Source organism: Rousettus aegyptiacus, unplaced genomic scaffold, assembly GCF_014176215.1.
Source record: "Rousettus aegyptiacus isolate mRouAeg1 unplaced genomic scaffold, mRouAeg1.p scaffold_m13_p_3, whole genome shotgun sequence".
NCBI classification, from domain to species: domain Eukaryota; kingdom Metazoa; phylum Chordata; class Mammalia; order Chiroptera; family Pteropodidae; genus Rousettus; species Rousettus aegyptiacus.
The window spans coordinates 153,177,753-153,249,841 of record NW_023416306.1 but is presented as its reverse complement, the minus strand read 5'-3'; the positions used below and the strand labels follow the sequence as shown (position 1 = coordinate 153,249,841).

Below are 72,089 nucleotides of genomic sequence, written 5' to 3'. Positions count from 1 at the left end.
AATAAATAGGTGACCAATAAATATTTGAGAAATGAAAGAAAAAGCAAAATTCCACCTCCATCACTTAAGAGTGATTTGGGCAAATTATCTTAACTCTTTCAAGTCTCTGTTTCCTTCTCTGTAAAATGAGGATAATTCTTGGAGAATTCCTGTGAGATTAGAGACATGTGAGGCACGTCCTCTCACATTCCTGGGCACATGACAGCTACCGTAGTTATCTTTATTACCATATTATGTTCTAAACCTTTTGTGGGTCATGGTTCCAGCAACTCAAAATAGAGGCTTGGATCACTAGTCTAATGAGTGAGAGGTGGAAAATTGCTACAGGAGATGATCAAAACAATCCTGAGAAACCACATGACCCCCCCCCCCATCTTCCGCATCTTGCTATTTACCAGGTTTCGGGGTTACGTTTTGTTTTTGCTTGTGGGCAAGTCTGTGGCCAAGTCGGAACCCCCATGGTGTCTTCCTATGGAACTCAGCATACCCGTTGCTGCGGGGGCCTTCTTTTCCTTTCTTTATTAAGAAAAGGAAACAGGAAATCAAATGTAAAACCCTTTGACGGTTAGTGTCACACCGAAGTTGTGAATTTAACCACACCCCCGCCAGGAAATGAAAGTACAGTTCTCACAGCGATGTTCCCTCTTCTTTCGTGGCCCACACGGTGTTTTTCAGATTTTAGTTAGATAGTGTAGATGAAAGAGCTGAACTTTGGGCAGTGGGCTGTCATTGGGTATTTGTTGATTTGGGCATAGATGAACACACAGATTTGAGATTGCACAAATAAAGAAGGGACTTTCATTCGCTTTATCACAATATCAGATGTCACGAACTGGGGGATCCACAGGCAGATTCTGACCCACTGACAGACAGTTTGTTCTGTTCCAGCCCACATAGTGTATTTTAAAATTTGCTTCGTTGCCAAAGTTTAAGAACAGATAGATTTCGCACATAGGCACTTGTGCATCCAATCTGATTTACTGCCTCCTTTGGGGGAAAAATGGTAGTAGTAAGTGACAGCTGCCCCCTTTAAGTGGACACATGTCTTTGGTTTGGTACAGTCACAAAGTTGTGGCTGCCTTTTCAATACACAGAACATAAGCCTGGATTTTCAAATGAGTAGGCAAGAAAAGCAAATAAGTTTAGCCGGCGGTCTGCTGCTGTACTTTTAACCTGTTGGCCGGCCACTGGCTGTGAGATGTCCGTATATTACAAGCCCCTTGAGGGGAAGTACTGTGCCTTTGCCCCAGTTTTATTTCCAGAGCCTAGCGCAGTGTGCCTGGTGTGCCCAGCACAGAGTGAGTGCTCCATAAACATTGATCAAGTGACTAGATGAAGGGATCACTTGTCGAATCCTTTGGGGCAGGGCTTCTAGAAATGAGATGCATTCTGGAGTTGCCGTTAAGCCCTGAAGGTGATATGACTGACCTGGATCCATAAGCATGCTATCATACTGACGTCATGCTGACGTTCATACAGGATCTCCACATAGCTTCTCTAATTCTTATGCATTGAGGTCAAACACGCAACTTGCATATCATTAACAGACAGTTTTAAAAGGGCTCATGGGCTACGACAAAAGTGGTATAGAATGGTGGTTGCAAGTTTTGGATCTGGTGCGAGATTGCCTAAGTTCAGATCTTAGCTCTTCCATTCACCGTGTCATCTTGTTACTTAATCTCCCTGTGGCTTCATTTCCCCATCTGTAAAATGGGGATATTAAGAGTACCTACCTCATAAAGATGTGAGGGTTACCTGAGTTGATAAGTATAGAATGTTTAGAGGAGCAAGAAGCACATAGTTAGCAATCAATAAACAGTAGGCAGTATCCTCACTATCGAGAATCCTGTTATGTGACTTTTAGAAAGAAACTAAAATAAATTACAAATACGAGAGCCTCTACAGTTTCTCCATCATTTGGCTGCATAAGCCAAATGTGCTACCGATTTTGAAATATCTCACATACTTATCACAGACCATATTGTTTTAACTTGTTCTCATCCCTGGAAGGTGTTGCAATTCATTATGAGTTTCTTGGCAGTTAAAGTGCATGCCTTTCTAGGTGATGGCAATAGTGCCTGATACACATAATCCCTTTAATACCCACCCACTGTGTAAATCGAGTCCCCTCTCCTCCTCGTCATCTGCTATGGAATCTTCTCTCTCTTTCCCCTGAGTGGACCGGCGTCATCTCATTCAGGGGGATCTACTCTAACCGCTGCAGCTGTTCTAAAATTGTGAGCATGCCAACAGCCATCCCTCTTTCCTCTCTACTCCCCCAGGCTCCCATGCACGCAGGCTTTCTCCTGTTCCCTCGCTGTCACAGCAGGGTGAATGGCTGTCAGGATTCATGAGCCTAAAAAAAGGCACTGTTTAAAATTCTGAAAATTTCCCAGAAAATGCCAGTTATGTTCCTACCTCCCCCATACCAGTTTATTCCTGGGTTAATAATATTATTCTATTATCCTGGGGCAACTCTGAGAACAGGGACAAAGGACTTAGAACAACACATGTGCATGCACACGCACACAGATTTATCTTTGGAAGATCAGTAGGCAGCTTCCAACACGGTACTAAGTGAAAATATTTGGGGCAGTGATACCTTGAGAGTGTTGAAAAGGTAGACCTTACTTTAATAAAGCCCAACAAATGAAAGAGTGAATATTAAGACAGATGAATTAAGTGATGATTAACCATCTTTTAAAAAATTATTTCCTATATGAAGGCTGTATCAGGGATTTAATTAAAGAGCCTCTCTCACTACATTTGAAATCTGATTTATAGTATAGGGCCTCCTCTAATCCTGTCTTCATTTCCTTGAAAATACCAGTGCCAGCTAACACCCTGACCCAAAATGGCTTAATCTAAATCGATCAAATATGAGGTGATCGGCACACTGGCTTCCCTCCTGTGCCTGAGGCCAGCCTCTCCCAGGTGTGGCAGAGCAGAAGGAACAGCTAGCCCAGTGGGATGGAGCTGTCAGGTTCTGATGTTGGTGGCAGAATCACAGCTGCCTTGACAGTTCCTTGATGGTACCACAGGGACAGCATGGATTGAGGTCTGCGGGCCTCCAAGAAGGACGCTGAGATCCATATGCAAATCCTCCCTCTCACAGCACAGATGCATGGTAGAGTGGAATACAGAAAAGGCAGACCCTGTGTAGACTGTGAGAAAGATGCTAATCAGTGATGGCTAATCATTGTGGTGGCAGGGGCATCTGGCTCACTATACTAGCCCAAACGCCAGTCTTGCTTGCAGTGACACAGCAGTGGGGAAGGACAGGCCCCTCAGTCTTAGGCTTTAAGACAGAGATTACAGGCTCACTGGCATACTTCACACTCAGATTTCCCAGGACCTGGCCTTGCCTCTTCAACTTCATCTACACCTGATCCATGCCTGGAGGGGTTAACACAGCTTCCTAGAAAAGGTGATGCTTGAGTTGAGACCTAAAGGAAACTGAGGAGGTGGGGGCGGAGATGGAAGGGCCTTCCCCATAGATAGAAGGATCCATGCTAACACACAGAGGACAAGAGAGTTTAGGGCATTCAGGGATTGCAAGTGGTTCAGCAACCTTTAAGGTGTCAGGGGGTGGAATAAGGGGGAGTGGGAGGAGACCTGCTTTGGGGGAGGGTTGAGAGGGTTGCTGTGTAAGCTAAGCCAGAGAGAGAGGCAGGCTCCAGATCACAGAAAGCCTTGTGTGCCTGCTAAAGCATTTGGGTTTTCTCTGCAGAGAGAAATGAAGACCCTTTGAAAAAGCTTATGCAATGGGGTGATCAGATTTGTGTTTTAGAGAGGTCACTGGTGGGGAGGAGGGGAGGACTGGGGATGCTGGGAGGAGACCATGAAGGAGCCAGATGGTGAACGTCTGCCCCTAGCAAGGGCAAGCGTGGCGAGATTCTGCTTGAGTCAATTATTAATAAACTAGACACAGTGATTCATTTATACCTTCCCCATTCCTAGCTTCATTTCCCCATCCGGCCCCTACAAGCCCTGTCTTTGAATCTGGTCTGGTTCCCTTTAGCCCTATATAGCAGGCTGCCAGATTCTTCTGGTTTTCTTCATGGAAAGCTCCCGAATTTTTCTCTCTAAAATCCCTTAGAAGTGCTTTGACCAGTGGAAGAGACGGGTTTTCAACGCCTTTCAAAGAGCAGCTAAGAAACAGTGCCTTAGTCAAGCAACTAGTAATGGGAGCCCCAGGTGCTGTGGTAGCTGCTGATGATGGGAAAACCCAAATCAGAAACACGAGTGCCAGCCTGAGGCCTCACATTCTGTCAAGCTCCGAGAGCCAAGCCGTGTGCACACCAAGTCTCTCTCCAATCCAATCCCCTGGGTTATGCCTTATGGGCTCCATCATGTCAGCCAGAACATACCCTGGGAGATTATATATGGGAGACACATAGCTCACCGGGTACAGAACATCTCCTTTCTCCTGCTTATATCGAGGAATAAGACAAATACCTATGTGATAAGCTCATCCAGCTCTTTTAGGCTTGTGTATGAAAATGTATATTTTTGGAAACCTAGTTTTTTTCAATGTCATACACTAATGAGTTGTATTATGTTAGGATTCTATTGTATGTTCATCTATCCAAATGTACATTTCTAAAAGTATTTATTACGATTTAATACTGGGAGATAAAAGGATAAATTAGACATCGTACCTGACTAACTCTAGCAAGCCCCTATCTTTACACAGTAGTCACAATGCCGGCACCATAAACATTCCTTGATCTGTAGGAAAAAATTCCAAGTAAGACTTGTCCCCAGTGACATAAAAAATGCCATCTTCTGTCATTACCCCATCCCTAAATTCAGGCTTTTATGTTTGTTCTTCTAGCTGCTACTCCTAATTCCAGCTGAAAAATTCCTGCCATTCAGAGGCAGAGCTGTTTGTGTATAATTTATGAAACTCTTGGATTCCTTTAAAATGAAAAGAGTTACTGAAATAGAAGTTTTTCTTATCACCATGCCAACAGCAGACCCACAACATCATCTCACAAACATGCTCTGTCTTACAGCCCAAAGCACATGCACTCACGTTCCTCCATCAGAAAGATCTTTCCATTTCCTTCGAAAACAAACCTCCTTCACATACAATTCCCCCTCCCAGTTGTATATGCAGGCCTCCTCCCCCAGCGAGTTGGCAGAAGTGCTCGCACACACACGCACTCCTCCAGCAGCACAACCTCCCTTCTCATTCCCCAAGAGCGCAGAGTGTGTGTGTGTGTGTGAATATGTGAACTGATGACATATTGTGACAGAACGCGCAAGAGTGAGGCACAGTCACAAAGCAATGCAGGTCACGGCAATAGGCTTTATATAACCCAGAGCCACAGAGACCCAAAATAGCAGCCTCCCTGCTGCTCAGTTAGTCTCCTCCATCAAGCCGGGATAAAATTAGAGCAGGCACTGACGCGCACCTGCGTCTGCAGTGGGACTCCAGGGAGACAGTGAGAACAGGCTCGACACTCTGCCATCAGCCATGCAGACTGCCAGATTCTTAGGGTCCAATCTGTCACCAGACAGAGATGTGTTGTGTGTGTGTGTGTGTGTGTGTGTGTGTGTGTGTGTGTGTTCATGCGCATGCAACATGGGCTATTTGTGTGTACCATGTGGAACCCTGCTTTGAGGAGAATATTTCAAGGGAATGTCCTAGAGCTGGTGCAAGGAGCTTGGCTGTGTGGGACTTTGAGAAGGATGTTCCAGGTTTTTTCGGAGGAAGTCATTTTCCATGCCACCTCCCATTTTACCTCTCAGTTCTTCACCGCCCTCCAAACAACTTCTCTCTGGATTATTTGGGGTCAAGTTTGGTTGGAGTGACCCTCCCCCCCCCCTTTTAGAATCCTATTCTGCAAAACAAAACAAACAAACAATAACAACAAAAACAAAATCCTACCAGGTTTACTGCAGTCTGACCAAATACACACAATCTGGAGATCAAAAGGCTGTGTCAAGAGGAGGGACAAGTCTGCGTGAATTTGGCTGACTGTTCTGTAGGCCTTGGGAACTTGACCTCATCTGGAAGTCATGATCACTGCTCACAGGTGTCATGGGCAGAAATGCTGTCCAGCTGAGGGCAGCAGGGTGATCTATTCTTTTTCTACTTGAAAATGGGCAAGGCAAAAGATTTATTTTCCCCCAAAAAATATGTAGTTCTAGATTTGTTATCTTGGTCACTGGGTACCAGATATAAATTCCAAGGTAGAAAGCATAGTTGACACCAGGACATAGAGACTAGAGAAATTACATGAATAGTACAGACAATATAGAATGAAACTGGTGTGTGTGTGTGTGTGTGTGTGTGTGTGTGTGTTTAAGAGTCATCATCTTATACCATTACCTCTGAAATTCTACCAGTACATGTTTGTTTCTAGGGGTGGGGGATGTTTCTGTCCTTAGAGTTCTTCAGAGAGTAGTAATATATTAAACTATTTCACACAGAGGTGTCAGTGATTTATCAGATCCTTTTCCTTTTAAGGTGACCTGAAAAAATCCTGGTGCTCACATGTGACTCAGGATCTACACCGTGTCATCTTCTAAAACCAAACAAACTGTACATACACAGGAGAAATAATCTAATTAAAATCTCACTTAAAATTTTATTCCCATTTTTACTTAAATATTGAGAAGAGCGAAAAATAAAATTAAAAAGAAGGCTCTAACGAGTAAACATAGTCACACTTCTGAACCTCTCTTTTCCTTTCCTCTCTGAACCTTATAGCTATTCTGAGCCTCCTAAAACTCCCAAGACCCCCAGCTTTAGTGAATATCTCTCTATTCCAACTTCTTCTCTCTTAGCTTTTTGTTTTTGTATAAATTGACTAGCTCTTTGGCTTCATCTGCTCCTCTCCAGTCTGCTCACTGTTTAACTCCTAACACACACACACACACACACACACACACACACACACACACGAGCATCCAGAAGATGACTCAGTAGGTAAGAATCAGTTCCCCTTAGAATTTTAGACATAAGGTTTCAAGAAGTGTGTGGCTATTCATCTTGTTATACCAGCAGAACTGTGATGCACTGATGGGTGAGGTCAGGGATCCCTGGAGAGAGACTTCCCTGGAAAGGACCTTTCTAAAGTAGATGGGCTCGGGGAATGGAGAAATGCAAGTGGAGGGAGATTCAAAGTGAAATTTTCATAGTCTCTAGACTACCCTATACAGGGTAGGGCCCTGTTAGGGCCCAGAATTCATTGAAAGAACACGGTGCTCATGACTTAATACAGCCATCTCTTCTCAACCCTACCCCTACCGATGGCCCCACTGGAAAACTTCATTGACACTGAACAGGTTTCTTCATGTTCTTGTACCTTTGTTTGTGGCCTTCTGTCTTTTTGGAATATCCTTGCCATACTTCTTTCTTCCCTACCCAACTGCCTCCCTCCCTTGGGCAGCCTAGAGAGCCCAAATTCTAAAAGGGAGTGCAGCCTAACAGATACATTGAATATAGAGAGGTGAGACCCTGAGCAGAGGACCCAGTAAGCCATGCCTAAATTCCTGATACACAGGAACTATGAGGCAATAAATGCTTGTTGTTTTAAGCCACTAAGTTTCTGGTAATGTATTATGCAGCAATATAAAGTTCATACCAATCCCTTCCCAAGAAATAAATTAATCATCATCTGGACTCCAGAGCATATTGTATTTACCAGTGTTACAACCCACCTCACACTATATCATAATTATCCCCTGCATATCTGTCGCCCCCGTTATCACCACGATCCTAGACTCAGTCTCCTTTGGGCCTGGCATCCAGTATCTGGAAGTGATAGTAGGAAGCAGCACATGTTTGTAGAATTCATGTCATGCAAAAGGAAAAAAACACTCTGATCTTCACTTGCTGAGGATTTAAAGCAGAGGTCATCTTTTTGACCTCGTATGTGGGCGAAGCTGGCTCAATTCTCCATGACATTTTGTATGCATATAAATAGAATCAATTATTTACATAATGTACCTCATAATAGCCCCTAAAACAAGATATTGTTTCGGATCTCCTCTTTAGCTTTAGGCTACAACATTTCTCTTGGATGCTTTGGAAATATCAGATCCTCTATAACAGCATCTTTAAAATCACATGTATTAATGCTGATGCTTAGTGGGCTGTGAGCAGCTGGCTGGCAAGTCCGTGCTTACACCCAGGCCTCAACTCTCAGCCAAAGATTCTCTCTCCCAGAGGCCTTCTGGGACATCCCAAATGCGCAGCAGAGCACCTCCGTCGCACCGTTAGCCTATAGCCTCTGTGTCTCACGTGGGTGGTGCTATTGCTGTTTTGTCCCCTCTGAGACAATTGTGCGGACAGTCTGTGTGGCCTGACATTTGATTTAGAAAATAGAGTCACCGAAGCCACATATGACCATAAAAACAGGGGACAGCTCTATGGGGTTGATTTGGCTAATTCTTACCCCACTCTTATGTACACGTGTGTGCACACACACAGACACAGGCATGCACGCACGCATACACCCCTTTATTGGCTCCAGTGATAATAGAAATACCTATAACAGGGGACAGAGCTTTCTGTTTCTCTCTGTGTAAAATATGTGGACTAATAGTTCCCAGATGGGACTCTAGGTATACCTAAGGCACGCATTTCCTTTGCTACCACTTTGCAAACCTGGTCAGAATTTCCTTTGGCCTTAGAAAAAAATGAGGAGGGATTTTTCATGAGAGGATGGGGACAGAAGAGGAAGTAGGGGTGGTGTGGCAGGCACCTCTCCATGCCTTTGATTCAGACATTCCTGGTGCTTGCTAGGTTTAGACACCTTTTTCTGAGCCTATTCCCTTCCATGCAAAATGGGCGTAATAATCATACTGACCTCATAGGGTTGTTTTAAGGATTATATGAAATAACGCACGCATGGCAGACAGTTCAAAGCTTGGCATACAAAATCTACCCAGTGCCCTTTAGCTATTACCATTATTTGACCTGTAACAAGGCTCAAAGGGTCTCAAAAATTGGGCGGAAATTGTCCCACCCCTAGAATTGCTGATTGCTCATCAAAGCTTAGGGCCCCTAGAAGGCAAATAGGTCTGACGGACTTCTCATTATAGCCTGTTCTCCAGTCACCTCACCCCTGTCCCGGCAGTGGTGAGGAAGGCATTTGGCAAGAAACCCAGGAGTGAGACAATAGGTGCAAATGATGAAACAGGAAGTCTGGTTTGGAGGCAAGAACCGGCAGTAAACCACTCATGTAGAACACCTAAGCCGGGCCGCTGATTGGGCGCTGAGCCATCACTCAGATCAAGCTTCAACTGGAAGGTTTGTATCAGTGCCCAGAAATTAAAGAACGTAGCCCTTCAGGTCACCAGGGAAATAGATTTAGTTGGAGACCAAGAGCTCATTTGACACAGCACAAGCTTTGGTCTTCTGGGTTCAAATCTTAGGTTACCCAGTTATTGTGTGGCCTTAGGAACATTGTTCAACCTCTCTGAGCCTCAGCTTCCTTATCTTTGAAAGGGGCAGGGCTGTTGGGAGGGTTAATTGGGATACCTAGCACAGCACCTGGTCCACTACATAAATGTGCACCCCTCCCACGTCCCCTCCCAGATGTCTGGAACACCTCTCCACCCTTCCTTGTCTCCCAGCTGAAGACAGTTGACTGCTGCCTGAGATGACGCTGATTCTCTATTATTTGATATTGCCACATATCTGGGCTTATCACTGATTATTGACTGTAAGACTGGCTGCTTTCTGCTCCACCTGGCTCCTTCCTGCCAGGTGGCTTCTCCTGACGCACTTGGACAATAGCGAAGGGTTGGGCCAGGTCACTTGGTGGCACCAGGATTGATGTGAAAAAGTTTCTGCTTAATATTCCAAACTTATAAGAAGGAATTGTTTTTATGTATCCCCGTGCCTGTAACAGACACCCCTTGACAAGTCTGCTCCCAGTAGGCTGCCCTGGCCAGTCCTCCCTCCATTATTTTTGTGTTTCCTAGGGTTGTCTTCAGGTTTCTCTGCAGCTTCTTCTTCTTCAGCTCATCCCCCAAGTGTTGAGATTCCAGAGGTTCCATCCTGAGCCCTTTTCTCTCAGCCTACTCCACATGCTCTCTGTGTGATCTCATCCAGGAGCTCAACCATAATCATTTTCTGTTGATTTCCTAACCCAGCTGCCTCCAGAACATTTCTACCCGGTGGTTCCACAGTTCCTGAGATTCAATCTCTTCAGCGCCACCACCCTGCAAACCCAGAAGCTTAAGCAAACCTCCTAATTGGCCTCTACCTTCTGCGAGTTCTATCTTCTTTCTTCACCATATCCCTTTCTTTCTGTCTCCATTCCACAGTCTACATTCAGACTGTCCTTTTGTCGCCCCTGCAATATGGCGACCACTGCCCGAACAGACCCCCTGACTCTGGCTTCAGTCTTCATAATTACCCCTAGGGAGATCTTTCTAAAACATGAATCTCCTCTTAAAATCTCTCAAGCCCTTGCTATTGGTCAGGGTCACAACAGCTATTCTAACAATCGCATTTAAGATTTAAGATTCATTTCAAATCAGTTGTTTACTAAGTCTAAAGTCATCAAGTAGGAAACCGATAAGACAAAGAGAACGCTAAGATATCTCTGAAGTAGCAACTATAGAATAGATCTACCACCCTCAGGGCTGCGGGCGCAAAGAAAAGTTGGGATAATTAACTTCCATTACTCCCCAATGGTAGGAAACGAACGAGTTTGAAATGTCTCCTGCTTATCTCCCTGGCCTTCTTTGTAGACACAGCACCAGCTTCCCCATCGTCAGCCCAAGTCTGCAGTCGTTCTGTTCTCAAACGTCCAAGCCTTTCTACGTGTGCTGCTGCCGCTGCCGGTTCTCCAGCTTTTTCCGGTAACTCGCTTCTCAAGAAAGGCTTGGTGAGGCTTGTTCTGATTCGGAAAGCCTTCCCTAACTGCTGCCCCCACTCCAGGCAGAGTTCAGTAGCCCCCTTTCTTAAGGGTTCACATGGCATCCTGGTCGTGCCATCCCCCTGTATTGTCATTGTTATTTTCGCCATGTATAAGCTCTTTGCGCCTCCAGCTTTCAGTACAATGCCTGGCACATAATATGTGCTCAGTGAATTGTTTAGTGTTAAAGTCAGACCCACATCGCCTCTCATATACATAAATAATACTCTCCTGCCTGCTTTCCCCATCAAACACATCCTTCCTAAGGGCAGTTCGAACCATATCTGTCCAATGATCAGAAAATCTTCGGTGGCTCCCCATTGTCTGAGGAATAAAGTCCAAACTCCTTAGCATACTTTGTCTGGTGCTTGTCTCTGACCTTTCTATCTGGGCTTATTGCCCTCTACACCCCTGCATGTACCATGAACCCCTCCCATGCTGGGCCGCCCACTATTTCCTCAATACTTTGAACTCTCTCCCTTCGGGTAAGAGATCACTCTGTTGCCTTCACCAGGAATGCCTTTCTGGGATTCCTTTGCCTGTTGCAATTCTCCCCCGACCTTGAAAGCCCAGGTCATAGGTCACCTTCTTCAAGAAAACTTCCTGCGTCCTCCTTTGGTGGTAGTGGATAAAGCAGAGATGTTTAACGGGACCTTCGTATTCCTGGTCCAGTCTTATCTCTCTCCACTTTCCTCCTTGCTCTGTCTGCCTTAGAACTCTGGTTTTCTCTGGTTCCTCGGATGTGCCATGCTTTTTCACACCACCCAACTATTGTGAAAGCTGTCTCCTCTGCCTAGGAGGCTGTTCCTGCCCACTCTTTAACCACATTCCTCTCACTTTTCTGAACCCCAGATCGAGTGGGTGCTCTCTGTCACACACTCTCCCGGCACCTTGGGTTTGTCCTCTTATTCGCTGACTGTATGACTGTAAGACTAGACCATAAGCTGCATGAAAGCAGGCCCTGTGCGTGCCTCATTTATCATCAGACCCCTGGCATTTAGTCAGTGCCTTACTCATTCTAGATGCTCAGTCAATGTAATAAACGTTTATTCACTAACAAGCTCCCTCATTTATAGCATTCTCAGAAGCCTGAAGCAAAGCAGTTATTTTTGCACATTTCTCTTCTTCTTGATCATAAGCTTCTTTAAACAACAACAAAAAATCCTTTTCATTTTAGACAATTTCAAAGACACACAAAAGTTAAGAGAGTAATATAATAAATCCGCCTTTCCCATCATGCTGCCTTGACAGTCATCAACATTTGGCCGGCCTTCTTTCATCTGTTCTCCCTTTTTTTCCCTAAATTATTTTAAAGAGCATCTCAGACATTATAAATCAAACATTTCTTGAGGGTTGGTATGTCTCGTTAATCTTTACTTTTCACATAGCCCTTAGCATCTGACCCCTAACCCATGAGAAACGTTCGTAGAATTAATTAGAGACAAATGTCATTTATTCACAAATTCATTCAGCAAAGACTTATTGAGCAGCTACTATATGTCAGGCACTGTTGGCATTGGGGATGACACAGAGAATGAATGAATGAATGAATGAATGAATGAATAATGAAAATTTTAAAGCACCCTATAGTGTTAAGTTCTATGCAGAGAATTAAACTGGACGATGTGATAACAGTGATTAAGTGGCTGCTTAGAACAGATAGTTAGGGAGAACTTCTTTGAGGAGGTGACCTTTAAACTGAGTCCTGAATGGCAAGAAGGAACCAGAATGGGTAGCTGAGAGGAGAAAGCAGTCCAGACACAAAGAACAGCAACTGCAGTGTCCCTGAGGCGGGACCAGCTTGACTGTTGGAGGAACAGACAGACGGGCAGTGTGGCTGGAGTGAGGAGGCTGGGGGCCAGGGGCAGGAGCTGGCGTCTGAGGAGCAGACAGGCCACATCCTGCAGGATTTTGTAAGCCAAGGCAAGAAGTTTGGGTTTTGTTAAAGCTTTATCGGGCACCTATTAGAGACTTTTAAGTAGGGTGTGATATGATCATTTGGGCTGTGGTGTAGATAATAAACCATAAGGCAGCAACGGGACAACTGCAATAGCTTAGGCAAGAATGAGGTGCGTTAGATCTGGGTAGGGGCAGTAAAAACGGAGAGACAGGGAGGACTCAGAAGGTGTTTTGAAGCCGGAGTAGACAGGTCTTGCTGAGAGACTGGATGTGAAGGTGAGGGAAAGAATCCTGGGAGGAGAAAGGTCGCTAGGCATCAGTGACAGGGGAGGAGGTGACCAGGAAATGACAGCGTGTGAACAGCAGTGTGGCCATACATGACACCAGGTGAGTCAGCTACGCTCACAGTTTTATTGGACAGAAGAGGAAACTGAGGCTTTCACACCAGCCTCAGTTTCCTCTTCTGTCCAATGGGCATGGTGATACCATCTCAAGGGCTTCTGTTGAAGGTTAAGTAAGAAAGTGTGTCAAAGGCCAGCAGTGCCTGGCACAGAGTCAACACACAATGAACGTGGGTTCTTATCCACTGTCCTGCCCCCAAACACGCCTCTCAGCCTGTCAGCCACATCTGCCTGAAGATTCATCCTGGGGAGTAGGTGTACTTCCGTCCCTCCTCTGGGAGTGCTACAATTCCCAGGGAGAGCTGATTCACCCACCCAATTGTTAGGTAACCCTTGTACTTTTGGTGCTTCCAATAGGGTGGCTTGGAACAACAGGGAAATCATCGCCCCAGGGTTAGTGTTTTCTTAGATGAGTGAGATGCAGAACTCCTTGGGACCTGGACTTCCGCATAGAGACGAGGGAGAAGGAAGAGAGGGAGACTTTAGGCACTGCCTCTCTGTTTCTGTGGGACCCAGGGACACAGGACCCCTAGAGACCTCTGCTGTCTGCTCAGGGTTCCTCTCCATCCGTCAGTGACTCAGCGAGCACACTTACACATATATGTCTCATTTTGTAAGTACGCATATGCATAGAAAGACAAAAAGAAATATACATTAGAACGTTAGAGGTAGATTTTCTCTGGGCGGCTAAACTATGAGTAGTTTTCATTTATCTTTGTGCTTTTCTGTGTTTTCCACGATGCAGTGTTTTCTAATATGGGCAAAACATTATAGTTAAAGAACATCTAAAATATCTTTCAAAGTGTGCGCAATCTTCTACAATTCTAATCTGTTCCTGAAACAGTCTCTATGGGGAAGGTTTATGAAAAAGTGATAGAAGAGAGCATTCATTCACTCATTTATCCATTCTATTCAATCCTTTATTCAACAAATATCTGAGTGCCTAATGGGTATTACTACTGGACCCTATGGTAATACAAGACATAAGATACAGTTCCTCTCCTCAAAAGCTTTAAAATTCAGATTAAAAAAATAATAATAAGGCAGAATATTGTAAAGAAATAAGTGAATAAAGCAAAAAATAATGGATCTTGAGGAGGAGGAGATGACTTCCAGCTAGAGGCAATAGAGACAATGATGTACAAGAAACAGGATTTAAAATGGGTAGTGAGGGACGGGTAGGAGTTGGATAAGTGGAGCAGGTGGAAGGGTCTTCCAGGCAAGGTGTATAGTAGAAGCAAAGGCACAGAAGCAGGGAGGTACCAGGGGTGCTTGAAAAATAGCAAATAAAAGACATCGCCCCTTGTCTGCCATAGCTAACAAGTAAAGGTTTATTATGTACAAATATATATATATATACACACCCAAGAATTTGCTCAGAACAATACTTTAAAGAGATGCAGCAGCAGCATGCTCCCCTTTCAGAGGTAGAAAAAGTAAAAGTCTGAGGAGGTAATGGCTTCTATCCAAGACCTCTCGAAGCAGCAATGCAAGACTCAGAAAGAAAAAGTTCTCAGATCTCCTAATCCCATGGGTATTCTCACTTGGGAAAGAACCTCTGGGTAGAGATAGAGGGTTCCTCATCAATGGAGAAAACCAAGTCACTAAGACTATGGAGCAGCATTCCATTACTCAGAAACAGATGACCAAACAAATTAGCCCTTTGTGTGTTTGTAGACAGGCTGGCTGTACAGCATTGCTTGGGCATAGAGAAAGGTGTGGAAAATATATACTGTGCTGTCAACATTTGTTTGGGTGGAGAAGGGTGCAAAAAACGGTGCAAGGAAGGTGTAAAAAGAAGAAATGAAATGAATAAAAAGTCTTAGAGGCTGCAGATGGATAAAGCATATGTATGTACAAACATGTTTGCAGGCATAGTTTATAATGGCAAAAATGAGAACTAAAATGCTTAGACGTAGATTTTAGTTAAAATAACTATGGCATATTCAGATCATAGAAAAACTTATTAGCTCTTAAAAATGTTAAAGAGCATATCTAATTATTAACATGAAATAGTGTTTAGAAGACTTAATTTACGTGCAAAAAAATTCTGTAATAGTATCACACACGTACGAACCCAGCTCTTAATGTTAATTCGCACATGGAAGCCACTTCAGTGATGGTTGTCAATGGCTATGGGATTATACTATTTTAGTAAGTAGGGTTTTTTTTTTAAGATTAGAAAAATTATCAAGAATTCTAATCTACTTTAAATTACATTTTCTTATTTACTGTACTTAATCCTAGGCATTGACCATTCTTTATTTTCCTGAGTGATCTAATGATGCTTTGAAGCACTAGGTAAGAGACGGCAGCTAGTGCTGCCTGTTTCCTGAAATGTCTCACGTGTGGGAAGACTTGTCCTGCTGCCCATTCTGAGGCTTATTCACAATAGATCCTCAACCCCAAAATAAATGCCCCAGGGTATTTCCTCTTCCTAAAGGGGAAGCAGACGCCCCTGGTGAGCAGGGGGAAGGGTGAGCCCTGTCTAGACCATCATCCAGGGGGAATTCTGTCCACACAGTTCCCCCTGGAAATCCCCAAGCTCTGCTGACTCAGGCCACCCATTCTGGTGGTGCCTCAGATCCCAGCCATCCTTCCTTCTCCAGCACCCCTGCTCCATCCTATGTCCCTAAGTAAAGGTGGATTATCCCAGAGCCAAGTGGTGGTGGTGGTGGTAGTGGTGGGGTGATCTCTCAAAGAAGAATTTGCTCAGATAAGGTAATAAGTCCAATTACATCCTCCATGATTGATGGCCTGTCAAGTCTAGCCCTGGGCCCTGCCTGGAGATAATTTTCTTCTAGCTCTAGGATGAAAAACAGGCTGGGGAATGGCTTGAAGGGACTCAAAGAACAAAGAAACATTTTAGGAATGCAGGTAAACAGGCTTCATTTTTGTTTCTGAGTGAAAGAATCAAATGCAGTGAATCTCTACCATGGGCAATTTGCCCCCTAGGAAACATCTGGAAATGTCTGGTAATATTTTTGGTTGTCACTAATGCAGGGGGCGGGGGCAGGTACAGCTGGTATTCAGTGATAGAGGCCTGGGATGCTGCTAAACATCCCACAATACACAGGATGGCACCCTCCCCTGTCAAAGAATTATGCATCCCCAAATGTCAGTAGTGCTGAGGTTGGGGAACTCTGCTCCAAGGTGTGTTCTGTGCCATACAAATGCAAAGAAAGAAAAAAAATCCCTGACTTGGGGATATCTGAAAAGGAGGAGGATTCTCCTAAAGATAAGAGCAATGTTTCCAAGCTGCTGGATCTCATCAAAACGTGGTATATAGCTCTATTTCAAAAGTATTTTTTAAAGCGATTGCCATGGGAAAGTGTAGAAGAAAAAGGCTTGGATTCTCTAACCACTAGCTTTGCTCTGTGTCTGAGCTTTCGGAGATTAAAGACATACTCTTCATCAAGAACCTAGCAAACAAAGCAAAAAAAGTAGAATCCACATTTGTCTTGTTAATCCTTATAATTGTCTGGAACCTTGGAAATATCTTTGATCATGCCCAAAAGTATATCAACACAATACAGAGTGGACTATAACACATGAATTAATTTAACTAACAGGTGATCAAATGTCAATGGTCGAAGTTGCACCAATGATGATTTGAATTAACTATGTCTGCAATGATCACATCTGCTAGATCTTCACTTTGCTACAAATCCTTGGTACTTGGATATCAGAGCCTCTGGTAGATTTCCATTATGTGTCTTCCTCCTGGACTCCTTTCCCAAGATCTAATTTGATTCAACAAGCATTTACTTTGCCCTTCCAATGTGCCCCACAGTATGGTAGCTTCTGCGAATACATACATAGTGCATGGATGCTAGTTGGAGAATAGTCCAGGATTTTGAGATTTAAGGCTTGAAAAGAATGTGTTGCCTCTGACAGAAGAGGATATTAGGTGAGTGAGTGGGACTTGGATTGGGTTGAAAGATAATGACTCAGGGGTTGAGTTTATCGAGGACATCCCCGTGATAAATGTTTATGAAGTTGTTGGACCTGGAAGGTTGGATCTCAGGTGAGAACATGAATTCAAGACCTAAATATGGAAATCTAAGTAATGATGAGTCCATTGAGATGGGTAGAAAATAGAACAGAAGCCCAAGGGCCAGACCTTGAGGTGAAATTCAGTTGAGGGGTATGAGTAGGAAGAGAATGCAGCAAAGGAGGTGACTAAGAACAATTAGAGAAACAGGAAGAAAACCAAGACAGCACATCACTGTTGCAGTTGAGGAAGAAAAGTTTTTTGTTTTGTTTTGTTTTTTAAGGAATAGTCAAAAAATCTCAAAGCATCATAGCATGAACCCTGAGAAAAGGACCCTGGCATGTAGGGTGACCAGCTGTTCTGGTTTGCCCAAGACTATCCCAGTGTAATTACTGAAAGTCGCACATCCCATAAACATCTCAGTCCTGGGCAAACAGGACAGTTGTGATACACAGAGACTTGAGTTAGACATTAAGGTGAGGCAACAAAAATTAATAGCTCAGCAGCCAGTCATGTCAATACATACCTTGAGAGACTATATTTTTTTAAAAATCAGATTCTGCATTTGTCACAACCTCTGAGCATGGCCTTGGCTCAGACACAAGCCAAGGTTAATAAACTTAACTAGTTGGAACCAGTCTTTGAAAACCTTTGATCATTTTTTGAGGTTTTTGGCCTCGAAGCATTTCCTATCATAAAATTTAGTTAGCCAAACTCTCATTTGGCTCAAGTACTGTTTCTCTAAATTGCCCTCACTCAGGTGATTGCTTTTCCTGGAAAACCAGCTGTCAAGATAGAGTTGATGGAGTTTCAGAAAAGAAAGTAAGCCTAAAAACTAATGCACGTGACAGATTAAAGAAAATTAGCTTACTCTATCTGAGGTATAAATCTAATTTTGAGGATACTGAAGCAGATTTGGGGAACTACAAGGTACATCTCTGCCAACTTCCAGATACCCATCCCTTGTCTTTTTGTGGTATGTGTGTGTGTGTGTGTGTGTGTGTGTGTGTGTGTGTGTGTTTGTAAGCAGTTGTCGCAAAGCTTTTTTTCAGTAGTATCTTGTGATCTGTGGAAATCAGAGAAAACTGTGAGTGGTTTTCATGTTTCTGTTTTTGTTTTTGTTTTTGATTTTTACATGCTTCTGGCTCTGCCCATTTCCTTTAAGCTGGAGGCCAGAAGCTGGAGGCCAGAAGCTGGCAGCCAGTGGGCCAATTCAGCCTGTGAATGTGTTTTGTTTGGCCTACAGGGTGTTTTTTACATTTTTGAATTAGTTGACAGCATTTAAAAACCAGATTTCACCAGAAAAAAAATCTAGATTTCCTGCTTTTCTTGAAAAATGGGAGGATCTGAAGACATTGGGACTGTGTGTACACATAGTAATAATCCCTAGGAGCTGAGCAGAAGCAGCCCCCTTTGAATGGGGCATGCGCCCTTCCCTTGGCCCCATTCCACCTGGCCTGCTACCTTCCTTTCCCTACTAGGCCCATCCCAAGACTCCACAGAGAATGAGGCTCCCCAAATACCTCAGTCATTAGTTTAAACCACTTGCCTTGACCTGTTTCCTGTTCTACATCCCAACATGTTCCCAAGCCTTGGAGGTTCTGATGTCATGGCTGATTTCCTGTTTGTGGATTCAACTCATCCCCAGGTTACCTGTGTTTCCTGCCCCTGCCTCTCTAAACCAGGAAGACCCACCCCATGTTCCATGCTACTGACAGCCACAAAACGAAGCCCAGGCACCCCAGTTGGTTTGCTCTCACTTTGTGTCTATCTCTGCTCTTACTCCCCACTCACCACTTCTTCCAGGGCCCGCCTGGTTGCTGATCCTTCAACTTTGTCTCCTGTTTCCATCCCTTGGACTTGACCATAGGTAGAGTTCAGCTCTTGTTTCAGCTCTTAACCTTTGCTTATGATTCTTCTTCATTACAAAATCTTCAACTCAATGCAATTCCAGCTCTTGGAAATGTATTAAATAATGCTAGCTGCTATAACAAACAAACCCCCAACAATTCAGTGGCTTAATATAATAAAAATTTATTTCTCACTCACATAACAATCAAATGTGAGTTTTCTTGCCCTGAAGGCAGGGCCCAGGCTACTTCCAACTGTGGTTCTGCCATCCTTGAGGCCTCAGAATCCTTTTTATCCAGCTAGCGAGTAGCAAAAAGGAGAGTGGCAAAGGAACTCCTGCTTCTTAATGCCTTCCAGCCTGGAAGTGGCACATGCCATGGACACTCACATTCCATTGGTGAGAACTAACCGTGTGTTCCCACTTAAATGTAAGAGGAGATGGGAAATGGCAGTCTGTGGGTGAGGTGCCATCCTCTAGACATGCAATGGAAGGGCGAGCCTGAGTTTGGGGAGGGCAACTAGCTACCGCTGTCACAGCACCCAGTCCACGCAGAGGACTGCATAGCTGGTTCCCTGGCTAAGCTGCAATTAGTCTCCATTAGGTGTGGATAGAAAATTGCCCATTTCTCTACAGAATTATAGAATTCTCCATAGCAGAATTCTCTATGGCAACTGACATAAACCCAAATCAGCCTTAAAAAGAAGGGCATTTATTGGCTTCCATAACTGGGAAGTACAGGGAATGAGGTGGCCTACAGTATAGTTGGATCTAGACACTTAAACATGGATGTTAGGTTTTTCTCTCTCCATTTCCATATCTTGACCAAGGTCCCTCTCTCCTTATGCAGACTTCTCCATAGGGTAGGGAAGGTGGTCATCAGATGCCCTTGTATCATATCCTCCCAATTTTATGCTCTAAAAGGATAAAGCCCCTTCTCCTCCAGCTCTCAGCTTCAAAAACCACAGAAGAGGCTCTGATTGGTCTAACAAGGGTCACAGTTCTACCAGGGAGGCAGACAAAATGTGAGCCCCTTTCCCACCACATTGGGATGGGAGAGGAGGAGCTTCCTTAGGGAAGCAGGCACTGTAGGACAGACAGAGCAAAAATACACAAGTCCCTTGACCATGTGGCCTTACCTCTGTGGCCAGCCTAGACCCCAAGCCTCAGAGCAGGTCCTAGGGAGCAGCCTCCTGAGACCAGAGCACACTCACTATGCACTATATTAGTTAAAGCTGTGGTTTCCATAAGAATTAATAGGATGTTCATGACTTTCCATGAATTCATCAGAGTTGGAAAAGGTCTGTTGATAAGTTTTTCCATCAAATTCCAGCAAAGGGATATATTTATTTATATAGGGAAACTTCATGGGAAAATTCATGTTTTTCAGGCAGGAAATCACTTTCAAATGTTGAAGTACTTCCTTTATTCATCCATCTAACAAATAATTATTAAGAATTCACAATGTGTCCATTTCGCAGTCAGGTGCTGCATATGCAATGATGGATAAGTTCAAGTCCACAGGCCTCATCTGCCTTAGAGTTTCTATCTAGTATATAAGCAAACACAGTTTAGGCAAAATTTGATACTATGACAAAATCTGTAAGATAATATTGCTATATAAATAAACTAACAAAAGACACTCTGAATCTTGAGTATGGAATCAAGAGATTCTCAAGAATAGATGAAATTACTGAAGAAATAAAGCTAAGAATAAATTCATGATGTGTGGCAAAGCACTTCAGACTGTAGGTATCGTTGGCATGCTACCTTGCCAGTGTGCCATTGGGACCAGCCATCCTCTAACTCCTTTTTTGATTGCCACTGAGTTTTAGATGGGGACTTTTGCCATGAACACACATGTCCAATTTTTTTTAATATTAAGTCAATAACAATTGTTTTACATTTTCAGAAATTTATAATACTATAACACAAAGTAAAGAAAATCTATACAGTCTAGTTCTGGATTATTTTAATAAACATTTTTATTTGTGAATAATTTTAGATTTACAGAAAAGTTGCAAAGAATAATAGAGTTCCCAGATACCCCTCATCCAGTTTCTCCTAATAGTACATTTATGAAAACTAAGAAACCAACATTGGTACATTACTATTAAGTGAATGCCCTACTTTATTCTGATTTCACCAGTTTTTCTACTAATTTCCTTTTTATGTTCTAGGATACAATCCAGGAAACCACACTGGATTTCGTAGCTCTTGATTTTTAAGGATCCGTGTTCTTCAGGCATGGGTCAACACTGCCTCTTTTCTTCCTTCCTGCCAATTCTTTAGACATTTTCATGGTTTATTAGTACCTGCTCCAGAGTGTGAGCAAGGGAAGGAAACAATTTTGAAATGCAAATTAGCCAAATGTTGTTATTCATTGGTTTGTCTCAGTTAACTCCTTTGCTGCAAATAAGGCCAAGGTTATTGGCTTCATCTCTGTAAATGAGTCAAATAGCTTAGCAATAACAGGATAAAATTTGTCCTGTGGTCATTGTTTGCACCCTAAACCCTGTTCAGCTTCTCTTAAATGCAAACTTTTTGCAACATAGGGTAATGGGAGCGCGTACCTTGTTACCTTGCTATTCAAAGTATAGTTTGTGGACCAGCATCAACCCTGGATCTTGTTAGAAATGCAGAAGCCCAGGCCCCACCCAGATTTAAGAATCAGGATCTGCACTTTAACAGGATCCCCAGGTGATTAAAAAGCATGACCATTCGCTAAAAGTTTATTGAGAACCTACCCTGCGTGAAGTGCTAGAGTTTCAAAAGAAAAAAAAAATCTCACCATCATAGAGCCTACCATCTGTCTAGTAAGGATTCCTGAGAAGCAAAATGACAATTAAAATTACAAAGGCAACTGCGATGATGGGGTAATGCAAGAGAACAAAAGGAAGCCTAATATTCAACTGAAAGACCAGAGAAGACTTTTCAGAGAATGTCATATTTGAGCTGAGACCTGAAGAACAAGATTTAGCCAGTTGAAAGGGAGGAGGGCACAGTGGGTGAGGGTAAAAAAAAAAAAGGAGGTTAGGGGTGGAGGAACTCAGAGGCAAGGGAGACCATGGTATCTCCTGGGAACTACACACAGTGCAAATGCCAACACTGGGAATGTTTGATGGAGATAATCCAGAGGTTTTCTTCTTTCTGCAAGCATTGGCACCATCGACATATGTTATTGAGCACCAACTATATGCTGGGCAACATGCTGGGTTTTGGGGATATGGATAATAAATGTCATAGTCCCATTAGATATGGAGACTCCAGTCTTAGTTAAATGTTATAATTATCCAAACAACTAGAATAAAGAGCCCCACCCAGATAATCTCCCTATCTTAGGTCAACTGTACCAAATAAAACCACAATCATGGGAGTGATATCGTACTAGGAGCTTCCTGGGATTAGGACATCTTTAGGGGTGGGGTGAGACTATTTTAGAAATTCTGTCTACTACAGAAACTAGGGATCCAAATGGAGATTTGGAATCCTAACTGGCTGGCCTTGGACAGCAGCCAAAATTCTACATGAGACTTACGGTGAGGATGGAGGTGGAGTCTGCATTCCGATGGCTTCCTAAGAGGTATGCCTTCGGACTGTTCCAATTGCACACAGTCCAATAAGGTCTCATATAGCCACTCCACAATTTATCCAATCTTTTGTGGGATTCTGGTGATCCTGGTTACTTCTGGAGTCAAGCTACTCCTTCCCCTGAATTAGGTCAGTCGGCAAATCTTATCATTGTCAATGTGAAGGGTTCCTGTTCTGTCCCATGGCAGCCCAGATCTGGAGCTCAGTTCCATTCCTGTCTTGGCACAAAAAGCCACTCACTTGGCCTTAGTGGGACCAGTAGACCTTACTGAGGTTTGAGACATGCACCCTATCATCCCCCAATAGCACCAAGTATCCCTTTCTTTAGAGGTCCTTCATGATGTTTACTTCTTTCCCCTCTCCGATTTCCCTTCTCAAATTGCTTTACCTCTTCCTGATGATCAGAAGCTAACCCCAGAACAATTCCATTTTCCCTGGCTCCCTACTTTCTTTCACACAGCTGATGATGACTAAAGCGTTGGTGTCACCGCTTGTAAGGATCTACTAGATTTGATCCTCAAGTCAAGACCACCCTCCTCCCAAGTCTCTATTTCTGTGGAGTGAGGGGGATGGTGGTTTCCTTCTTCCAGTCTCACATGTTACGGATGGAAGTGCTGAGTGTAATGGGAGCAGAGGCTTGGAGCACCTCTCCAAGCAGTTACAGGGAAGTAAAGGCCTGAAACAGTGACTGGAAAGGTCCCCAACCAGGTATCAACTGAGGAGAACAGTTTTTATTAATGTGGGGAGCTGAGAGTGAGAGAGCAAAGCCTGTTTTAGAAAGTGAGAAAGGAGTACAAAATTGGACCTTGAAGGAAAATTAAGATTCAAGTAAGTGGAGAGGAGGAAACAGTTTTCCAGGCCTTGTTGACAGGAAAGGCAGGGAGGAGGACTGTTTGGTTGTTCCTTATCAATTACCAGACCTCTTTGTCCAGAGTGGAGGGCTGTTACAGAACATGCTGGGTGGTAAGGCCAACTTGTAAAAGGCACAGAACACAAGGCTATTACTGGACTTCACTTCTACAGGCTGCGAGGAGCCACTGAGGTTTTCGGCATGGCATACAAATTTGTGCTACCAAGATCACTTGTATTGACTTAGCTGTTATGTTTGCAAGGACGTACTTTCATATTACACAGAATGTACCTTTACACACACGTACATGTACATGTACACAGCTCCAATTCACAAAAGAGCAACTGTTTGGTAATAATAAGGACCTGCATTGATCTTGTTTTACCCTTTGGCTTAGTAATTCCTCAGTTCACGAGGAATCAGCAGCACAGCTGACACTGACAGGCAAAGTGTTGGATGTGACTAATTGCCTCTCAGCATCCAGGCCTTTTTTCTAGCTAGAGAGCTATAGACCATGTTTCTTAGACTCCCTTGTGGCTACAGCTCTGAATGATGCAAATTGGATCCTATCAGTTAGACTCATTCATGAGAGATAAAAGGCAGAAGAAAGTCAGGGGTCATCTTCCTAATGTTTTGGCTATGTTCTGCTGGCAAGCAATGGCAAGGCCATGTGGACATGTGCAGCAATAGTCCAGTATTCAACTTCCAGATCCACAAGTGTCAAGTGGAACAAGAGGTAGAGGACGTGGAAGTGGTACCTGATCCCTGGATCTCAGCCATGTTGGAGAACTCTTACATTGAGCAGTCTCATTAGTAGCTTCCTGATTATGGAGTCACAGTTCCCCTGGCACGTCAGTTTTGCAGAGCTCCAGCATTCGTTCCAAGAGGGAGCTCAGTCCTCCAATCCTTCTGAGAGTTACAATATCATTCATTTCCTTCTTGCTTAAAATACCGCAGGTGGCTTGTTTCCTGCTCTGACACTTAACATCTGCAACAAGAAGTATAAAAGCATAATTTTCCACTAAATTAGACTCTCAAAAAAATATTCTTACAGTGGACGCCCAAACTGATGAATTGAGGGGTCTGGACCACACGCCTCTTAGCACATGGGCTTTTCTAGGATAATGCTCCCAAAGCGTGATACATATACCTCCAATGCTGCATATCCCTCCCTCTGCGGGAGGATTTTAGATAGTACATGGATGAATTTTTATACAATTTTAATAGCTGTGTACTTATTTTAATGTGTACTAGGAGAAAGCTTACAGGTAGCATATCACATCTGATTTCGTGAATCAGCGACTTCATGAATATTATTGTTTATGGCAAGACTAGAGCAGGCAGTGAGTACTTCAGCAAAATCTGTTAATTAATTTAATGAAAAATATTAATAACAGGTAGATGACACACAGATTGGGCCAAAAAAAAAAAAAACACATGAGGATGATATTACAATAACTGAGGTTAGGGAAAACCTTTCCTAATTACTCATTCATATGAGGCCACTCACTGTACAAATGGAGGAGAGAAGCTGAGGCCATAAATCCTGTTCTCCCACCTGTACCAGACCCTACTCCCAAAGACCACCATTCTCTTTAATTCTGGATATTACTTATAGTCTGTACTTCCCTGCAGTGTTGTAGAGAGAACACCCAGAACTTCAAGGTTGTCACAAATCAAGACGGAATCAGCCCATCAGCAGAACTGAAGGGTGGGGTGGGGACGAGAAACTGCAAAGGAGCCTGGCTCCAGGAACGGCATGCATCCAGCACGGAGCCGTAAGTTCAGAAATACCAGACTTGGGTGTGTTTGTTGTGGAGACTGACTAGAGCAAAGGGAGGGTTAGACCCCAGGATTACTCTCCTTAAAGGTAAAACTGTCAAAGTCATCTCCCAAGAGTTATTATCAAAAGCCATAAGCCCCAGACGTACTAACAAAATCAGGGGACAGCTAGGAGCCGCCCTACCTCTCTGTCCTTGTTTTCGTCCCTCAGACCTCAGAAGAGATACTGCAGATATATGACTCTAAATGTAATGAGTACAAATTGCAACGGCTCAAAATCTATACCTTGATAATGCTTAACTGCAACAATAGAGAGATAAGACCAGAAACTGGACCAGAGGACATTTAGAAAAAAGGGCCTAATAGGTCAATGATTTCCAAATATCCATCTACAGATCAGTGTCCAGCTGGCTGCAGAATAATCAGCTTTTTGGATGTGTGTTTGTAAAATTTTTCCAGCTTTATTGAAATGTAATTGATATATAACATTGTGTAAGTTTAAAATATACAATATGTTGATTTGATATGCTTGTATATTGCAAAATGATTACCATCATAGGATGGATGTGTGTTTTGAAAATTACAAGGTTCTCAGTTACCACCCAGAAAGAATTCTGGTTCAGGTGAGAGATGCACTCTCGGGATCGGCGTTAATAAACTGCCCCATTGGTTGTGATGTTCAGTCTAGTTTGCAAACTACTTTTTGAGCTTTTGTGTCTCCCATCTAGTTGTTTCCTCCCATCCCCCGCTGGCCCAGCCTGGTTCATTCCTTCTGTTCTTGTTGAGCTTGCTAACCTATCCCCAGCCTCTCTCTTTCTTTAAACACTTTAGAGCCAAATCAATGACTCTAAAGGACAAGAAAATTATATAGTAAAGAGAAACGAGATTTAGTGTCCAAAAGAGCTTTACCTCTTGAGAAAAGTCATGTAACCTCTAAAAACTGCAGTTTTCTTCATCTTTAAAAATAGGGATTAATAAATGTGCCCACATTACTGGATTGTTGAAAGGGTTAAACAAAACTATTGATTCAAGTGCCTAGCGACATGTGATCCAAGTTAATCCCATCATTTCCATGCCCAGAAGCATCCAGTGGCTACTAGGGTAGACTTGTCTTATCTGCCTGGCAGGCATCTCTTCCTCTAGAAACTATGTCCCTTCATCTGTTTTGCAAAATTCTGGAGGACAAGCAACCGTAATTCTTCTGAGGTGGGCACATGACCTAAACTAAGCCAAACAGACTCTCTCCTGGAATTTGAATGTTGTGTGGGGATCCTGGGATGAGAGGTTTGAAGTTGAGTCATGACTTCATCCTCTGGAGATCCCCTCTGCCCTGGTCAGTTCTTCCTTCAATTCTGTAAACTCTCCAATATACTTCTAACAGATTGTCGCCTTTTTCTTTTCAGTTAACCCAGAATAGGTTCCTGTTTTTTAAAACAAAACAGCCCTAACCAATACAGCTCTCCACTGTCTATAGAATAAAGCATTCGAACTTTTTATCCTATTGTACAGATTTTCCACAGTTCATATCTCACTTAACGGCCCCTCCCTAACTAAGCTTAAACCCTTATGTAACAATCCTCTGCAAGCTATTAGACTGTTTGCAGTTTATGGGCAAAGAGGGTATCTAACTCATCTCTGTCCCTTGCTAAATGGCTTGGTATATTTTGATCAGATTTAATTAAGAACCAGCTCTGACATTTAAAAAAAGAAAAGGCTTTCTATGCCTCAAAGCAGAAATGGTTCCCAGAGACTAGGATTACAGAGAATCTGGGTGTAAATCAAATTCTGGGGTGTTTTAAAATGTATATTCCTGAAGGTAAGTTCTATTCTTTTGGCTAGAAATTAGATTTCAAAGTTTAAGTTGGGGGTCCAAATGAACCAGCCCACTGATGCTCAATGAGACCAAACGCCTCTGTGTTTATACATTATAACCCTCTGGGTTATGCATTTTAGTGTCCAGAAAGATTATTTGTACCCTCAGGACACTCTGATGACCCAGGAAATCTTACTCATAACTAGTGAGTTCTGGGAACTTAAATCAAGCAGACAATATAAGTAATTTAACTTCAAACAAGTTTTTTCTCTCTCTAGGTCTCAGTTTCTTTATCTGTAGGATGGGGATAATGATGCTGGCCTCTGTCTCCAAGATTCTGGTTCTGTCGGACCATGGTGACTGCAGATCTTTGGAATTTTAACAGCAGGTTGTTGCGAGGATGAAATGAAAATGTATGAAAAGCCCTAGAATGGCGCCTGGCACCGAGTCAGCACTCAACACACGTCCTTCTCCCTTCTTCTTTGATGCCCTCTTTCCTAATACTATCTGTTTGCTTCCACTCCAGACCTTTTAGACAGACATTATATACAGTTACATGTACATAAAAACATAGCTTTTAATATATAAACATATTCTATGTACTTATTCATTAACTTGTTCAACAAATAGTTACTGAGAATCCATTTGTCTGGCACTGTAATAAACCAGTTAGACAAGTTTCCTGTTCTCATGGATCTTACTTTCTAGTAGGGGAGTATTCCTAGTGGTGAGATAGGGAGGCATGGGGTGAGGGTGAAGGAATGCCACGTGGACTAGGCGGGTGAGGGAAGGCTTCTCTGAAAAGAGGACCTTGAGACCCAGAGGATGAGGAGGAGTTAGCCACAAACCAGGCTGGGGAAGAGCACACCAGGCGGAGGCCTCAGCAAGTGCATAGCCCCAGGCAAGAGCAGCTTGATGTGTTTGAAGAACAGAAAGGGTCTAGTGCCAGGAGGGGCAGAGGTGAGAGGCAATGGCAGACCTTTGCTGGCCAGGGTAAGGAGTTGGGATTGAAACGTGACACACCGGAGATGTCAAAGCGCGGAATGAATGAGATATGATTTATGTTTTAAAAACATCACTCTGGCTGCTGTGTCTCAGAGTGGATTGCAAGTAGCCAGGACTAAAGCAAGTCCTGGTGACTATGACATGAACATCCTGCCAGACACCTGGATTCCCAGCTGGAAAGGAGCACAGAGTAGCTTTGGCCCAGAGGCACAGGAATGCCTGAGGCGTCACCAGTCTGGGGAACACTGGTCCTCATCCCCACCTGCATAACGCAATCACCTGGGGGCACTGTTAACAAAATTCTAAAGATCCACAGTCACCACCATGGGCCGAGAGTCAGAACCTTATAGACGAAATCCAGGCTAATGGGATTTTTTAATGAAACTCCCCAGTATAATTTTATATGCATTCAGAGTTAAAAATCACTGTCTGGGCAAATTCTCCAGGATCCAGGTTCTTGACGCTGCCCGAGACAACTTTTCAGAGTCAGGCACGCTGTCACTATAACGTTCTTTTTCGGGGTGGGCTGAAATCACCTCTGGGTAGCTTCCCTGCTCGCCCATCCAGCGGGGTCAGCCAGCGGCTCTCTTTCTTTTACTATAGTTACCCCTCCCTCCTCCCCCATCGCCACACCCACCATCACCCAAATCTCAGCAAAAACGGAGTGAAGGAACCCAGAAACAGGAAACCTGGATAGGAAAGGAGTTGTCAGGTTTCCCAGAATCTTCCCCCATTCCCCAGAGGGCCCCGTCTAGCAGGCTCTGCACCCAGGGTCACTGTGTGTGCTTCTCAGAGCTCAGCTTTGCAGCACTAGTGACCAACAAGCACCCAGGAGATGAATTGCTGACTGTCCTCTGCCACCCGGTCCACACCAAGAATTCGAGAACTGGAAGAAGCTTTAGCATAGGTAGTTTGATGCTAATTTCACCATGGGTTGGCGGGGGAGGGAGCCAGGCACTAAATATAGCCAGTCTTGTATTTCTAAGGCATTCCTAGAAGCCTGAGACGGGGGAAGAGAGCTTGATCACCTACATTCTGGCAGGCTCTGTGTTCTATGATTTATAGTCCTCACAAAAGCTCCATAAAACAGATGTTGTTATTCTCATTTAGAGATTAGGCAACTGAGGTTTTAAGAGGTAACGTAATTTGGCCAAGGTCTTGCCGAGGCCCCATGAAAACTGAGTTGTCCTCGCACTAAAGCCCGGGTGCCATCCACCACTAGGCTTCCTCTCGGTGTCCTTCTCCAGAATCGTCCTTCAGCGGAGAGGGGTAGTCAGCCTCACTCTTCTCTCATGTCACCCTGTTTGAGCCAGCTCTCTAATTCTGTTCCTCCTTGCCCGCCACGCTGCGCCCTCTACCCCAGGCCTCGGTGCCCTCTCCCAGCGCCCAGCCCCTCCTCTTCCTCCCTCATGTTTCCTACAAACCCAGGCCGGCACACAAAGCAGCCTGAAGTATAAAGAAAGAATCAAACACGGAGGTTTGAAAGCTTGTCCTTTTTACTCGAGTGTTTTGACGGAGGGGTGGATGGAGGGAACTGTTTTCATTTCTGTGTCTTGACATAGCGCTCATTGTTTTGCCCAGGTGGCTGTGATTTTGCGCTCTGACTCCTCAACAGTGAGGAATTTCCCAACTACTCCAGGCCTCCCATGATTTCTCCTTCGCAGGCTGTGTCCGCAGAGTTAGCGCTTACCTAGGTAATCAACTTGCCCCATGATGTTCTCTTGCTGGTGCATATGGACATAACTAATCACCATCACCACCCCATCTTAAACTAAGGGGTTATGTTTTATACTCTGTTAGTGTTCTCCAACGCCCCGATTGGCTGACCCCGTCATATGCAGGGACCACTCAATTTATACCTGAATGGTGGTACCACATCTACTCCTAGACCTCAAAAGAGCAGCGACTAGAGAAAGAAGACATTCTTTATGGCATTTTGCTTTCAAAGCAGAATTCAGTCCCTAGAGGAAGCCACTCCTGGGATCACATTCCTCTCCCACCTGAAGGAGGCCTCTCCCCCTCCCCCAGGAACTCAGGAGCTAATGTCCTCATCTCAGGTGCTCTACCAAGCTGTTTTTGGATCTTATCTTAGTTAACTCTCACAACAAGCCAGGCAGCATTATTCCCATTTCTCAGTTAAGGAAACTCAGGATCAGAAAGGGTAAGTAACTTGCTCCAAGGTACAGACAACTTGTAAAGAGCAGAAGTGGGATTAGAACCCAGGTGTGCTGGGCCACAAAACATCAGGACATTTGCTACTCATTTCCGGGCTTCGTCTCCACCAGATTCAAGGCTCCTCAAGGTGGAGATCAGGATTGGGCTCTCCACAGGCCTTAGCTTAGGGCAGGGGCACAGTGATTGTTTGCTCAGTAAATTGTCAGAGGAAGTTTACCCTGATTACCTATTGTGTGAGAACCAGTATTGGGGAAAAGAGGAAGTGTTTGTATAGTGATAAGGCCTGTGTGCCTGATGGTGGCCCCATGCCCTGGGCCAGGGACAAGGAGTGGGAGAGCGGACAGCAGAGTGGCACAGGGTGAGAGGTCCCTTCCTGACAGGGGCTGAGGGAAGGGTTAGGGGTGGCCCAGACACCTGCGATTTGGTGGAGAATGAGTGACATCGAGCGCTGACTGGCTGTTGGCTTCCCCGGCATGCAGGCCTCTAGGAGTCCCCACGTGAAGGAGCTATAGAGACAGGGAAAGAAGATGGAAGCTGGCTCTCAATGGACACGGGCCCACTTGGGAGAAACCCGTGTCTGTGCGTGAGGCAAGGATTTGGGTTTTGGGGGCTAAACGATTTATTCGAAGGAGCTCTCCGGGGAGGTGGTTTGATTTAATACCTCTGAAAAGAGGATATCTTCTTGGAGGGCCCCAGATCACAAAGGAAAAGCATGGAAAAGCATGGTTTGAAGGGATCAGAAAAGATGGAATTTAATGGGGGGGAAGCTGTGTGAGAGGAGGGTTATGTGGCTGGTTCAGAAAGTTGGCTGGGCCTGATGAGGGCACGGGGAATGCCTCCGTGGGCGACAGAAGTGAGAGCAGGGTAGCGGTGAGAGCGGGCACCCACTGGCTGTGGGCCTTTCAGCAAGTTACTTAACCTGTCTGACTCTTAGTTTTCTCATCCATAAAACGGGAGATTATAATACCATCTGCTTTATACCACTGTCGTTAGGGATATGAGATAAAGCACACACAGAGCTTAGCACAGCACCCAGAAAAGAAAAGAAAAAAGATTCAATATATGTTAGCAGTAACTGATGATGGTGGAAAGATCAAGGTATGTTGCCGAAAGGGAGGATCTAGGACTATAGTGAAAAAATAAGCAATTACCAATCTGTTTCATGAAAACTTAAATTTAGAGAGTGCACACTATGTGCCAGACACTGTTCTAAGTGTTCTATACATTTTGTTTTATTTAATCCTCAACACAACCTTATGAGGTAGGCACTATAATTATTCTCATTTACACAAGGAAGCAGAGGCACATAGTTAGTGGGTACAGTACACAGGCATTCTGACTCCAGGGCCACATACTGACATGTTACCTCTCTTCTGCTTAAATAAATGGAAGACAGCTGGAGATAGAGCAGAGAACCAGTCATGGAATTCGCCGCTCAGCTTGGGGCTTCCCAAACCTCTGGTGTATCAGAATCTTCCACGGAGAGATGATCTAAAATACACACTCCAGGGCCCCAGGTCCAGAGAGCCTGATTCTGGCAGCAGTGACAGTGGTAGGGGCTGGAGCGTGGAGGACAGACATGTATATTTTTAACCAGCTCTTTGGGGAATTCTAATGCAGGTGGTCTAGAGAGAGGGGAGAACACATGGGCAGTGTGGGGATAAGCAGATGGCTCAGTGGAGATAATATGTAGGTGGCATGAAGTGACAAGGTCTCCTGGATAAGGTAGCATTTGACCAGGAGTTTAAGAATGGATAGGATTTTGTAGATCTCTCTACCCTTCTCCATTTGGAGGCTGTAATGGGTTGACTTGTGCCCGCCCCCCTCCCCAGGAGATATGCCGAAGTCTTAATGGATTACCTGGGTCCTAAATTCAATAACGAATATCCTTATAAGAGACAGAGAAGAGGCACAGAGAAAAAGAGAAGTCCACACGAAGAGAGAGGCAGAGCTTGGTGTTATGCAGCCACAAGCCCAGAAATGCCTAGAGCCACCAGAAGCTGGAAGAGACAAGGAAAGATCCTGTCCTAAAGCCTTCAGGTAAAGCACGTCCCTGCTGACACCTCGATTTCAGATTTCTAGCCTCCAGAACTGTGATGAAATAAATTTATGTTGTTTTAAGCCACCAAATGAGTGCTAATTTGTAATGGCAGCACAAGAAAACTAATACAGAGGCTTTCATCCTAGTCACACCATTCACCCGGGGGAGGTCTTTGCACTGAGACACTGAGCTGTGGAGGTCGCGGCCTGCAGACAGCTCAGCTGTGCTTGCTGAAACCCCAGCCAGAAGGCAGGCCCTGAAGGAGGTGGTGGAGCACAGCTGGGAGTGATGCAGTGGCATCACCTTTGTGAACTTGTGACTTCCCCGCTTCTCTTTGGTTGCAGGCCTATAAGAAATCAAAGAAAGGCTCTGTCCTCAAGTCTCACATTTTACAAAGGAGGATATCAACACCCAGAAAGTGAAATTTCCAGTTCAAGATCACCCAGTGAGTGGGCAGCAGGGCAGAGCCAGAACCCCTGTCTAGAGAGCATGCTGCTATCTGGAGGGAGGCCCAGTCCCTGGCTCTCAATGTGGGCTTAGCATGAAGCCCTGAATATTATAATGCTGTTACTCTAATTTCACTGCAAAAGTTGATTCTCTCTAATAACTTTGGTTGGCGGTTGGTCTTTCTTGTCCCTGACCAACATGTGGGTAGTGGCTTTCGACCTCTGGCTTAGAGACTCCAATGTTTCCCTTCCCCATTGCTGAGTCTTCTGCTTTAGGGATGCAAGTTGAGAGCTATCTTTGGAAACCGCTTTCCAAAATGCAGAAGTTGGCCATCTGTAGAACTGACAGCACTGGTTGTGGTCTGTGAAACACCAAATCTTGAAGAAGTATCTCTTTAGAAAGCTTATTAATACTTCCTTTGTCCATGTGCCACCGTGACTTTCTGCAAGGGAGAAGTCTCTCCCATGTGCCTGCGGAGAGAGCTTCCTCCTTGTCCGAAGCCCTTGCTTCCCATTCCTCCCTCTCGGCTAACACTTGAGCTGGTATAACGTGGCCAGCAGAGGAATGAACCTTGTCCCCAATCTGGTGTTTCAGATACTCTACCTACCAGAGGACTAATTTCACGTCAGGTTCTAGGAGAAAGGGCATTAGCGCTTCCGCAAGAGATACAGGGATGTAACTCAAACTGAGAAATACTTATTGAGCGCACGCTACTTGAGAGGCATTGCAAGGTTGGGTGCTAAAATAGGAAGGAGGTTAGGTTAGAGTATTAGTTTTCAACCCTGGATACACATTGGGTCGCAGGGAAGATTTTTAAAATCCTGATGCCCAGGTTGCACCCCATTTACATCAGAATGTCTCAGGGTAGGATCCAGGCATCAGCACTTTTAAAAAGATTTTCAGATGATTCCAGTGTACAGCAAAGTTAGAGAACCATGAAATATGCCATTGCAGGGGACCGTACTGAGATATTGTTTTCAGTGGCCTCTGTTGGGTCCTGGGCATTGGCAGTTTTTTAAAAGCTGTTCAAGTGATCCCAGTGTACAGAGGCAATCCGAGTAGATAATAAGAGAGAATCATATGAGCACCATCAAGGTGCCTGTAACTGGTGTTCTTTTCCCATCTGTATGGTCTATATTTCTCACAAGTTGGATTTTTTGTTGAAGGAAAATGAGTTTTGGTAGATCTTGGAGACAGCTGGTGATGGTGGACACCAAATACAGATAGCTTAGTGGCCTAGCAAGGAAAATGCACTGGAGAGGAAACCCGAAACTTTCTCAGAGCCAAGAGTGAAGGCCGAAAACAGTGTAGCTGCCATTCTAGGTCACCAAGCTTTAAGGTTTAGAGCACTTTCGGAGGAATCTCAAGCACTCTGAGGATCTGCTTGGGGACAGGCTTCAGGCATGGCTGTGTCCAGGTGCAGAGCGTAACTATTGTTTAAGGGTAGATGACGTTTGATTTTCTATCACTCCTCCTTTGGAGGGCCTCAACGTCACAAAGTATTGAGCAATTCTCCCATTTTTTTCTTTCTTTCTCAATACTTTTTCTCTTCGTTGTAGCATAAGTGTATATACATAAGGTAGACAGTTCCCATCTTACCTACCTGACCCTACTTCCTTCTCCCTGGAGTCCCATTTTTGCAACTCTTTGTCCCTTGGTTCCTCCACTCCTTTGGTTGTCCCTTGGTTCCTCCACTCCTCTGACTGGTCCAATGGATTTCTTTTCATCTCATTTCCTGGCCTCCAGGACTTTCTCTGCATTGGGCTCTAGGGTTGGTAAACAGTGGAGGAGCCACCTCCCTTCTAGTCCTATCCTTTTCGACTTTGGTTTGTTCTCAAAGCATGTGGGTAAGTGGTGATCGTTTCCGAAATGGTTCATATGATGGTTCTGGGACACATTTCTTATCTCTTTCTTACATCATCTCTAGAGTTCCTTCTGATAAATTTTTTGTTAAATCCAGACTTCTTAGTGATCTCAGCTCACATATATCACTAGAAGAACTTGGATCTTGGCAATTGGGATTTATAGGCTGTAGCATATAAGGGACGGTCTTAATAGTTTATTTTGACAATGTTCTACAGACAACATTGATGAAGGACATTAACTGTCATGGAGAGTTGGGGAGGGTTCATGTTTCCCACCTGGGAAGATAAAAATTTAGCACCAGGGAAATCTGGAGAGGAAGAGAAATCTTTTTTTATTTTTCATTTTTTTTCAAGCAAAGGGCAATGAGGGGTGATGCTAGTATATGCTACAAGTTTTACATTAACTATTAACATCTTCGTGGATACTCTGGAGGGTTTAAATTTACTTAAAACCCACAAAAGTTGTATAATGACTATAAGTGAGAGTAGGAAAAGACTACTCAGGAATCTCAAACTTTTAAGTAGACTAGATAAATAATAAGTACATATTTTAGCAAATGTAATGATAATTATGTCTGCAAACTAGTCTGCAGTTAGGCGCTTGTTTCTATTCTCAGCTATAAATCTGACTCATTGTATGGCTTGAGGCAAGTCACTTAACAGCTCTGGACTTCAGCTTCTCCATGTGAAAAATAGCAATTAAAATACTAGATAGAGGAACTAGCATTTATTGAGCAACTGCTGTATGTTGATCTACTAAATGCTTTATATTATGTTGCATTATTTCTTTCATTCACTCGGCAAATATTTTTGAACACCCACTATGAGATATTATGCCTGGCCTCAGGGATCTATTAAGCACAAAACAAAAATCTCTCTTGGAGATTAAGTTCCAATAGGGCTGGGTGATAATAAACAAGAAAAGAAATAACAAGACAATCTCCAACAGTGGTATGTGCTATATAGATAATACACTTAAATCACATGATAAAAATGAACCTGGGGACAGAGTTACTTATACAGGGTGGGCCCTCTCAGAGGTGACATTGGAGTTGAAACCTGAATGATGAAGAGCAGTCTGCAGAGTCCAGAGTCCATGGGACAAGATCTGGGAAAGAGAGCTCCAAGTAGACAATAAGTTTAAAGGCCCTGATACAGGTAGGAGTTTAAACTGTTTGAAAGGCAAAGAGAGTGAATGAGTGGGTTTAGTGAGAGGAAGTGATCATTGGGTAAAATGAGATTAGAGGTAGGCAGGAGCAAGGCCACAGTGGCCTTTTGGGCTGTGGTGAGGGATCTGGGCTTTATTCTGATTGATCTGATTTACGTTCTTTGAAAAAATCACTCAAGGCATATTAAGGAGCATGATTACAGTGGAGCAGGAATAACAGCACAGACAACAGTAGGGAGGCTATTGCCTAGGTGAAAGCAGCAAACTTTTTCTGTAAAGGGTCAGAGAGTAAATACTTTAGGTTTGGTGAGCCACATTAACTCTCTGTGGCACATTCTTTTTCTCTCTGTCCTGCTCCTTCTCCTTTTTTTTGTAACCCTCTAAAAATGTGAAAATCATTCTTAGTTCTTGGATAATACAAAAACAGGGAATTGCATGCTAGATTTGGCCTGCCTAGCTGGGCAGTAGTTTGCCAACCCGATCCCTAGCTTAGAGAGAAGTAGAAACTGAGTGCCATAAATTTAGGACCAGAACTGGCAGGACGTGCTGATGAACTGGCTCTGTATGGGGAGAGGGTAAAAGAAAGAGGAAACAAGGATGGCCTCAGTGAAGAAGTAGAAGGTGGTGTAATTTACTAAGATGGGGAAGCAGATTTGGGAGTTAGAGGAGAGGGGAAATTAAGAGTTAAGTATGAGTTGACTATTAGTCATCCAAGTGGGGATGTCAAGTAGGGACCCTGCTACAGATTCTGTAATTTAGAGGAGAGGTCAAGGCTGGAGATCCACGTTTGGAAGTTATTGGCCTATGAATACATTTAAAGTCATGGAACTAGATGAGATCACTCAGAGTGCAGCACAGAGGTTCCAGGACCAGGTCCTGGGAGGCTCTGGAACTTAGAGGAGCCATAGATCTTTTGAATCACTCTCTAGGTCAAAAAGTATGACACGTGACAAATATTGCTCAATTGCTTTCCAAAGGGGTCTTTTGTATCTTAATAGAACCCATCTTGTTTTAGCTGTTTAACTATACATTGTGAGTGGGGCTATACACATGAATGGGCAGGGATGCCAGTTAGGAATCCTTGACTGCTTTTGCATTGGAGCTGATGAGCCTCAAGCCACATTGGAAGATTAGGCTGGTTAAACTGGTTAGAGGAGGTGTCAAGAGGGCCAAGCCACAAATCACCCAGCAAACATTACAAATGCAGATTTTTAATAAGAGCTTTGAATTCACTGTCTGGGGTGAGGTGTGTTTTAAACATGCTCCTTCACGTACAAACAAAAGGTTAAGAAACCTGCGGCTTAAGGATAGACTGGGTAGAAGATGTGTTATCATGGTATCTCTTCACCTCTGGAGACTTAAGGGGGCTTCAGGAATCTTTGGTAGGTCTGGCTGGGGAAGTTTCAGTATGAGGGGATGGCAGAGGATTGTTAGGCCAAGAAGAAACATTTCCTCTAGTTGTGGGACACTTTCCATATGCTCTCCAGGTCAGAATGAGGCCTTCTCCCCACACAGATATAAAATGGTACCTTTCTTAATGCAGATGCAATTTAAAAATTCGGGTTCCCTGGGAGTATCTACTCTGCCCTCTAGGTCCACAGCATAGAGGGGAGAATGTTTCTTTTTCTGTGTCTTTATTTGGAAGCAAGAACACATTTTCAATCCAAATATAAGACACATATGTTGTTGGTGAAACTGAAATCATTCCTACACTTCGGATACATTATGGATTAAAATTTGTGTGAAAACAGCTAAGGGATAATGTAAGAAATTTTCTAATAGGCCTTCTACTAGGAGCTAAGGAATAAACCTTGCATTTATGAACCATCATTTATTTTACTTCTAAGTGCCAGGCACTATTTTAGATCCAGAGATAAAGCAGTGAGAAAAAAAAAAAAAGACAAAATTCCTCACAAGACATAGCTTAGGGAGACATATAAACATGATAAATAAGTAAAAATATATGTTGTATTAGTGGTGAGTGCTAAGTAGAAAATTATAAAGGAGAGATTAAAGAATTAGGGGTTGGGATAAGTGAGAATATAGGACAAGAAAGCTGTGACTTATGAAAGTAACTTAATTTTTCTAAGTCTCTGTTTCTTCATCTGTAAAGTAATAAATAATACTGGCATCCTGAAGAAGGCTCAGGCCCTAAGACTGACTGCGTCACTTTTAAACTGTTGGACTTTGGGCCTTCAGAAGTTCTTGGCCTCTCAGAACCCCAGTTTCCTTATCTGTGAAATGAACAGACTTGCCCAGCCTATGTCACATGGTTTTCGGAAATGTCAAATGTAATAATTAATATATGTGAAAATATTTAAAAATGTAGAAGCTATTATATAAATGTGAGATGGAAATTTAAAGAAAAGACAGCTATTTCATGGGTCACAAACCTCTTGCTGATGGTCAGTCTGCAGAGCCTCAGGGCTGAGAGTAAACAATGAATTAGATTGATTCCCTATACTGCAGGGGGAAGGCCAATGCAAATTATCAGGATGTACCGAGTAGACTAGCAATTTTATCTTAGATCAAGGATAAAATAATCAAAGTAAGCATTCCTAAGTGGACATACCATAAAATAATTATTACATGGCTTTTGTCAAATTTTAAAATGCTTTACAGACGGCTCCTTTATGTTTGTTTTTGTTTACTTCAGTTCTAAGGAAAAGAACTAGATGGATTGAAAGGAGTTACAAATATAGAATAATAAATTACCATTTTCTGGGTAGTTCTGTAGCTGCTCAGATGCTCAATAAACATTAATGAAACTAGATGATTCCGAACATAGGCTGCTGTATATTCCTTTTTCATTTTCATATTTCCTTCAGCCCTGAATATTAGATAGCATCCCAACAGTGGTTTATTAATAAACATGCTGGTAGACATACATGGCATAGAGTCTGGCACATAGTAGGTACTCAATAAATATTTGTTAAACGAAAGCATGAAGGATTACCGTGTTAAATTGCTTACTAAAGACTAGCCAATTTGATCCCTAAAATGTGCATTTAAAATACACAAACCTTCCTTTGACAATGTTCATCTGGTTCACAGCGTTACGTCCATCTCTCAGCCTGGACTAAAAGACAGTGTTTTAATCAATTTAAACGCAAAATCTAAATTTTGGTTTGAATATTACCTAGCACAGTAGGCGCTCAATATGTTAAATAAGATGCACGTTCAGAGAGCAGTTACTCTAGCCCAAATAACTCCGCTCAGGAGCATGAACTGGTCGCCTGCACTCTCATATTCACCTCTACTTCTTCTCTACTGGCCCCCCATCGCCTCATAGACAAATTGGAATCTTTCCGCTCAGCCCTCAAAGTTTTCCTCTTGAGTGCTCAACGTCCCAGTTGCCAAGCAAAGCGGAAAGGCCAGGGATTTCGCACCCTCCGCTTCCGCCCTCGCTTGGCGCGCCTTGGTGACTGCCAGACCGCCTAGCGAAGGGCCTTGTGGCTGTTTCCTATTGGGGCTTGGTTGCTATGGTATCACCTACCTTAAAACATGCTAGCATTGCTTCCGCAAGTTAAAGGAGGATTACTTCCAGGGCTGCCCTTACTTGCTATGGCCGGCTGGGCAGTCACCGAACTCAACAAAAATAAAAGTTTTGCGGAAAATTTGTAGAATACCTTACTGAATCACGTTAACTTGTGGGTGTGACGTGGTATCATATCCTTTCTTCCCTTTCAAAAGATTTACTATAGAGCCTTCATCTATTTGCCAGTCTCCAAAATGGCGCCGGCAGCGTTGGTAGGCCAGAGGTGAGTCACGTGCGCCCTCCCGGTTCCGGCGCGGTAGAGGCCGGGGGTGGTGAACAGTCTCCGGCACCATGTCTGGTTTGTCTGGCCTACAAGCCCAGCGTGGCCCTTGCCAGTTAGCGTCGCTGCTTTTACTCCTGCTCGGCCCCAGCTCGGTCTTCGCCATCTCCTTCCATCTGCCCGTTAACTCCCGCAAGTGTCTCCGTGAGGAGATCCATAAGGACCTGCTGGTGACGGGCGCGTACGAGATCACCGACCAGTCTGGGGGCGCTGGCGGCCTGCGCACCCACCTCAAGGTGCGGCACTGGGCGGGGCGGGGAGGGAAGACCGCAGGCGTAGGCGAGGGGAGGCCGAGGATGGGGGCGGGGGGTCACGCTGGCGGAGGCCTGGAGGGCCGCCTGGCCTCCCGGGAGGCGCTAAGGGCGCGTGGTCGAGACCGCCCCCACAGCCCGCCCGTCGTCGTTCGTGGGGCGGGGCTGGGTGCCTGTGCTCGGGAACCCTTAGAAGGGCTGCGGGGCCTTGGCAGATGTGACCGCCGACCTGGGGTGTCCTCGACTTTGGTTGTTGTTAGGGCCTTATACCTGCTTTGTTCCTAGGTACCTTGACTTGGGTCTCCAAAGAAGTCTTTGGATGTTGAGTATTTGTGGAGATTGGCATCATAAAGGCACATTGATTCCTGCAGGAAAATAATGGAGGCATTGAAGCTTACTGCGAATAATGAAACCTATTATTTATTGAGCATTAACTGTGTGTGTGTGGGGGGGGTCTTCTCCCACTTTATATACATTACCATTTAGTTCGTACACTCCCCTATGAAGTAGGTACTGTTAGTCTCATTTTACACAGAAGGAAACTGAGGCTCAGAGATAGTAGAATAAACGTGTCAGAGCCGGGATTAATTTTTAGTTTGAGAGTTAGTAGGGTGCAGAAAAGTGCTGCGGTTTTATTCTCTCCTTGCTTTTTATTTGTAATTTATTTGTGCTTGATAGAATGGTCTCAGTCTCTAGTCTTTTCCTTTCTGGTATCCCAGAATTGGACTTGGCCAGGTTTTATGTAAATTTCACTGATACTCCAGGATGGTGATTACTACTCCCATAATGCCAGTTTGCTCCTATTTTGCTGTTAGGATGAAGGGATCGATCTTTGAAACTTTAATATAAATTGATATAGTCAAGGTTGATTATGTTCTAGGTAATTTTATTCATTTACAATGAGCACGTGGTTTTGTTTTTAACAGAATGGGTCTTAGAGTAAATAAGAAGAAATATTTTTACTTTTTAAGAGCGCTTAGGTATAAGATGATTAATTTATGTTTAAGGTATTGGAATCTAGTAGTGGTCTAGTAGTGGTAATAGATGCAATTTATTTATACTTTATGTGAGAGAAATGAACTATTTTCAGGACTATTGCTCATGACCCATCCTTTTATTATTCTCTTCAGGTACCAAACTAATGTCTGGCCAAGAAAGCCATGATGACACAATTTTAGAGGCTTAGATACAACGTTTTGGGGATCATGCTTCTGGCTTTTCAAAGGACATAGTACATAGAATCAGAGAATTAGAGAAACACAAGAGACTTTACTCTCATCTCCAGTGTTTCTCCCTCTGATTTGTACTTACATTTTAACTTTTCAGTGGCTTACTACTGCTTAAACTGTCTGATACAGCTTAAATTGACCAACATGCTCTGTAGTGCTCTTCATGATCTATTTCTGAAGCTTTATATACTTTGTCATTCCCCACTCTGCCTTTTACATATGAGCCACCCTAATAGTCCCCTGAACTCACTTATCTTATAACCACTTAGGTGTATATCTTGCCTTTCTTATTAGACTATTAGTATACTGAGGGCAGGAATTATTTTCATGTTCATGTTTTCCAGAATGTCAGTCATACTAGTAAGCATTTAATAAATACAGGATGCATAGTGTAGCATAGCCTTAAGGAAATTATGTCTGTATTCAGAACCGCTGAAGGGGCCTCAACAGCAGGAGTCTCTAGATCTACATGCTCTCCCCATGTCTTCCCTGTTTTCTTGCTACTAACCAGCTTAGACTGCTCTTGGGGTCCTAAACCCAAATGTCAGGTAGGTAACAAAAATGAACGAATTGGGCCAGATGTGAGAAAAACAGCAGCAGTGATGATAAATGGGGGATAGTTGGGAGTAGTGGAAACTTAATTTGCAGTGGCCAGTACTCCCATCTCTTGATAAGAGCCTTTTTGTCACATATGATTTCTCAAATGAAGTGAGAAATCCAAATTTTGATGTGAAAGCTCCTGATTTTTAAGTGTACCAACTAATTCAAAGTCAGTTTTGGCATTGGTTTGTTTCAGGTTTATGGAAAAGAGTACTGTCAGTCCTCACTTACACATTACCCAGATTCAACAATTAGGATATTGCTACATTTGTTTAATCTTAACGATTTCTTCCCCCTTTTTATTATTTTAAAGTAAGTCCCAGATATGGTATTTTAATCCTGCATACTTCATGAATCTCTTTAAAAATATGAACACAACATTATATGGCTATAATCACACCTTGCAAAATAAACAAGAATTCTTTAATGCCATCTAATAATACCTAGTTCATATTCAGATTTCTCCACTTATCTGAAAAACATCTATTTAAAATTAATCTTATATCTCTCAAGTCTCTTTAATCTAGCAATCCGCTCTCTCTTTTTTATGCTTGCGGTTGTATCGGAGTTAGTTGTCCTTGAAGAATATCCTACATTTTGTATTTGTCTGTTTGCTTCCTTGAGATTGCTGTCCCCTATATTTCTTATAAAAGGAATCAGATCTAAAAATGTGATTAGATTAGATATATCTTTTTGGTGGGAGTACTCCATGGTTAATGTCATGTACTTGATGTGGCATCATGGCAGAGCACACAGTTCTTTTTGTGCCTCAGAGTGCTGCTAAGATCGAGCAATGGGTTCAGGTGTGTATTAGTGTCTTACTGCTGCTATAACAAATTACCATGAACTTGGTGGGTTAAAACAACACATTTATCTTATAGTTCTAGAGGTCAGAAGTCCTGAAATCAGGATATCAGCAGGTTGTGTTCCTTCTCTTATGAGAAGGCTCTAAGGGAGAATTCATTTCCTTGCCTTTTTCAGCTTCTAGAGACCACTTGTATTCTTTGGGTGGTGAACCCTTCCTCCATATTCAAATATTTTTCGCCTACCCACCTCTCTCTTTTTGCTTCCATCATCCCATCTCCTGTGACTCTCCTGCTTCTCTCTATTCTAAGGACTCGTGATAGTTTCCTTATCTCAAGACCCTCAGTTCGCTCACATCTTCAAAACTTTTGCCATGTAAGAACACAAGTTCTTGGAATTAGGACATGGACATTGGTGGTGAGGGGGTGCCATTACTCTGCCTACCAAGGTGATAACAGCCTGAAGCCTCCATTATATAACTTCCCATTGATTTTTCTCTTTTGACTCCATTGATGACTTTTGTGTTAATCTATTGCATTAAGGTTGTGAAATGATTTTCTAATTGTATTATTCCTTTTATATTTATTAGGTGAAATTACTCTTAAAGAATTCATCAATTAAGACCATTCGGTTACCCTAAAATTTATAATTCATGTAAAAAAAAGCAGGAAAAATGCTGAATTCATTCCTTTAATTGACATTTTTCAGAGTAAGGAGTTGTTGCCCTTGTTATTTTCATTGTAATGCAGAGGGTTAACTATTATTCTGAAATCTTTATTTTTATTTTTTTTGTCATTTGTTTCAGTTTTTAGAGTCATTGTTTTAGACAGTTGTATCATTTCTTTTGCTCATATGTCTCTTTGGGGCTTCCATATCCTTTGACACAATCCCATTAGGCTTCGATAGCTTCCCTGTTTTGTGGAACGATAAGGTGTCCTAGGATCATTTTTTTTAATATGTCCAACCCTTGATCTGGAAGTAGCTATTCCTCCAAAAAGTTCTGGTTCCTTTTTGTGGGGGAGTGGTATTTTAGAGACCACAAGCTGGGTGTCATTTAAAAATTTGAGTAAAAATATATTTGTGGGCATAATCCAGCCCCTTACCATGGTTTGCAACCTTTTTCATAGTATCTGTTCACTTAGTTCTGTTTCTCTTAAGTTCTGACCACTCGTGGCCCAGACTCTGCCTCAAGTATTCTATCATTTCAGCGTCTGAAGTGCAACTCTTGAGTGCAAGAATTTGATTGATCTAGCTCTTTTTATGTCAGACCATATTCGAGGTCTTGTCTTTAGCCATATATCTACTTCTGCTTCAAGCAGTCATAGTTTGGGTTGAGGTTAGGAGAACTAGAGACTTTGTGTAGTGCAAAACCTGGCCATCTGAGCTTGGCATTTAGTTGTTGCTCTAAATGATGCAGTCTCTGTTAGAAGGATCTTTGTAAATATAGTGCTTTGATTGACCTAATTCATCTTCCTGTCAAGGAGCCCTTAAATAATGTTTGATAAATACATCAATGTTATCATTTTTCACTCTATGCTGTGGTTATGTGTTTATCCATCTCCTGAGCAGAGACTGTGTCAATCATCATTGAAATGCCTGTGTCTAATACAGTGCCTGGCACTTAGTAGGATTTCAACATAAGTAGTGATTGAACAAACGAATTGCCACTGTCCTAGCTTGGTCTCTGATCTTCTTCACTCTGTCCTCCCACTCCCGACTCCAGCCATACCGAACACCTTGTGGTTCTTTGAATATAATGTTCTCTTAACCTGAATCTGTCTTTGCCTGTACTCCCCTGCTAGTTGCTTCCATTACATCCTGTTTGACATGGCAGTTTTCATGTAGTATAGTGCTTACTTTGTGAATTCCTTAATGTCTTACTCATCTTTATGTCTTCAGTTTAATGTACTGTATATGCATTACTGTACAGCTGAGTTAAATGTCTTGGTCTTATTGGGAAGCCCTGTGGTATAGTACAAAAAGCCTGGATCTGAATCAGATTTGAGTTCAAATCCCAGCAGCTCCACCACTTATAAGGTGTATGGTCTTAGAGGAGTTATTTAACCCTTCTCCTTGGGACCTTTATCTGTAAAATGGAGATGATAGATCTCTCAGAATTATTACAAGGACTAAAGAGATGGATTCTTTATTGCACAAGATTCATTATGGTGGGCCAAAGGTGTTACTACTTTTTCTTTTCTGTCTGTTGAATGAAAATTGAATTGCTACTCTGACTCCCCTGCTCTGTATCATTGCAGTGAACAGACAAAGAATATTTTAATAAGAGGAATTCTGAGTGTTTTGTTTGTGATTCTCCTATTCATTCATTAAATATTTATTTGATATTTAGTATATGTTAGACCTAGCTGGGGATATGGAGGTGAATAGCAGACAAGGTCCTTGAACCCCCGTGAAGAACAGACAAAAAAACACATTAAAAAAATACACATAATTTCAGGTATTGATAAGTATTATAATGAAAAATCAAGCAGTAGGGGTAGGGAGTGATTGAATGGGGAAAGTGTATTCGGTCAGAGAAGGCCCTTCTGAACAGAGAAATGAATTGAAATGATGGATGGGAGAGACTCTGCTGCAAAGATTTTGGGCCTATATTGAGATGTGTTTGTGTTGAGATTTCCAATTAGGTTGATCTCATACCACCCTTTCTTACTCATTTCTCAAAATGAGGCTAACCCAGGCTAAATAGTATCATATTTAATGACTGCACAGAATTGAAGCAGGAAGCAACAACTCATTATTCATAATGAATATAGATGTTTTCCTTATTCAAGCCCATGATAAAAACCTGTTGTAAGGACTCAGAATCTCGTTGATTTTGAATTGAAAACCACATTTTCATTAAGACTAGATGATACTGTAATAGTTTAATAGGCTTTGGCACCACTTATTATTTAGAATGCTTGTGAAAATTGGAGGGTTAATTAATTTTAGAGGCTGAGATGTTGTCTAAGGGTGATTTGTTCTTTGGAAATAGGTTTACAGCAAGAGAGAAAGCAACTATGAGGAGTTGTCATAATCATCACCAGAAAAAAAAGCTTGATGGTAATAATTTAAGTCATTTATACTTTTTCAGCCTCTTCCAAATAATCTAATTGGTCTAAATTTTTTTATTGTCATTTTTTCAAGAGTGCTAATGCTAATTAACAACTCGTTTTGCTAAAATGAGGGATTTTTTTGGTATGTTTACCGAGTTATGGTCCCAGTCTTTACCAACTAGCTTATAGATGAGAAAGCCAAACAGATTCTTTAGAGTTCAGCCTTGTGTCATAAGCCTATCACAATTTAAGCCTAAAAATTATTAAGAAGCATCTTAGTAGTTGGGAAACCATTGGCTTATAACTTTATCCCCCTACTAAAAGCTGTATGAAAAGATACAGGATACACACACACTATAGTTTTGAGATTATTTTATTTGGAACAATTATATTTCAGCTTATTATTATTGGTGTCTGTACTAAAGACTGATCATTTTCTGTTGGGAAAATATATCTCTTCAAATTTATATTTGTTGTGACTATTGTCAAATGGGTTAGAAACAGGTCAACAAATATATGGTTTAGTACAGAAATTTAATTGGTCCATTAACATTTAATAGTATTAAAATCTATTTTCTTTCCATATTATAGCTATTATTTCTAGCTTTAAATTTAATCTGACCTGGGTTTCCTGCTCCATAAAAACTAAACAATATGATACATCATTTAAATGTTTGCAATTCAATGAACAGTTGTCCACAGCCGTCCCCTTTTTGAACTGAACTGGAGAAAGGGGGCTGCTTAGAATTTGAAATTGCTACACCATACCTTTATGATGACTTCTGAAGACTGAGTCTAGTTTCTAGGAAAATGGAACAGATTTATAGAGGTAATCTAGTGGGATGCAATGACTTCTATACTCTTTCTTGTGTGAATTGCTGACTGGTGGTTGATCCTGAGCCATTGCCCCCATACGCATGTGCGCCCTGGTAGCCTGGACAGTAGAGCCCTCTGTCAAATCAGCCAGCTGGCCACAACCCAGAATTTGGGCTCCCAAACAAGCCTCTGACTTGAGGGAGGTTGATGTCATCTGCCTTTATCCTGTGCCCTAACCTCATTGTTCTACATAACGTGTGGGAAAATCAAGGGACTAGTTGTTAAAGGGAGAACAAGGCTTTGTTTGTGCCTAAAAGGGTCACGCTGGATGTTTTTACCGTAAATAACTTTGGAACAGTATGAAAAAAAACATTTGATCTGGTTTCACCCCCGCAGTAGTATTGTTAGGGCAGCAACTGGTCTTTCATTCTAATTCTTCCCCTTCCTCCCTCTCCTTCTCCCCCTCTCTTCTCCCAACCCCCGCTTCCCAGTCAAGCATGACGTATTGCTTATGTTAGGTTAATGTAGCAAATGCTGATAGAAGCAGGAAGAGAGCTTCTATCCCTAATCATACCAGTGCCTGGAAATTTTCCATTTCTAGTTTTCACCACTTATACAAGCCTCCTTAAGCAATGCTTCTGTGCTGTGCTGTGCCATCACCGAGTTGTGTTGGAAATTTGAAAGAACTTAGTGTTGCTAAATGCTGCTTGTGACCTAAGTTTGACTTTGTTCTGGGTTAAATCTAGATGTGATCCTTTGATTTCAGGGATGGAATTGACAGACTTGGACATGGTATTTGCTCTTGTTTGAATGATCAGGGTAAATTCACTTTATGCATTATGCCTATTAAATGTAGCATCTAGGCTGTCAGAGTTATCTGTGTTCCTTGTGTTCAAGAACAATGGTGACTTGCAGGTATTTCTGATACCATTTTTTTAATCTAAAGCTACAGCATCTTTCATGATTTGGTGTCTTTCTGCTTTTTTATATTTTAGAGTAATAGACCGCATAACGCAAGATTCACTTGTGAACTCTTAACCAAATTAAGCATATAGACTCCAACCCTGATTGTTATCTATACACACACAATTCTCTCTTTCTTTCCCCACTCCTAATGTCATTGGGTCCTTCATGCAGTTTATTACTTATCAGGTTAAAAAACACATGCAGGAAATGCTGGAGTCATCTAGTATTTCTTGCTATCCCTCGTTAGCATCTAAATGTTTCCTTGAATACCTGCTCTGTTAGGCATTTTGTTACCCCTCAGTTTCTAAATCTTGCCGGTGCTTCCTTGAGAGTTTACCTACCTTTTTCTCTTTCCATGCAATAACCATTTGGGCCCTAATCATCCTTGGGTTTAGTCAATGTAGCGTACTTTATCTAGTTTGTCATCCATTAGCACTGCTAGGTCAAAAGTGTGGTTAGTGACCTAAATGTTTACGGAGTTCCAACTTATCACTAACAGACAGTTATCATAATAACAATAACGCTAACAGTGACAAAAACAACATTTATTGAGTACTTATCATGAGCCAAACTCTGTTCCAAGCCCTTTACCTGTATTGAATTTAGTCCTTACAATAGCCTCACGAAGTTCATACTATTGTCCATATCTTACATATGAAGCACAGCGAGCTTAAGGCTTTACAGCTGGTAAGTGGCACAGTTGTCATTTGAACACAGACCTAGTAGTTAGTCTAGAACCTTTAGACTAACTACTATGCTGTATTGGTAGGTGTTTCTGTTTCAGTTCATTTTTATTCAATGTGTAGAGCTTCTAAAGGGACTTGCTGTTTCTAAATTTCTGGGTTAGTCACTCAGGAGCTACAAGGTTGATGATTATCCTTAAAGTAATAAATGCACATTGTATTCTTAGTATTATACCACAAACTGATCATAACCCTGAAGAAGACAGAGAGCAGGTAGGAGCCTATTCGAAGGAAATAGATTTTTACCAACTACACCAAAGCCATAAGGTGATTGACCTCTGCTGCTATGGTAGCACTCCTGAAAAAAAAGTATTTTTCTTTTAAAAACATGTTCTTGGATTGGTGGGATATGAGCTGATTCAACAGATGAAAGCAACATGTGGCCCATACCAATAGGAAGACACAGACTTGCCACTTCCCCCATAGATCATATGTCATTTTTACAGGAGTAGGTATAGACTTGTCCAACTTAACTCTTTGCATAATGCCTCATAAAAAGTACGTGAAAATGCTTGTTTGCTTGCTTGGCTCTCAGGAGACTAAATTTCTCGAGAACCTAGAGATATGTGTGTATATATGTATATATGTTTGACTTCACCCTTTTGGGAAAGAATTTTTTTAATAAACTATTTTAAGACAGTTTTAGATTTACAGAAAAACAGTGAAAATAGTACAGTTCCCATTTACTCACATCTGGTTTCCCCTATCGTTAACATCTTTATGACACTGAATGAACCAGTATTGATATGTTATTTTCATCATCTTAAGTCTTTATTCAGATTTCCTTAATTTTGTCTTTTTTTCTGTTCCAAGGTCCCATCCTGGATGTATTACATTTAGTCATGTCTCTTTCAGCTCCTTTAGATAATGACAGTTTCTCAGACTTTACTTGTTTTTGGTGACCTTGTGAATTTTGATGAGCACTGCTCAAATATTTCATAGGATGCCCTTCTTTCTATTGGGATTTGTTTAATGTTTTCCTCATGTTAAAATTGAGATTATGGGTTTGGGGGAGGAAGACCACAGAGATTAAATGTCATTTTCATCACATCAGATCAAGGGAGCATTCTGTTAACATGATTTATCACTGTTGATGTTGACTTTGATCATCTGGCTGAGGTAGTGCTTGTCAGGTTTCTCCACTATCAGGTTACTTTTTTCCCCTTTCCTTACTGTGCCCTTTGGAAGGAAGTCTATGTGCAGTGCACACTTAAGAAGTGGAGAAGTTATACTTGACCTGCGGATGCTGTTTCTACATGAATTATTTGAGAGTCTTCTGCATTTGAGATTTGTCTCTTCTTCCTTGTTTGTTTAATTTATCAGTGTGGATTCATAGATATTTATTTTATACTTTGGATTACAATCTGATACCGTATTTTGTTGCTCACATTGTCTCAGCTTTGGCTATTGGGAGCTCTTCCATTTGGCATATCCCCATTCTTGGTTTTTGTTTTGTTTATTTTTGAACACCTCCTTATCTTTTGGCACTATTAGATGCTTCAGGCTCATCTTGTATATCTCCTGCTTCAGTCCTGGGTTCAGCTATTTCTCCAAGGAGACCTGGTTCCTTTTATTGACGAGTGGTATTAGGAACCGAGATCTGGATGATTAGTATTATTTTTAAGACATTTTTTCCTGGCACTTAAAAATAATAACGCACACCGTGGTAGCTGCAAGTGGCCAAAAGTAGTCCCAGCCTTCTTGCAACTTTAGAGTAAGGCTGGAAATTCTGTGGGCAGAAGCAAGAGGAGCTAGAATGGGGAGAAAAGTGGTAGTGCTATACAGGGTAGAGAACCAGGGCACAGAATCATTCATCTAGTTTCTTCAGGTCCCACCTCTGCATTAGATTAGATCAGGCAGATCCGTGTGGAGGGTCACTGAAAGCACCCATTTGAGCTGTATTTGTATCTTCAGCAAGGCCATGATTGAAAATGGAGAGTCTAATATTGGTCACAGCCCTTTTACAAGGACCTTCCTGATAAATTATTCTTCCTGTTTAGTTCCAGGAAAATTATCTTTAAAGATAAATTTGTGAGCTTTCATCAGAAAACAAATGATGTGACCCAACTTGTTTCTCTCTCAGTCTTTTAATCTTGGCTTCCAGAAAACTTAAGAGTCACATTTATTGTGCAGATATCATTTGCTCATTCAGGTTCTTGATAGCGCCTATTTATTTCTTCCTCCAGAAGAACTCTATTTTCTTTTATTCTTAATTGCTTTATTTGCCTAGTGTTTGAGCCTAAGCTACTTAAAATCCTTTTGAAGTAGGCAGGGTGTTATCTTGAATGTTTGGTAAAGACTTCAGGAGCAGGACCTGCTCCAGGAACCCGTTTTCTGGCCACAGCCTAAAATGGTCCAAGAAAATTCAATTCTAAATGAGTTTATTTTCCCAGTGACCTGTATTCTCAATTATTTGACAGTTTCAGTGTGAGCATTCACATATTCTTGACATCAGCTACTCTGCACATAACAATTAACACTTTTCCCCCTACTTTTTAAGCTGTGAACTTTGGTTTGGTTTTCTTCAGAGGGTGTTATATAGAAACTAATCTTTATTACTTCCCATTCTTTGATGTCATATGGGCATATTTTATGGCTTGATATTACTCTTATTAAGAACTTTACAATAAATATGTTTTTTATTGTAAAAAGGGAAGAAAGGAATCCTTTAAGGGCTTGCTGTTATAGTCCGTGAAAGTGGCAGTTATTTATCATATTACCTACGTAGTTCTTTAGTAGAATTTAAGAAGGGAAAAATAAAATCCCTCAATCTTTGAGAAACGAGATAATCTTTTTAAATGATGTATAATCAGAACATTTTAATTAAAGGAAATTTAAAACCATCATTTCAGCCTGTTAGACTTTGCCAGCCCTGGCTGGTCACCAAGGTTGGCCCAGTTTTCTATTCCCTAATTTTAGCCATCTGCTGACTTATGTAATTATGTTGGGGTTAGGGCATGTGATTTTTTTTTCCTTGAGATCAGTGGCTTGGCTCCTCAATCGCTGCAGAGTAATGAACTACATGGGAAACCTACTGATATTCGGGAAAATTCTAGGATCTGTTAGAATGCATAACAGTTCATAAAAGCCTAACACAAAGGTTAAGTTGTGAAGTTGCCTGTGTGGACTTCCAAAAGTCTGGGTAAATACCCTCATAGAGCTCTGTCAACTAAAGGCCATAGAGAGTATAGAAATGTGGAGGCCCTGAGGGAATTGTGATCATTATCACACACTATTTCTGGGAAGTAAATTTCATGCTGATAAAAGGTATGGGTGTTGGGTCCTTTGCCTTCAGCCTCTAGTAAAACATTTGAGTCTTTGCCCTAGAATGAATTTTTAATACATTTTCAGGTGTTGTAGAAAGAACCAACAAAGCAAGTGGTTTTACTATAATTATGGTTCCTCAGTACAGTGTACAAGAGGACAGTGTAAACAGTTTTTACTTCTTTTGAGTACCAGTCGGAGGTATAGATTGTACCAATCTTTCAGAAAAATATGGCAGACTTCTTAATTAATTTTGCAAATTACTTCATGAAGGATTTTTGCCAGTGCTTTAAAAGAAAGTTTTCCGAACCACATCTGGGCTCCATTATCATCTAGAGATGCTCCTGTCCTTAAATTAATAATTTTTTTGAAGAACCCTTTTAGTATCTTAGGAGAATACAAAGAGATCGTAAGCTATTCTTCTAAGAAATAAGATAGTTGGGCAAATGTATGCCAAATCTTGTAAGCCCGATTCAGTTGGGTTGTTTTTTTCCTAGGCCAGTTACCTGGCCTTTATCCTTGCCTGACTATAGAGAAGATGACATCTGTGATGACTGTTCAGTATTGTACCCTTGATGATTATTCCCTGTCGTCCTCTACTGGTTTCATTTACATTTAAACCTTTCTAGCAATCTGTAATCCTTTCCTTGACCCTTAAGAATTATAGTGCAATGAGCAAATCTGGAAGCTTATTTTTATCTAACTAAGCCTTGGGGAAGTAGACATTTTCTGCAACTTTATTCATAGGAGCCAAATCCAATTAGAGTTTTTAGATCAACTTGGAATGTGAAAATCTTTTATTCCTGCAGTCTATCTTTTTGAGGTTTCTCTTTGCTCTTAAGAATTGTCACTGTGCTTTTGAGTGCTAGGGAGTAGGAAAATGTGAGTATCTGATGGGTTAACAGATTCCGAAGAAAGGAAGAGTGGCAACCACACTGGGGACTACACATTACTCTGGGATTCAGTTAGTTCCCAGACCTTTTTGCCCTATCATAAGGGTGAATCCAAGGTTCTAAAGTCCTTTTTTATGCTTTTTCCTTTAGTTGATGATTAAGAAAAAGTATCAATGAGTAAGAAGCCTTTGGGAATCTTCAGAGTTAAATATTTGCTTGTAGAGTATCTACTAGTTATTGCTGACTTCAAGGCTTCTACCTCGTTGCTGCCTGCTAATTCCTCTAAGGTGGAGAATACAGACCGGACGGTGCTATGTCCCCCTCAGGAGGATTCTCAGGCTCTTCGACAACCACTGACCCAAAGAATCCATCCATTTCTATTAATCTTTTTTGACTTCTGTGCAGCCCACTTCTTTCAGACATTCCTTTTATGGGGAGGCAGCATGGAATGTAGAAAGAGCATGAGGTTTGAACCACTTCAAATTCACATACACAATTTATTAACTGTGTGGTTATGGACAAGTTACTAAGTTTCCTCATCAGTAAAATGGAGATAGTTAGACTGGCTTCTATAGGGTTGTTGTGAGGATTCAAGATTATGTATGTAAAGTTTGTAGCAGAACTTCTTAATCCCTTTAGCGTTACAAACCACTCAATTGCAGAACCCCAGCCTAAATCACTTAATACTTTTCTTTGCTCCTGTATCCTGGCCGTTGGGTGTTGCCTCTAGAAATTCATGGTTCATGATCTCAGCAGAGACCTCAGTGCTGCCTAGCAGTTCTATGTGATTTTGGTCAGCTTTCTTCCCATCCTATGCAGAACTTGGTGGCCCAGAGAACTTAGTTCTATAGACATATTTCATTTCTCCTTGAAGCAGTTTTTTAAATGTTGGGATTGATTGTGAGGGTTTAGAAATTAGGAGATTTCAAATGAAAGTTAAAACATCTAGCTTCTTTTAGAATATTGAATGATCTGAAAACCTGGTGTGCCACAATAGCATTGTTTTCTCCCTTGGGACAGGCCTATCCATCTTGCCACATGGCTTATCACACCCTGTGAACATGTACTGGTCCATTAGACTCAGATATGTTGCTCACTTGATTTTTGTGGCTATTTACTTTTCAGTCTTGTCCTGTGGTCTTTCACTCCTTAAAATCCCTCAAATATGTCCCCTCCTCTCCATACCTTAAGCCCTGATCATTTCTAATTTGGAGTACTGAAATAATGTCATAACCCAGCTTCTTATTTCTAGTATTATCCCTCTTGAGTCTGTCTTCATAGTATTATCAGAGTCATCCTTCTAAATTGCAAATAGAATCACATCACTCTCTTGTTTCAGATTCTCCATTGTCTTTCCACTTTGTACTAAATGAAGTTTAAACTTCTTAACATGGTGTTGCAGCTCTACATGATCTGGTCAGTACCTTCCCAGTCACTTAACCTCTCTGTGCCTCAGTTTCCTCCTGTGGAACATGGGAGAAATAATAGTTCTTACCTATAAGGTTATAATGAAGATTAGATTAAAATGCATATAAAGTACTTGGCACAGTACTTGACACTTGTTAAGTACTCAGTAAGTATTAGCTATTAGTATTGTGATGATACCATGTTTTTGTTTGTTTGTTTGTTTGTTTGTTTTTTCCTGGACCCCGGGCCTTTATATTTGCTGTCTCTTCTACCCTGATTCTTTCTTTGATTGCAACTCATCTTTGAGGACTCAGCTCATGTATCACCTCCTCCATAATACACTCCCTGATGCTCCATAATCCTGGGCATACCTTTTCACATTGCAGCAAAGTCTCATTTCTTATTCTAGTCCTTATTTAGACTCTTAAGCCCTTTGAAGATAGGAACCATCTTACACATCCTTGTATCCCCAATGACCAGTGCAGATCTATGCATCCTAAATGCTTGACAAAGTTGATACATCATTCATGGCCAAAGATATTTGATTAATATTACTGCTGTTCTTTTTAGGGAATTTAGAAGATGTCATAAAAACTTTTTAACTAACCTGTTATTTAAAATGAGTTAATAAACTCATTTTGTGATAATTATTCTTTAGTTATTGTTTTTTTCCCCAAAAATGAAATAACTTTATTTCTGACCATGAGGAATACATGCTGTAGTAGAAGATCGAAAGAAAAAGTGTAAAGAAATCTTACTACTCAGCAATAGCTAGTATTATTAAAGTGTTTTGAATATATAAACTTATGTGTGTGCTACTCAATTTTCATATTTAAAATCTTACCTACAAATGAATCTTATTTTACAAACAGCATTAAAATATCCAGTTTAATATAATGAAGTCACTACTTTTGTGTTCCATGTTGCAAGGAGCTTCCTGTCTCAGGTAATGAAATATGGCTTCCACTAAGACACATGTGCTCTAGGAAAGAAGTCCGAGATCAAATCTGTCATATGACCCTGTTATCCCCTCCTTAATAGATGACCATTCACTTACCAATATATGCCACTTCATTTGTGCTTACAGGGCATTCTCTAAGAACAGAGCAGTTTAAGTTTGGAGAACTAAAGCTAACAACCTAAAAGAAAGGATTGATCATTTGTGGAAGCCAAGGATGTCTTTTTTAGGAGAACATTCTTGTTTGTCCCCTGTGCCTGTCTCCTACCCTGTGTAGCCATTGCCGTAATTAACATGGCATTTGCAGGAATAAATCTACTGTATTTTCTTCTCTCAAAATGATAAAACCAATGCATGTCTTATTTTTCTTCTCTCTTTATATCAAGTGTCCCATTTCCACTATCCACCCCCACTTCAACCCTATCAAGATTTATTTTATGGAAGAAATGTGTTCATACATATCTTTCTCTTTTTTGTGGTATGCTCTTTTGGTAATTGTCTACTTCCATTTTTGTGACACGTCCCTTTCTAGGGAATGATACTGGCCTACATTCTATAAAGTGAATCTTTGTTACTAAACCCATTTTATATCTCAACTGTCATTCTATGGTGGCAGCAGATTTTAGCCTGCAGTGTGGATAGGCTGTTTGAATGAATAAAATTTGCTATACTTGGATTTCATCTTCTTATCCAAGTCCTATCTTTTGGAATGGTTGGAAGGAACATGGTTGTCATAATGAGAAATGTCAACTGTCTTTTATAGACAGTGTTTCTTTCCATTTCTCCAGTTTCTTTTAAGTTTACTTCCCATGTGCTATTTGCTGCCTGTTCTTACTTACTTTTTTGTTTTAGATCACAGATTCTGCTGGTCATATTCTATACTCCAAGGAGGATGCAACCAAGGGGAAATTTGCCTTTACTACTGAAGATTATGACATGTTTGAAGTGTGTTTTGAGAGTAAGGGTAAGTAATCAGTGTTTTCCCTAAATTAAGCATCTTCTCTCAAGTTAGAGCATGAATTTTCTCTCTTGGGCTGGCAGGAAGAGGAGATGAAAAATTACATTTGTTGGGGTGCACATGTAAGTGAAAGTAATGTTCTTCATGTGCAGGAATAGGCAAATATGCTGTGACTTACTTGGCTTGAATGATAGAGTTTAATTTGGTGTAGATGCTAGAAAATGCAGTAAGTCCTTAATGTCATTGATAAATTCTGCAGCTTTATGCAAAATGATGAAACAAATTTTGCCATAAGCAAGAGTTAAGTTCCTATAACATCTCATCAACATTATAACAAAGCAAGGTTGACTTAAACATTATTTAATGCATTCATACGCTAGTAACATGTTTTATAGAGGATTAGAAGTAGGATCTATCAGACAACTTATGGCAAAGTCAGAAGCAAGTTTTGGTCTTCAGAGCACTTATTATTTCCTAGTCTTGATATCTTGCTTTGGAGTCCTCTGTGTATCTCAAGGCCAAAATCCCATAGTAACTTTTAGGCTAATTACCTGATGGTTTGTGTGGTCAGTAGTAGGTGAAAAGGCAGAATCCCTTTCACTCTCTCTTCTTTAACTTCAAGAACACTAGACTCTAAAATCTGTATGTGCTCATACTTATATTAGTTGGGACCCCTTTGGGCCACAAGATACCAAAACATAAACTGGCTTAAAGAGAAAGAAGAGAAAGACTCTGACCTGGGAAATCTTCAGTGCGGTACTGACATCAGGCACAGCTGGATGTTGGAGTTAACAGTTATCATTGGACCCCATACCTATCCTTTAGTGCTTCTTTTCCTTTGCCTCCATTTGACTTTATTCTCTGGCTTTTCTCGTATGGTAGCAAAAGGACTCCTGGCAATTTTGCATTTACAGAATATTCAGAACATATGATCCTAGAAGAAGAGCAAGTACCTTTGTCAACAGCACTAGTAGAGACCCAGATCAATTTGCTGCTTTTGACAGTTAAGCAAGAATTGACTCCCTTAATCTAAATTGGATCAATTTAGCCTAAAAGCTAAGGGAGTTCGCCTGAAGTAAATGGAATAATAGATTAATAATAGAAAATTAAAGGACCTAATAGTGATTTCATGACTGATATCCTTCTCCCTGCCCCCACCCCTGCCACTTCCAGAATGTCTCAACAATATTCTAGACATTTCCACATGGTTATGCCACTCTTACCTCAAAACCAAGATGTCTAAGACTGTATTCATGAACTTCTTCAAACTAGTTTCCGTCACTCATCAATATTACCACCAGCCTTCCAGTTACTTGGGCTTACATTTTTGAAAATTTTTTTTGTCCTTTCCAGTGTATCATCAAGTTATACGGATTCTTCTTTCAAAATATCTTCTACATCTGTCACCACACAAATCTGAACTCTTAATATTTTAAATTATGAATAATGTCATTAGCCTTCTCATATCCCTGTTTTTAACATATTCAAATACTGTTACCAGATTTATCTCCCAAAACATATCTTTCACCATGTCAGTCCTCTGTACTGGCAGTAATGTTCCTGTTCTATGGAATGAAACCTAGAATCATAGAATTTTTGAACTGGTAGCATGGCATTTAATAGTCTGTACTCTCACTTCAGCCTTATGTTCTACTTCTCATCAGGCCTCAGCCAGCCTGGTTTGCTCTGCCCTCTAAATATGTCACATTTATTCATTTCCTGGAATACTCTCTTCCCCATATAAACATATGTTTACCATTAGTTCTTTTAGAGTATTTTCCTCAGCATTCTAGCCTATTCGGTCAAGTTTCTCAATCAATTGATGGAATCATTCAGCAAATACTTATTAGGTGCCCTTATATACCAGGCACTGTTCTAGATGTTGGGAATATAGCAGTGAATAAAACAAGTCTCTGCTCTTGTGGAGCTTGCATTTTCATTGGAGCAAACAGACAAATAAATATAAGTCAGGTGGTAATGAGGGCTTTGGAGAAAAAGCAACACTTTGAGATGCTGAGCATGTCTCAGAAACAGCAAGGAGGTTAATGTGGTTTCCTCTAAATAGTACATCACTTACTGGTTGGATTAGTTATTTAGGCATTTGAATATATCACATGCACACAGCTTTGTGTTGTTAAATGTCTCATGTACATAGGTCTAACATTTCCAGTTTTAAACTTTTTGAAGAGTTTAAAATTAACCCTGACCTAACCCTAACCCAAAACCTAGTCATTAACCTACCCTAATTCTAACCCTAAACCTTACCCTAATCGTAACACTAACCTAAACATAATGCTAAACATATCTTTTGTTCTGAATTTTTTATATGCTATGCTGTATATGTAGATGCCTAGGTACTAATTTTTTTAAAAATGTGTGTGTGTGTGTATAAAAAAATAGGTGTATGTATAAAATATATACGTATACACACAGACATGTTATAATAAGCACTCAATTTCTAGGCTTATTTGTGTTCTCTGTTAATTCTGATTTAGAGATCTGTTACCTTGTAGTCTGGGGAGCATTTTTTAAAAAATGTTTTTTTGCCAGGCACATGCAGACAGAAATTACTGAAGCGTCTTTTTACAAAGAAGAGCTTTTATGGACATGATGTCAGCTAACGGAATAGGCTGGCTGTTCTATGCCACAGAGGTTGTATGGTCTGGACTCAGACCAGCCAGAGGTCTGTGGTTTTGTGGTTTCACTTGTGTTTGAATAATGCTAATACTATGCTCTCTCTGGCAAACAGAAAGTGGAGAGTCTCTTAGGAAGAAAATATCTTGATCATTTGGACCAGGCGGCTTGTGAGCTGCTTGGATTTCACAACTTTTTAAATGAGGAAAGAGAAGCAAAAATTTGCATTTGCAATGCTGTGATCACTGTTACATATTGGATTTGGGAGAAATGACCTCTCTGGGTGCCACTTTTTTGTTTTGTTTTAGAGATATTAGTTTAATGCTCAGAAGGCATCTTTGACTTGTCATCATTTCTTAATTCTACCTATTGAGTCTTATTTCTGTTGCTTTCAAACTGATTCTTCTAGTCCATTCAAAAGAACTTCTTTATTGTCTTCTAATGTCATACTCATTTCAATATGTGAGCTTTTGCCCATGCTTGTCTTCTGCCTAGAATACTTTGTCCTACCTTCAAGTGCTCCCTCTTTAGTGAAGTCTGCCTACAACTAATCTCTTCCCTCCTCTAACCTTTGCTCCTTAACGCGGATTATCTGAACCAGTTTTTTTTTTTTCTTAAAGTTTTATACTGCTTTGGATTTTCACTGTAGCTGTTATGCATCTTTATGTCTTAGATCCCCGCTGAATTTTTTGAAGGCAGAAATTATAATCTCCAGCACAGTTCTTGCATCCTCTGAGTTCTCAATGAGTAGTTATTGAATTGACTTCAGCCCATTTCAGAAAATCTCCAGTGTCTGGTCTCAGTAATCCCAGTGCTTAAATGGCACTGTTTCCCAAAACTACTAATTTCATGCATGCAGGTAAATTCCAGAGGATTGGGGCTGAGCAGTTTTCTGGGGCTCTTGTGTCTTTCCCTTTCTCCTACTTGATGTTTTAAGATTAGAATTCCTTTTTGATCAAGCTGAATCAGATTACCTTTCCTAATATAAACATTGCTCTGTCCCAAATAGACGTTCCTCTTTCTAAGAAGCATCACTGAGAATTGTACTCTTGTCAAATTTTTTCTTGGGCTGTTCTCTTTTAAGGGCTTTGTGGGAATAGTCCTATAACATTTTATTTATCTATTGAAATGGCTTTACATTGACTAAAAATGTTTGAATTAAACTGGAACTTTAGATAAATCTTGTGTTCTTTTCAATACTAATGTTTGTATTAAGTAAATCCAAGCTTAGTATGTGCCCAATAATCCTTCTTTCAACATTTGACAGGATAACCTTTCAGCTGTGAAAATGTACTTTCTCAGCCGAAGTTAGTGCCCACTAGCTCTTGGTCTATGTGCCAGTCGGTTTTATACTATTTTGACTTTTTTATTTTCTATTCCAGTAAGCCTGTGTGTTTCTCCTGTTTTGTTCTTCTGTAGTACTAACTGCAGGATCTTGTGTCCTGCCTGCTCAGAGATGTTTGCCAGCAGCATGTTCTCTTTGCTTTCCGGCACCCCACACAGACAGAGGCTTTGTCTGGAATGCTTGTGATTTTAGCCAGAGCCAGGAATTTTTTGCAGCTGAGTAGGGGGAGGAGTTACGGCTTTTCCTTTTATGGGGGTGGGGGGCGGCTGTTGTTATGGAGAAGGAGGATGGGTGGGTGATTTCCCAGAATTTTAAATATTCCTCACAATGAATCCTTTGATTTCTTTCTCAGGAACAGGGCGGATACCTGACCAACTCGTGATTCTAGACATGAAGCATGGAGTAGAGGCAAAAAATTACGAAGAGGTAAGTCCAGCTGTAACAGCCTGAGGAGGCAGTAGCGGACTGTGCTGTGAGATTTCTGTGACCTAGTCAGGCCAAAGGGCTGTGCTATGCCCAGAAGGCTCTGGTTTTCCCAGCAATCATGTGACAACCAGCTACAATTTTATTGATACAAAATGTTGTATTAACAGCCTTGAACAATAATTTTGGCTGTGCTCTTAGCCAAATGACCAAGCCAACTGTCCCATAGAAGTGTTGGTATGATAAAACACTCAAGCATATACCATTTAGCACTCTTGAGACAGAAAACAGATATATATTTATAATTTTTAAAAGCCGGAATTCATTTATATATTATAAAGTTAAGAAAAATGATTTGTTTTTAATTCTTAAACCTTTTATTCCCAGACTGACGGCTATGTATGTATGTAGGGCATGGATTCAGTGTTATTTAGACTTGAACCGTGCTGCCTTTGAGAATCACAATAGTCAAAAATAGCTTTTAGTTAAAATAACTTCATACATTTAAGGAAGAGAACAAGAGGGAAGAAACAAATGCAGGAGACTGGAGATAATGATAATGAATAGAAATGTTTGCTGACAGGAAGTGTTATAATGAATAAAACTGACATTTATTTGGGTGGTAAGGAAGTAAAAGTGCATAGAATAAGTGGAAGGGGGACCGAGCCTTTTTCATACCTATTATGAGAGACTTTGAGGGCAGCACGGAATGGTTCTTCAAATCAAGAGCACCTTTGAAAAACCACAAGAACTATTTAAGACTGGAGGATTGATCTTTACAGTCAGATAAGAGTCTTTAAAACAGAACCCGAAGGCATAAAGAAGAGGAAATGCAAATGGCTTTTGAAGAATATAAACTAAAAAACAGGGAAAGTTGTTTTAAGTGATTTAAGAGAATTTTCTAGAACCCTTGGAACAGACGTTGCTCTGTCTTTGGTCAGAACTTGAAAGGGAATATCCTTTAAAATGGAAGAAGACTGGAAGTGACTGGCTCAATTCTGCAACAGGAAGTAGTAGTACAATTGTAGCTCTTCAGGCCTTTCCTCTTTTTCCTACTGTAAGTGTTCAGTTGAACAAGACTAGATTAATTTGCAGGCAGTAAACAGGAGCAAGTGATGCAGTAGTGAATGGGAGATAGTTCCTGTCTCCAGGGTAGTTTAATTAAAAGAAATAAAGTAGTGAGAACCTCTTTATTTGATGGGCTTAAGGTAAAGTAAAAACTCCTTTTAAAATTTCTTCATTTAGAAGAGTCTTAATTATATTTCAATAAGATAACTTGTTAAAGTGCTTTTGTAAGGTATAAAGCACTAAGAAAAATGTAGTTGTGAGGAGGAAGAAGAATAGGTAAAATAATTTTCAGGTTTTGATTACTGCTGCTTTATCCTCAACCTCAGATCATTCTCTAAGTAGACATTCATCGAATTCCTGCTATGTGCAATTTTACCTTTTTGTAATTTTTTTACCCTAATGTGATGGCTATCACTAGATGGTACATATTAAATAAAAGGCCACCCAATTAGACATTAGAGGTAGCTTGTTCTCTAGAACAAATATTTTGTATTATTATGAGTTTGCATATAGAATGATGTGGGCATCACTGTTGTATGGCATTTTAGAACTCCTGTGCTTCCTGGAATTTTCCTCATCCTTGGATGTTGTTGACACTGGGAAAGGGCCATTATCTTTCCTGACCTTTTGCTAGTGGGGAATCCCTAGCAGAAAGCAAACCACAGCGCTTCCTTTGCGCTGTTTCCTGCTTTGGAAGTCTGGCACGTCCTAAGCCTTTCTTTACGTACATGGTTACAACACAGCTCTAGATTCTGTTTCTTAACTAAGAAACTCCTCCTACTACTTTCTTTGGCAACCTACCCTCGCCTCCCCCTCCCCCAAGAAGCAGACCAAATTGAGACAGAGAAGTGGTTATGACACGGCCAAAGACTAGTCCTTTTCTCAATCTACAGCAAAGCTTCCTTGAATCTAGCTTAGATATAGCTGTTAGTTGTCCCTGGACTAATGCCTGTGACAGGAAAATGGGTGATGGAACCAGTTGTTCCCTGGTTAATTACCAGCAGAGGTTTTGAGGCATTTAATTTCAGGCCCTTGAGATAATGGAGAGCATTTGTCTCCAGAGGATTTGGGTCCTTTGGCAGCAGTGTTTTGTTCAGGAAGGTGGCACATTTCTCTAATTTTCTTCACATTCAGCATATCTCTCCCTCACGTTTGTGAATTTTAGAATTCTGAAATCCCATGTGGCCTTGTAAAATTTAATAGTAATCAGTGTCTTAATAGCTGGGCAGGGTATCATACTACCTACTTAATTGTTATGGAGGATTTAATTAGTTAATGCATGTGGAATCGCTATATAAACACAATACAAATGTAAGATGATATTTTTTGGAAGACAAGATGATTGCTGAATTGTTAAGAAGCATAGAATCTTGTTTGAATTCTTAAGAGAGAAAGAATGCTTATCTCCTCGAAATATAGCACTTTATTTCCTCTTATATTTTAAGGACCTCTCACCTCTATCCTTTGCCCCGAGATTGGGGTTGGGGGGGGGCATCTTTGTAGATTCAGTTTGTCCGTTGAGCCATTGTATTTTAATTCATCATCTGTAAACTATAGCAACTGTTGACAGGGACTTGCTGTCTTAATTGCGCAGTTGTGAGAATGAAGGCAATTACTGTCCCACAAAGAAGGAGCTGTCAGATACATGCTCTAACTCTTGGGCTGTATATGTCCTTTCCTGCTCTAGATGCCAGCATTTCACCAGAACTAAAATCCTGCTTTGCTTAGGGGTTCTTTGTCAGTCATTTGCTATCAACAGATACACCAAAATCACAGTTGCTGTCATCAGAGCCATAGCTGAAGGCTTCCTAAAAGGTCTGTTTCTCTGGATGCCCTTAGGAAGAAGGAACTGGTTCTTTTTTTTTTTTTTTTTTTTTTTAATGTGCACAACAATCTCCAGATAAGAGTATGATTACCAAGGGGCTAGTTCCATGTACTAGATCCCAAATTCCTTTCTTGACATAAGCTAAATGAGATAACATGAATAAGGTACCTGACACATAGTCGGTCAATTCAGTAGATTTTAGCTCCCTTCTCCTACCCTCTCTGGAAACTACCATATGGCTATGACAGAGTAAATAGGATCTACTAAATTCCATTTAGCCTTAAGATTGGCAATAATATCTGGACTTATTTTGGCATACTAGGGACCTTTAGTGCTTCCATGAAGAGGCTTGTGGTTCACATATGCCACGTGCAAGTAGACTTGTCCTGTGTAGTTTCGTCGTCTTTATCTTGATTGTGTTAGGTTAGATGGTTTCCACTTTTATTGCTGTGCTTTTCAGATTTTCAGGGACTGTGTTGGGGGGCGTAGAGATAAGCAATTTGACTGACTTCAGCTTACCACAAGAAGCTTCTCTCTTGAGTCATGGTGCTCTATCAAGAGAAAGAAACTAGTGATTCTCTAGAAGCTGGTTTCACATGTGTTTTTCAGAGTTAACACCTTTGGTATAATTACAATCACTGAACTCTTTAAGTTTAAATCATTAGAGGACTGGAAAATTCGGATACCCTTTAAGAAGAGTAATTTTACAGTTATTTTGGAGATGTTGTAGATATACAAGGGAAGGCTTTTAACTTTTAGCTTTTCCAAACAGACCTGCCACAACCTATGAGAGTGATAGATGTCATGGTAGAGAGAACTATCTCCTAGGCTGTGGGCCTCCTGAAAATGAATGCAGAGGGAAAGCAGATGCAGAGTGCTCTTAGTATGCAGAAAGTGCTTGCTTCAGGGGATCAGCAGCACTTATTATCTGCTGTAAGAAAATTGGCTTCTTTAAAGAATGCATAGAATGGACATACAAGTGTGTGTCAAGCATACATCGCGTTAATTTCGTTGAGTTCAAGGGCCAAACTAACGTAGGGGAAAAGAATAAAAATCAAAACAATGTGAATATGAAAGTGTATGACTGAGTGTTAAATGTGTGTCTCAATGTAAGTTCTGTAGGGCTGTAGGTAATAGGAAATCAGTGTGGAAAGGAGTGGTAAAAGAAGCTCCATGGTTAAGGCTTGAAAGGTAGGGTTTGGATGCACTGAGTGTATGTGCGTTTGGAAGTCATAGATTTGGTTTTGCTTGCATTTTATAGCAGAGCTTTGCAATTTTGATGCTGAATAAATGTTTTGATGATTCTAGGTAGGGAGTCAAGAGACCATGGTTCTGCAAGTCTTGGCCTTCCACTCAAGGGACTGAGTAGCTTTGTGGAATCTTCATTTTCCTTGTTTGTAAAATGAAGCACTCATAGCTCTAATATTTGATTATTTAACAGCTGAATGGAGCCTACTAGGGAAATGCTACCCTCTAGTGGAGAACCTATGGTCCACACTGTCAAATAGGCTTTGCTTTTATCAAGCTTTTGGCGAAAATACATTATCATTGCAGCTTTGGAAGAGAAAAGTAGACTAGATGAATAAATGGCCTTCATGAAACATGTATAACTTCATGTTCTTACAGACACTTTGAACATTAAATCAGATGTTTAGAAGAGCACAACAGTTGAGATGTTAATAGAGTTTTTCTTGTTAGTTTATTGTGCTAACTATGATACAAAGTCTTGATGATACTCATTGGATACTTAGTCCTGGGTAAGTGAAGAGGGTTTTCTTGAGAATACTTATGATAATTTTTAAAAATTTTTATTTTCTTAGTCTGTAAAAATTTGAATAATAACAGTATGAAACCTAGGAAGTTTGACTAATAAACTGGATCACTTAACCTGGATTGTTATGGCCTAATATTTACCTTTGATCCAGAAAAAACTTAGTACAGTTATCTGGTTTTCTTCATCAAATTTTTAGTGCCTACAGAATAAAATGTGAACTCAGACTTGGATTCCAATCCCAGCTCCACCAAACTCTGAGCCCTTGGGAAAGTTATTTAATACTCTGAGCCTTAATTTTTTTTTTCATTTGAAAATATAAGGATAATGATATTTACCTTATATAGGATTATGAGGGTTAAGTGATATCGCACGATATAAAATACATATCACATTCTGAGTATATGCTAAGAGGTCTAATTCATTATACTACCTTCATCTTCTTGCCCAATTTAGCTCCAGCCTAACTCTGGAGCCATATATTTGCTATTATCCACCACCCTCCCCCAAGCACTTGTGTGTGTTGGCATGCACACACGTGCATCAGCCAATTTATGACTAGATTACTCACGATCTCCTAAACACGACCTGCACTTTCCTTCCTCCGTGTTTTGATTTGCATGTTCCTCTCAGCCTCAAATGTCTTTCTCTCTTGTCTTTTTCAAAGTCCTGCACAACTTGTGAGACCCAACTCACCCACTTCCTGTTAAGCTTTATCCTTTCCACTATAATTAATCTCATGCTACTTTCTTTCCATTCCACTTCTAATGTGTGCCTTTGTTGTAGAAGTTAATACGTAATGACTTATATTATGGTTATAGCTTTTTATGTGAGCCTCTCCACCAGACTGTGATCTTATTAGGAGCAGGGATCATAATTTATCTTGGTACTTTGCACATAATAGAGACTCAAAGAAAGCATTATTATTAAGGTCTTAAATGTTAAGAAAACAACAAAAAAATCTTTTTACATTTGTTTTGATTTTTAGGTTTAGATTAAATGTAGAAATACATCCATTATCGTTTTTTTACCATTGGGTATTCATGTTAGGTGTTTGAAATAACAAGTTAGTTTTTAATATTGTTTTATTCTCTTGGCAATTCTTTAAGTTTCCTAGGTCTTAAGTTAATATCAAGAGTAAGCATAGTTATTAGGTAGAGATGTTTTTTAGGAAAAGAGACCTTCTTCCCACTCAGAAGTCTGAAAATAATTTACTGAATTAAGGACAGTATTAAGTAGGGATTTCATCGAGGTAATAAAATTGAGTTAAAACAATAAGAATTGGGCTGTTTGGTTATGAATAGAGTCTTCCGTAGGACTTTTACTAGGAAAGGGGTTAGGGAATTGAATGATTAAGTAGACAATGTGGAATACTGTACAGCAGTTAAGAATGAGGTGAATCTGCAAGCACTGAAGTTTTTGGAAAGATCTTATTAAATGATTTTTAAAAAGCAAGCCATAGAACAGTACATATACATTATGATCCCATTCATAAATAATTTTTCATTATATTTTCCTGTGTACATTTATATGCAAACAAAGGCATAAATAATATGTATCATCTAACGAGGTCTGGAAAGGTATGCACCAAGTTCATAACCATGGTCACCTCTGAGAAGGAATGTGTTGATACGGAAATTGAGCTATGAAGGTGTGCTTGTTTTTGTTCCCTTTGCTTCTGAATAGTTTAAATTCTTTAGCAGGAGAACATACTTATGTGTTGCTTGTACAACTGAAAAATAAATGAAACACCAGAAAGGAAAAGCATTGGGAACAAGTATTTTGGGCTATAAGTCACCTTATTACAAAATTTATTTTAATTCATCCATTTTTAGGTTTTAGGCGTCATTTAACAAAAAAAAAAAAAAGTGGGGGAGGGGGTTAGAAGTAGTCTTCAAAGTAATTTTAAAAATTATTTTCACCTGGCAGAGGCACAGCCATAGTTTCACTTCCAGTTCCTTTTGCAAGTTTCTATTTAAGGAACTTTAAATCATTCATTTCTAGAGAAGTACTATAGCATTGCTTTTAAATTCTCTCATTTAGGAAGCTTGGAGGTAGAAGTATAGACTGGGAGGGAAATTGTTAAACAGGCTGATTCAGCTTATATAGATAGCTCTTGTATTGGTATCTTTTCCCTGGGGAATTTCTTTGCTCTGTGGCTCTATGTGACTATATGATTGATTCATGGTCTAGGTTAATGGCAAAACCTGGCATTTGGGCATTCAGCTCAATGCATTAACTTAATCATTGGTTAAATCTTATATCAGTTCGCTCTGTTCTGTTCTGCAGCTCTCAGTCACACCATTAACTCTAGCCAACGTTTTACAAGTGTAAGAAAATGTATATCCAGTGAAAGAAAGGTAGATCATTACAAATCTGTCACCACATTTTATATACCTTAAGTATCAACTCAATTTTTATATCTCTATCTTTACAGCAGTTTCTAGTCTTATTTTAAATAACTTGTCTTCTTCACATGTTTAGTGAAGAATACAGATAAGCAAAGAGAACTTAAGAATACCCTATAACTCTTCCCATTCATTTCATGTTAACTGTTGTTAACATTTAACAGAGAAAAAGGTGAATTGGATAGGAGAGAAGAAAAAGTAGGTAGTTCTGTAGATTATAGTAAACAGGAGGTAAAGAAACATATGTAGAAAAATAATTTTTGAAAAATTCTCGGTATGGAAAATTTTAAGAGCAACTGTTATATAAGTTTTAAGATCTGGAATGTTCTGGCGATATATCCCCATTTTAGAGCAAATAATAATTTTAGATTAATAAGAAAAACAATTGGAATAATGAAATCCTTGCTCTTGTCATATCTTGGGGGTTTCACTGATCGATGTCTAGGGTGAGATAGCAAGACAGTTCATTTCCTTCTCACATCCTTCCTTCCTTAGCATACCATGAAGTTCCTGGAGATTTTTTTTTTTTTTTAATAACTGGCAGTGTCACTCTAAACAAAAAATGCAGTGCAATTTTTTTAGCAGATCTAGGATTCATCTGGTCTCTAAACCTAAATCTGTTGTGGGATTTTAATGAACAAACCAGAATTCTCTAATTTTATAGCTTGAGTTGTTATCTTAATGCTAGAGTTATACCTATTCTCTTATTCCTATGCATTCACTATTGGGAATTTGGCGATTTTTCTTCTGACACCATATTTGACTTATTATGCTAATAATATTGTTTATTTCTTAGACTTAAGTGGAAGGGTAAAGTTCTTTATTAAAGTCAGGAATATTGGGAAAATAATATATCTTACTTTACAGTCCTCCACATTACAGTAGTTCTCAGGAGATTTTAATCAAAATTAAAGTCTAAAGTCTGAGATGGAAACATGTAAACAATAGTAGGGAGGGGACTGGAAACCCAAACCTTAAAATATCTTAGAATGATGACAGAAAAGATTTTAAGTTTGGTGTAACTTTAAAAGACACTTCTGTTGCCTTGTATTCTTGACCAGAGCAGGTTTTTTCAGGGAGTGGGTTCATAATTTCATTCTTTTCCAGATCGCAAAGGTTGAGAAGCTCAAACCTTTGGAAGTGGAGCTACGACGCCTAGAAGACCTTTCCGAATCTATCGTTAATGATTTTGCCTACATGAAGAAGCGGGAGGAGGAGATGCGTGATACCAATGGTGAGGGGAAGGCAGCTTTAGTTTCTCAATAAGTGAAGCATAAAGGATTCAGATCTCCAAACTTTTAATTCTAGTGTACCCTTTTCTCAGTTTTGGGAAGATAATTGCTTACTTTCAGTGTATGGGAAGATAATTGCTTACTTTCAGTGTTGTTGGTACAGGTAAATGAGCCCTGTTAAGAGTTTTCATGGGGATAGAAATTTCTGTGATATGCCATTGACTATATTCTCAGCTTATCGTGTATCAACTTGATAATATAAATCTTTATAAGTTTTAACATTTATATGTAAAATAATGGAATTTTAAGAAAAAGCTATCTGAAATCCTACTTTTAGGCCTGGAGACAGTGAAGTTAATTGCCTTTTCCCCCTGGCTATTATTTAGCCTGCTGAGCCTCACTTTATTACATTTACAACACTTTTGTTTTTTTAGAGTCAACAAACACTCGGGTCCTCTACTTCAGCATCTTCTCAATGTTCTGCCTCATTGGACTAGCCACTTGGCAGGTCTTCTACCTGCGTCGCTTCTTCAAGGCCAAGAAGTTGATTGAATAATAAGGCACACTCTCCTCCCACCCTGAATCTCAGCCAGCAGAACATCACTGGGACATGCCTGGCCTCAGGCATCCTACCAACAGCACCATCAAGGCACGTTGGAATTTTCTTGCCAGAACTGATCTCTTGTTGTGGGAGGACATGGGTTACCACCTATACCCAACAAGTCATTGAGGGACTTCTTTTTAACTTGATAGCATTTGGACTGGTTTTGCAACAATAGGACTATTATTAAAGTCATCTATGACAAAAAATAGGGGTTACCTAGATAATGCCAAAGCCAGCATTTGTACTGGGTTTCCTCATGTGATCTATTTGAAACATATTTTCTTTCCTTCTACTTGCTCACCAGTTCGGGCTTCCACTTTAGTTCCTTTACCAAGATTTGTATGACCAGGTGGAACTTGTTTCATTCTGATTGTCCACTTCAGATTTCCATGTGAAAACACCCTTAACTTTATCTTAACCCTAGTTAAAATGTTTAGGTAGCTTCTGATAATATCTTTTCATAATTTTCTGTCTCTTAAAAGGGTAATGGAAGTGACACCTCGTAGAAATGAACTTTGAATTATAAGTAACTCTTAAAGAATATTTCGTTTTAGAGAATTAAAATATTTGTGCTCAACTGCTTGAATTTTTTTTTTTCCGTGTATTTATGTGTAGATTTGTGTGACCACCGCAAGTTGCAGAACAGTTCCATCACAGGGGTCCTTTGTGCTACCCTTTCATAGCCACAGTCACCTCCCTTCCCTACCCTCAAGCCCAACCTCTGGCAACCACAAATCTGTTTTTCATCTCTCTAATTTTGTCATTTCAAGACTGTTATATAAATGGAATCATATAGTATGTAATCTTTGGGGATTGACTTTTTTTCCACTCAGCATAATTATCTTGAACAATCCATGTAGGTTGTTGCATGTATTAGTACTTTGTTCCTTTTTTTTTGCTCAGTAGTATTTCATGGTATGAATGTACCACGCTTTGTTTAACCATTCACCCAGTGAAGGACGTCGGGGTTGTTTTGAGTTTTTGGCTGTTACTAATAAAGCTGCTGTTAACATTCATGTACAGGTTTTCATGTGAACATAAATCTCATTTCTCTGGGATAAATGCCCAAGAGGGCAATTGCCAGGTTGTATGGTAAGCACATTTATTTTTGTAAGAAATCATCCTACTCTTTTTCCGGAGTGAGTGTGTCATGTTATGTTCTCACCAGCGATGTATGACCAGTCAGGTTTCTCCACATCCACACAGGTATTTACTGTTATTATTTTTTATTTTAGTCATTCTGATAGATGTGTTTAATGATACCTCATTGTGGTTTTATTTTTCCATTTTCATAACAGCTAATGATGTTGAACATCTTATCCTATGCTTATTTGCCATCTGTGTCTTCCTCATCGTAATATCTGTTCATGTGCTTTGCCCATCTTCTAATTAGATTCTTTTTACTAATGAGTTTTGAGAGTTTCCTGTATATCCTAGATACAAGTTCTTTGTCAGTTATGTGGTTGTTTGAATTTTTAACAAAACTTCTACCAAGAAAAAATAAGTAAAATTTACCAAGTCTTCTTACATAGTCACTGACTTAATTCTTGTCCTATGTGTTCCCCTAAGACATATAAGGTACAAAAAAATAACACATCTAGGATCATGAATAGATAGATACTTGAGAATACATGCTGTGAAAGCAAAGCCAAGAACCGCTGTGAGAATATGAGGTGCCTGCCTAAATACTAAGGTAAATAAGAGATATATGGATACAATTGACCGTGTTTGTAAACAGTTAAGAAAAATACTATCACTTGAAATTTTCCCCACTTCTCCCAGAAAAGGAATAGGAGTTTGTCCTTTCTTTAATCTCTTTCTTAACCTTGCCGAATGTTACAGGGCTTGTCTAATTGCAGCGGCAAGAATAATAGGATTCAGGGCCATGTAGCTTGTAGTTAAGAAGCAGCATATTGAAATTAACAGAGAACACTGCTGTGATGACCTGAATGAAATACAAAGGTGAAAGAGGGAGTAAGTTATGTTGTCAAAATCTCAGGCTGTTTTGTTAATGTTCCAGCTACTGTGTACCCAAAAGCCTTTTCTTCTTTTGACTCCTATGAATGAATGTCTCTGGTGTGGCATGTAAGTAGTTTTTATTAATTTGTGCAACATTGCCATCTGCTGTTAAGAATTGATAAGGATAGCTGAATCCTTGCATAAGGGAAGCAGATGTTAAGAAAGTTTATCTGGGGTATTACATATACTAAACAACGGAGGAAACATCCAAGCAGGGAAGAAAATGACCAAATTTGTGGATTAAGATCCATCCTTAGACTTTTAAAGGTAAAATTCTATACTATGAACCTAACAAGATAACTCACATTTCAGACTGGTGCCTTTCCCTTTTTTTAAAACAATGAAAGCTACTCAGTTGGTTTTAACATTCAGTTCTGACAAAATGTCAGAGAAGATAGAAGAGGAGAACATTTTATTTTGATGATGTTTCTGTTCCCAAATGTGACTTTGTGAAACTAAAATTCTTTCATGCCTTTCCTTTCACTTATGCCAAACTACCAACTTGGACATTTGTGCTTTTGGTTTAAAGTTCATTGCTATTATACCTTGATTTTATCTGAAAAGTAAAATTATTTGCCTTGGATAAAAGGCTAGTGCAAAAGCAAATCAGCTTTAAAAACAAGGCTGCTATCTGGTTTCCCGTTTTTTGAGCCTATTATTCAACATGTCTGTATAATACAGATGAGAATGATGAAGTTTAAGTAAGCTTTGTTATACCATTGTCATAAACCCGTCATAAGCAATTTTTGTTTGTTTAATGGAAAGAGGCATGTGGGATTTATATATATTTACTTCTAAGTGTTGGATGGGAATTTTTTGTGTAAATTTTCTCAAATAAAGGCTAGCGGAAACCATTTTAGGTGTATTTTTCTGTTACTCTTGAGTACCTCTTTGGATTTGCAGTAATTCCTCCATACACCTCAGCTTTAAAGTATAGTAAATTATTTGTGATGAAGTAGGGAAAAAATATTGTCCATAATTTACTCCAGGTAGATCAATTTTTTGTGAGCTAGCAAAAGTTTATTATATTTTATATATAAATAAGATATGTATATGAAAGTAATAATTTTATACCTTCGGAAAGACCAATTAGAATTCTGTAAGCCCAGCATTCTTCTGTAGCTTCTCTGTTTGGGAAATTGGTATTGGAGTTATTCCTACCAGTCTTCTCCCTTTCCCTCCATTCTTAAAATACCCTTCCCAATTTCAGAACCCCCCAGGACTTGCTTTT

General features: G+C 40.8%; 1 protein-coding gene across 1 annotated transcript; it reads left to right on the top strand.

The window, feature by feature from the left end:
- The first annotated feature begins 39,534 nt into the window (after positions 1 to 39,534).
- TMED10 (transmembrane p24 trafficking protein 10) lies at positions 39,535 to 71,712 on the top strand. Its single transcript, XM_016122579.2, has 5 exons — positions 39,535 to 39,820; positions 55,424 to 55,535; positions 59,861 to 59,934; positions 68,111 to 68,237; positions 68,670 to 71,712. Exons 1-5 carry the CDS (start codon positions 39,596 to 39,598, stop codon positions 68,789 to 68,791), a joined length of 660 nt encoding a protein of 219 aa, XP_015978065.1. The 5' UTR covers positions 39,535 to 39,595; the 3' UTR covers positions 68,792 to 71,712.
- Positions 71,713 to 72,089: the final 377 nt, after the last annotated feature.

Coding starts and splice junctions, on each gene's coding strand:
- TMED10 (XM_016122579.2), top strand. CDS start 39,596: ATGTCTGGTTTGTCTGGCCTACAAGCCCAGCGTGGCCCTTGCCAGTTA. Junction 39,821..55,423: donor GCCTGCGCACCCACCTCAAG/GTGCGGCACTGG, acceptor TTTTTGTTTTAG/ATCACAGATTCTGCTGGTCA. Junction 55,536..59,860: donor AGTGTGTTTTGAGAGTAAGG/GTAAGTAATCAG, acceptor TTTCTTTCTCAG/GAACAGGGCGGATACCTGAC.